Source organism: Budorcas taxicolor, chromosome 25 (genome assembly GCF_023091745.1).
Source record: "Budorcas taxicolor isolate Tak-1 chromosome 25, Takin1.1, whole genome shotgun sequence".
NCBI classification, from domain to species: Eukaryota; Metazoa; Chordata; class Mammalia; order Artiodactyla; family Bovidae; genus Budorcas; species Budorcas taxicolor.
In genome coordinates, this window is record NC_068934.1 from 47,070,517 (window position 1) to 47,139,048 (window position 68,532).

The window sequence follows — 68,532 nt, forward strand, 5'->3', positions numbered from 1 at the left end:
AGAAAATTCCGGGAGGTGGTGAAGGACAGAGGAGCCAGGCGTGCTGCAGTCCATGGGGTTGCAAAGAATCGGACGTGATTTAGCGAGTGGAAAACAACAGGAGCAGGAACATCTGTTCTGAAGGTCCTGGGTTGATGGCATCTTGAAGTGGGCTCTTCAGAGGAAACGAGCAGTGCCACAGAGCACAGCATGAGACCCCCAGGGATCTGGGTCTTTCCGGGCCCCACTGCCAGGCTGCCAGGCCCAGTGGAGAGAGCTGTGGGCAGGGCTACGGTCACAGCCCTCAGTGCACTTGACTGAGAGGGGCGAGTGGGGCTGGATTCAGCTCCCGCCTGAGCCCTGGGCCCCGTGCTGGTACTGCAGCCTTCCCTCTTCCTTGCCAGTGGGCTCGCTGACCACAGGGAGGGTGAGACGGCCTGTCTTGAAGGTCTCACTCTGTGGTGGGATTCCCTACCAGGGGGTCTGCAAAGGGGCCTCTCCCTGAGATGGTTAGAGCCATCCCAGGTGAATGTTTGCCCTCCTGGCTCTGAACTGCCCCAAATCCCTCCCAGCAGAAATTCGGGGTTCCCTCACCTCTGTGGTTACCCGTGGGGAAGGGCCTTGGGGAGCCGAGCCAGGAGTCAGAGGGATCCGGCCAGTTACGGACTCGCCGGTCCATCCAGGTCAGCCCAGCTGGAGGGGCCTCTTGGCAGAGAGACCCCAGGGTGATGACTCTCTAGGAGGAGTTCCCCCAACTTTCCAACCTCCGCCCCAGACAGCTGGGGCGGTTCCCAGTTGCTCAGTTCTCTGGTTGATACAGGCCTTTTCCAACCTCTGTGCTCTTGAGTTCCCCCTACTTGCTGGTCCCTGGAGGACTTCCATCATCTTCAGGGCCCCGTTCAAATGTCACCTCCTCCAGGAAGTCCTCCCCTGCAGCCCTGCCGGAGGACAGGCGCACGTCCTGAAGCCACTTGATGCGGGATGAATGGGTCCAGTGCGGCTCCCTTAGCCAGCTCTGAAGGGCAGAGACGTTTCCTTCCCAGCTCCGGCTGCCTGGAACGTTGCCAGCTCTCCGAGGAGCTCATATGTTCCTGAGTTGTGTGGGGACTTCCCCACCACCCACAGAACAGACCTTGACTATGACCTGCCAGGTCTGCTGGCCTGGCTTAGATCCCTGGCAGGACCTGCCCTCCTCAGCCTGGATGCCTCCTGGCCCCTCCCCGTCCAGGGACCAGTTCCCTGGTCCTGGTGGCCTCTGTCCCTTGGGCCCACGCCCCAAGAGGAGCCTGGGCAGCTGGCCTGGCAGCAGGTTCAAAGTCCGGGCTGCTTCCAGGGGGTTGCAGTGTCTGCTCCGTCCCTGCCCTGCAGTCTCCGGCTCACCTTACCTTTTAAAGCATGGGGTTGAGACATATTTGTACTGGGTCACCTCCAGTCCCAAGGGATTCCTATGGGCCATGTGGTCTCCAGTGCGGGGGAGGTGTCTGCCCCCTCCCCGTCTAATCCACCCCTTCCAACCACCACACTTGAAAAGAATAAATCTCATCATGTTTGTCTCCTGAGCTTCAGACCCTCCAGATGCACCCTGTTGCTCTCAGAAGAAGCTACCCCTTAGCTTAGATGCCAGACCCTGTGGGGACTGCTGCTGCCTCCTTGCTCTACCTTGGCCCCTCCCCTCCAGCATACTGTCCTCAGCCCGCTGTCGTCCCCGCTTAAATGCCATGCCCTCTCCTGCCCTGACCCATGGCCAACTCCTCCTCATCCTTCAGACCCCAGCTAAAACGTCACCTCCTCCCAGAGGCCCTCCCAGACTGTCTCACGTAAAGATGATCTCTCTGTGTAGGTTTTTTAGAATCGAGATTTTTGTTTGTTTGTTTTGCTTTGTTATGTTTTAATTAATTGATTTATTGAGTTGAGCCGGGCCTGAGTGTAGGTGTGTGTGATCTTCAGTCATCGTGGTGGCACGCAGGATCTTTTAGCTGTGACATGCAAACTCAGTTGCGGCCTGCGGGATCTAGTTCCCTGACCAGGCATGGAACCCCTAAGAGCATAGCGTCTTAGCCACTGGACCGCCATGGAAGTCCCCAGAATTCAGATTCAATGAATTTTCTTACCATAAAAATCCCATGTACAGAGGAGCCTGGCAGAGTACAATTCATGGGGTTGAAAAGAGTCAGACACAACTGACCACACACACACACACACACCCCCCATAAAACTCACCCCTTTAAGTATACAATTCAGTGGTTTTTAGTATGTCCACAAGGCTGTGCAACCACCATCGCCCTCTAATTTCAGAATGCTCTCATCACCCACAGGAGAAACCTCCTATCCATCAGCACTCACTCCCCATTCTCCCTTGCCCCAGGCCCTGGCAATCACCAACCTGCCTGTCTCATCTCTGTGGGTTTGCCTCTCTGGGACATCTCACATGAATGGAATCCTACAATACAAGGTCTTATGCATCTGATTCTTCCACTTAGCATAATTATTGTCAGGAGTCAGCACCTCGTTCTTTTTTATGGCTAAATAATATGCCCTTGCGGGGGCTTCCCAGGTGGGGCAGTGGTAAAGAATATGCTCGCCAATGCGGGAGACAAAGGAGACCTGGGTTTGATCCCTGGGTCAGGAAGATCCCCTGGAGGAAGAAATGGCAACCCACTCCAGTGCTCTTGCCTGGAAAATCCCGTGGACAGAGAAGCCTGGCGGGCTACAGTCCACCTGATCCAAAAGAGTCAGACACAACTGCACGGCTAAGAACGCAACATGCCCGGAGCCTACTCAAACCCATGTCCATAAAGTCGGTGATGCCATCCAACCATCTCATCCTCTGTCGTCCCCTTCTCCTCCCACCCTCAATCTTTCCCAGCATCAGGGTCTTTTCCAATGAGTCAGTTCTTCCCACCAAGTGGCCAAAGTATTGGAGTTTCAGCTTCAGCATCAGTCCTTCCAATGAATGTTCAGGATTGATTTCCTTTAGGATAGAATGGTTGGATCTCCTTGCAGTCCAAGGGACTCTCAAGAGCCTTCTCTAACACCACAGTTCAAAAGCATCATCGTTCCAACCCACCGCCCAAACTCTGTCTTGGGCTCCCAGCCCAGGGGGACCTGGGTATGCTTGCTTGCCCTGGAAAGGCCTCAGATTCCTCCCAGCCTGACACAGCCCCCCGTCTCCCAGGCTCTCATTCAGGCTCCCAACGGGCCTTCTCTCCAGCAGGCACCCCAACCGCGAAGGCTTCTGGGCTCTGCCCTCCTGCCCCTGCCCTGCTGACCCTCATCACCCACAACCCTTCCCTTGGCCGCCACCCCAAGCCTCTCGGTTCCCAACGCGACCAACGACCCAGGTCTCCCCAGATTCCTGCTGTTTGTGTCACGTGTGGGAGAACTCAAAATAGCCAGTGCAGTCTGCCCAGCCTGGGAAGCAGACGGTTTTCCCAGGGGCTGGTCCCCAGGGCACACATGATGTCTTGCTCACCAACGCCCCGGCTTTTGGCCCCATGCTCAGCTGACATACTCTCTTCCCAGGCTCAGGCAGGCTCGATGTCCACTGAGGCCCTCACTCACTGTGTGGCTGTAGACAAAGCATGCGACCTCTCTGAGCCTCAGTTTCCCGAAGTGCAAAGGTAGGATCGTTGCTTTGCTAATCTGTCATTTCAGGAATGAAATATGATAAGGGCCTTGAGAATTCTTTGTGATCTTAAAACACTGAGTTACGTTTCTCCCAGAGATGGTGGAGGAGGGAGGCAGGGGAGGAGCAGGAACGGGGTCTGAGGTCCCTTTGAATGTCCTTTGTCTCTGCAAATGGGAGTGGCCACTCTCATTGCCTCCATTTTATGGAAATAGAGACTGAGGCTTGGCAAGGGGTTGGGACTACTTGAGCTCAGGACGGTGGTTGTGGACAAGGATGTGAATTCAGAGCTGAATGATTTTCCCTGTGAGGACAGGTGATTTAAATGTTTTTCTACTTGCTTTTTTGTTTTGGGTGTTGCCTTACTTGCATATGGGATCTTAGTTTCCTGAACAGGGATTGAACCCGTGTCCCTTGCTTTGGAAGTTCTGAGTCTTAACCACTGAACCACCAGGGAAGCCCTTCCTGTGTGCTTTTAGGAATCATTTGAAACTGTTCTGGAGAGCAATTTTTGTCTTATTCAATCAACAGGAACGATCCCTGGCATGCAGAAGGCACTCAATAGATCCATGGATGAATGAGTGACGGAATGAATTAAACCATGAAGCTACATTGGCTTTATGGGCACATAAACCATGGACAGAGGAGCCTGGTGGGCTATAGTGCATGGCGTCGTAGAGTGGGACACGATCAAGTGGCCGAGCACATATACACACGCGTGCACAAACCACGGGTGTCTGCTTGCCGCTCCTGCAGCTGACAGGGGAGACCCAGCCCCATGGTGAGCATTGGCCTGGTGCATCCAGGAAGGAAATGGATGTGGCCAAGCAGTGTCAGGAGCAGGCCCAGGGTGTCTGGGCCCCTCTCGGGTCTCCTCCGTGTCCTGGTGGCCTTCCCAGGGCAGCTCCATTTCTTGTTGCTGTTCAGTCTCTGAGTTGTGTCTGATTCTTTGTGAACCCATGGACTGCAGCATACCAGGCTTCCCTGTCCTTCACTATCTCCCTGAGTTTGCTCAAACTCATGTCCACTGAGTCAGTGATGCCATCCAACCATCTCATCCTCTGTCGTCCCCTTCTCCTCCTGCCCTCAGTCTTTCCGAGCATCAGGGTCGTTTCCAGTGAGTCAGCTCTTCGCATCAGGCTGCCAAAGTATTGGAGCTTCAGCTTCATTAGGGCAGAGTTTCCATTATTTCTCTGTGAAACAATGTGGGAATGAGACATGGAACTCGTTGCCCAAAATAACATGGCTGCAAGCATGCATACAGATGCCGAGGGGGCATTTCTATCATTCAAACCAAGTTTGGTGTGACCTGTGGGAGAGAAAGTTTTCTGTTGACAGTGTGAGCCTCTAACAGTGGCCCTGATATGGCATGAAGGATGCCCGGGCTGACCCAAAGTCGCTGTCCCCACCAAGAGGACGCCTTCTTCCACTGCAGGTTCCAAGGGACGCAGACGACAAGAGCCACACTGGAAAGGCAGCTTTGGAGGGTGGGTGGAGTCCTCATTCATTCATGGCATGTGTGTGGGGGGTGGCTGGAGACAGGAGGACCCTGGCCCCTGTTGACTCTCACGTCTGTTTTCTTGCCTAGGGGCAGGGCAGGAAACGGAGTTTATGACAAGGAGGCGCTTTCTTGTCTGTGTTGCAAACCAGGGATTCTGTGACTGCCTGTGGCTTCCTCTGGGTTGGCCTTGTTTGCAGGGGAGAAGCTGCTGCTCTGTGGCTTTGGAGGGTCACCTGGGCCCATGCCCAGCCCCCCTTGGCCCTGCCCCAGCCTGGTCTGATGTGGCCTGTCCTCTTGGGTGGCCTGACTCTCCGGTCTGCATTCCATCCTGAGTGGGTTCTGCACTCCTGGACTCAGGTGGGCTGGATCTGGTGACTCGTTCTAACCAACAGAACACAGTAGGAGTGATGGGTGTTGCTTCTGAGATTAGGTTCTAGAAGATGGCGATTTCCATCATGTGAGTCCTCTCTCACTTTTCTCACTTTCTTGTCCTGATGAAGCTGGCTGCCCTGTCATTGGCAACCCTATGGAGAGGCCATCAGCCAGGAAACTGAGACTCTTGTCCACCAGGCCTTGAGGAACTGAACTCAGCCTATAGCCACTGAGTGAGCCAGGGCCCTGCAGATGTCTGCAGCCTTTGCTGCACCTTGATCACAGCCTGCAAGAGATGCAGGGAGGCATCCAGCCAAGCTGCCTTCAGATTCCAGTCTTGGAAAAGCTGGGAGACAACAGACGTGGTTTTAAAATGTGACATTTTGGAGTTTTTTGTTACGCAGCTGTAGATAGCCATTATACATATTTCATTGAATGTGTCTTAGGGAACACATAAGCAGCATGTGAAATTGGAACATTTATTGCTTGTCGTTGTTTAATTGTTGTTTAGTCATTAAATTGTGCCCGACTCTTCGTGACCCCATGAACTGAGGAGCCTTTTGGGATTTCCCAGGCAAGAATACTGGAGTGAGTTGCCATTTCCTTCTCCAGGGGAATCTTGATTCAAGGATCGAACTTGTGTCTTCTGCATTGCAGGCAGATTCTTTTCATCTGAGCCACCAGGAAAGCCCATAAGCAGCACATGAAATTGGGATATTTGTGCACAGGAGACCCACGGGGCCCTGCTCAGCATCAGGCTGAGGATGAGGGCCAGCAGGTCCGTGGCAGGAAGAGGAAGGAGAGAGGAGAATGGGAATAGAGGTGTCAGCTGACACCCCGGGTCTCCTGCAGGCTTGCTTCCCAGTCTGGGGCACCAGAAGGACCCACGGGCAGAGCTGGTAAGAAGCCTGGTGACCTCCTACAACCTCATTCACAGACAGCAGGAGACCCTGGCGAGGTTCGTCACCCCTGGCCTCAGTTTCCCCAGCCCACGGCCTTTCGGGGGGGTGTGAGAGAGCCCGCTGAGTCTGCCTCCCTCCCTGCAAGCTTGGGGAATGCCGTCACAGCACCTTTTTTTCCTTTTCTGTCGGCCTCCTCCATTGGACAGACAGACAGGGAGCTCAGAGGGCTGGCTGGCCCTGGTCACTGAGCGCCCCACTTTGTCCGGCACCTGACATGCGTCACCTTGCTTGAATCTTCTCAACAGTCACGTGTGTATGATAGTTGCTCAGTTGTGTCCATCCAACTCTTTGTGATCCCAACGACTGTGTCCTGCCAGGCTCCTCTGTCCCTGGGATTCTCCAGGCACTAATACTGGAGTGGGTTGCCATTTTCTTCTCCAGGGGATCTTCCTGACACAGGGATTGAATTCTGGTCTCCTGCATTGGAGGCGAATTCTTTACTGTCTGAGCCACCAGGGAAATCTAACAGCCACGTGAGGCTGCTGTAAGTCCCTCCCCACTTTATAGACGGGCAGCCAGGCAGAGGGGGTGTGTGGCATGCCCTCAGATAGTCCAGCAGCAGGAGCAGCAGTCACAGTGTCAGCGTCCCCAGCAGCTGTTTTGTCCACTGCTGCACCCTAGCACCCAGCCTGATGTCTGCGGCACAGTAGGTGCTCAGTACACGTGCTGGGCGGGACTGCCTGAGTGACGGCTCCTGGTCAACCTCACAGAGTGGCTAGACTTGCAGGAGGCAGCTCACCCAAGGGCTGGACTTCAGCCAAGGTTACATTTCCTTTGTCGGGTGGGGAGGTGGGGAGCTGTGAGTGCCCAGGGACTCCTGAGGGCCAATGAAAAGCTTCACAGCTGTCTTGGTTTTGTTTTGATCCTATTTCACAGAAGAGGAAACTGAGGCACCCAGAAGGGCCATGACTTGCTTGAAGTAGTCACATCGAGAGCAGGCTGGTGTCTCTCTGGTTTCACTCCCAGGCCAGCACTGCTGCCTTGGCCCTGCCCCTCCCAGGAAGTCCACACATGGCACTGCCAGCAGCCTACCCAGAGGACCCTCCTAGGCTTTACTCTCCCCACAGTCTCCTCGAAGCATAAGGCTGACCGACTAACTGAAAGCTAGTAATGGCCATGGCCCAGAGGCCATCTGTCTGCGCCCCAGGGACAGTTTGGTTGTACCAAGGACACACACTGGCATCTCAGAAGCCTTGTTCCTATTTTCCCTTTTGCTAGAGCTCCTTCTGTTAACCCTGCGTTCAGCATCCAGACCAGCCTTTCTTGAACCAAAAAGTCCATGTAAATGCTTACTCAGCACTGCATTCCATTGTGGCCTCGTGAGTTTGTATAAACACCAAAGGAATTCTTTAACTGCAATAAAGACGAGTGCTTGGGGGATGGGCCATTTTTGCAAAGTGTTAGTTGCTTAGTTGTGTTCGACTCTTTGTAACTCCATGGACTGTAGCTCACCCGACTTCTCTGTCCATGGGATTCTCCAGGCAAGAACACTGGAGTGGGTTACCATTCCCTTCTCTGGGGATCTTCCTGACCCAGGGAACAAACCTGGGTCTCTTGCACTGTAGGCAGATTCTTTACTGTCTGAGCCAAGAGGGAAGCTCAGACCTGTGTGCATCTATTATTTGCTTTTTCAGAATAAAAATATCTTACTTTTTCCCAGGTTTGAAGATACAAACTGATTAAAAAAAAAACAACAAAACCCAAACCAAACCCACAAACACATCCTGCGATTTTTCTCTACCATCCTGGGATAACCACAGTCTTGCCCTCCAGGACTGTATCATCTTTTAAATATTTGCCAAGTGATGGGCTCACTGATTTCATTGTTATTGCAATTTGTGTATCTTTATTTTAATGAGGTGGAGCTTTGCTTCAAGCATTCATTATTCATATTTCTTCTTTGGTGAGTTTCTTGTTCTTATCCTTTGCCCCTTTCCCATGACCATGATGCTGGGAAAGATCGAGGGCAGGAAAAGTGGGAGACAGAAGATGAGATGGTTGGATGGCATCACCAACTTTAATGCACAGGAATTTGAGCAAACTCTAAATAATGAAGGACAGGGAAGCCTGGTGTGCTGCAGTTCATGGGGTCACAAAGCATCAGACATGACTTAACGACTGAACATCACCACCTATGGGGAATTTAATCTTTTTCTTATTGATCTTTCAGAACTCTGTGGGAGGCAGAATTTTGGGTCCCATGACCTCTCCCTCTCCATTATGCTTGTGGTTGTGGTGGGTTAGATGGCAAAAGAGATTCTGCTGATGTAATTAAGGATGCTAATCAGGTACCATTCAGTTGTGTCTGGCTCTTTGCAACCCCATGGACTGCAGCACGCCAGGCTTCCCTGCCCATCACCAACTCCCAGAGCCTACTCAAACTTATGTCTGTTGAGTCAGTGATGCCATCCAACCATCTCATCCTCTGTCCTCCCCTTCTCCTCCCACCTTCGATCTTTCCCAGCATCAGGGTTTTTTCCAGTGAGTCAGTTCTTGGCATCAGGTGGTCAAAGTATTGCAGTTTCAGCTTCAGCATCAGTCCTTCCAATGAAGGCGGGTCGAGCCGGCCCAAGAATGAGCATTCCTAACCTGTGCCCACGTGGGGCGGACTGAGCGGGCTGGACCACCCGTTAAGAACGCGCTTTTCCCTGCCTCTGGGCCTTTATAGCCCCTCCCACCAGGAAGCCGAGCCCCGCCCACCAGGGGGCGTGTGGTCGGGTAAGTCCCGCCTCCACGAGCAAGCTCTCCATCCTTACTGGCTGGTGGGAAGGGGCGCCCCTTCATCACAGTGCTGTCCCCGCCTCCGGCCGAGCCCGGGGCAGGGGCACTGCGCCTGCGCAGTGGAGCTCGCGTTTAGCGCCTCTGCGCGGTCCGGGTGGCAGGCGGAGACCCTATGGCGGACACCCGGGAAGAATCGGAACCCCTTCTGAGCCGGGCCCGCGGCGGCAGCGGCCGCGACTGCCCAAGGGGCGTACCCGCTCGCAGCAGCGTCCAAGAGAGCCCTGGTGAGCCGCGGCCTGGGCAGGGGCCGGGCCGCGCGGGGGCGGCGCGTCGGGGTCCCCGCGGCCCGAGTCGCGCCCCTGCTGTCGCTGCGGGCGCGCCCCGCCTCCCCCGGCCGGGGTCCGATCGGGCCTTGCGGAGGGCTGGGCGGCTGCGCCCTGCGGACCTCGATCCCGGCCTGGGCATGGAGCTGGGGGCGCGGGGTCGCTGAGGGGAGTGGTGGTCTCGCCGTGCTCCACCGACCGGCTGGACAGAGAGGCCTCGCTCAGCCCGGGAGCAGCCTTCCCCGTCCCTCCGCCCCACCCCCCAGTCCCCTCCGCGGTCTCGGGGCCTCGTACTTCCCGTGGATCGCCTTGGTGACTCCTAGGAGGACGTACTTCCATTTTCTCCAGTTCTTATCGGGGAAAGTGAGGCACAGAGAGGGGCGTTCCCCTACCCAAGGTCACACAGCCAGGAAGTGGCCGAGGTGAAATCCAGCTGGGAGTGAATTGTGAGGCTTCCCAAACCGGGGCGGCTTCCTGCCTTTGCCCTCTGCAGCTCTGGCCTGCCCTTCCTGTTTATCCGCAGAAAGACTGCTCATTCCTGGGGAGGCCTGGGAGGGTGGAGGCCTTCTGTCCCTGTCAGATCCCAGGGGCATTGGGTGCTGGATTTGGGAGGGAAGGGCCTCAGCCTCATTTTATGGAGGGGGAAGCTGAGACCCTGAGAATGTCCACAACTGGTGCAAGCTCACAGCCCTGGGGCCTGTCATAGCTTCTGCTGCCCCGCACGGGGTGCTCCTTAAGGGGCCACCTGGGCTCCTGCTTGCAGGGGTCTGTGCTGTGTGCCCGACTGTTGGTGTGGGTGCCTGACCGGAGATAGGAAACATGCCCACCTGCCCATCTCAGAGCCTGTCCCAGGACAGTTCTCCATCCAGCCTGTGCCAGGCCTCCCAGGGCCCCGGAAAAGGGACATAGGATATGGTGGTGTTCAGGGGGAGCAGACTTTGTGTCTGGAGGTCCAGGTGCCTTTCTGGTGCTGCCACTGCCCGGCTGTGTGACCTTGGCAGGTCTAGCCTTTCTGTGGTTGTTCAGTCGCTCAGTCGTGTCTGGCTCTTTCCCACCCCATGGACTGCAGCACGCCAGGCTTCCCTGTCCTTCACCATCTTCCTGGAGTTGGCTCAAACTCACGTCCATTGAATCGATGATGCCAACCTTTCTGAGTCTTGGTAAAACAGAGGTGGTCACTAGGGGTGTCCTGAAGGGGGCCCCTGGTGAGGATTCAGGGAGAGTCTAGGTGCCCGGCCAGGTGGCAGAGCTGGTGTTCACTGGTGCCGATAGCTGTTCTGAGCAGAGAACTGTGATCATTGCAGGTCCAGCCCCGGGAGAATGCACAGCCAGGCAGATGAGACCCTCACTGCAGACACAAGAACTGGGGCAGGCAGTGTGGCTGGTGCGGGGGGGACTCTGGGGAGGGCTCTTTGTCCCGACCCTGTGGCCTTGGTGAGGGCTTCTGCGAACACAGACAAGACACCCTGTGTTCTGGATTCCCGTGGCCAGGCTCTTCAGCCAGGCTCTGGGGACCCTCACTGAGGTTACCCCCAGCTCCCATGCAGGGCTGCTGGATAGGACCCTGAGCTCAGGGTCTGTCTGGCCTATAGCCCGGCTGTCCTAGGAGCAAAGGAGGGGGAAGGCTGCTGCTGGGTGCCCCTCGCCCCCCAGTGGGCCCCTGTGGCCAGATCCTGATGCAGCCCCTCCTCACGGACCACGACTTCAGCGTGGGGATAGTCGTCTTCTCTTCCCCTTCCTGGTCAGGGAATGACCCTCCTACTGGTTATGGAAAAGTCAGAGGACAAGGGATTGCTATGCTGTGGAAGGGGCTGTGAGAAGAATACTGATAGTAAGTGCTGATGAAGGGCTTACTGTGCGTAGCACACTAGCTGCAGTAACCCATTCAGCCTGCGCGTCATTCCTGTTGTGTAGGGCCTGCAGGAACTGAGGCACAGCGAGGTGAGGGGACTCGCCCAGGGTCATACGGGCCCAGCCAGGGGGTGAGGGGAGCTGGAGCCAGCGGGGGAGGGGATTTATTCTGGGATGTTGGAAAGGGGAGGCCTGGGGCAGGGGGACCAGCACAGGGCTGACGTGGGGCACAGTTTCTGAACCCTCTTGTCCCCTGTGCTCTGACATCCTACCCTGGTGTGCCCAGTGGGGAGACAGGTGGTTGCCCGCCCCCCGCACCCCACTCCGGGGCAATGAGTTCCTAGACCGCCAAGCTGCAGGATGGTGCTCCTGGCAGGGCTGATGGGGCCTGGGCAAGGGCGTGGAGGCTTTGGAGAGCTTGGCCTCGGTGGAGCCAAGTTCGGGGTGAGTGGCGAGGAGGGCACAGGCTGGAGGAAGTGGCAGGGGAGGAGGCGGGTGGAGTGTGGACTCTCTCCTGTGGTGGGGGGGGACCCAGGGGAAGCTATGAGGTGCATGTGGAAGGCTGCTGCAGAGGGGGACAGGGCGGGAGGGCCCTGGGGGGTCTGGCGCTTCGAGGGCCGGGTGGCCGTAGTTGAGCGAGCCCCTTCAGCGGCCCCCCAGTCTGGGTCTTGGAGCAAGCTCTGGGGCCTCTGGCTGCCCGTCTTATGCAGGCAGCTTGTCTCCTTGGGTCCCCTCAGGCCGAGCTCCATCTCTCACCTGGGTTTTCATGATATGGGGGCCCTCAGACCGTTCTGCCTCCCTGGGTACCCCTTGGCTGTGGGTTGACAGGTGTCCCCAGCCACTGTGTGCCAGGCCCTGCGGCGGCCTGGGCTCAGTGGATGCAGCAGGGAGCAAAACCGAGCGCCCTCAGATCGCAGCGTGCCCGGGAGGCTTTCCGGGGAAGCAGCGGTTGCCACTCTCAGAGCCTGCCCCGGGGGAACTCCTGGGCCCCTGGGGTTGAGCGTGGAGGTTGTCTGTGGGGGGACCCTGAGGTGCTGACAGACATGGTGCTTGTTCTCGGTGACACAGCAAGGTGATGGCACAGTCCCGTCCCCTGTCTCTGTCCATGGTCCCCCATGTCCCCCATTGGTCCCTGGACCCTGCTGCACGGTCCCAGAGGACAGTGGCACAGCCTCCCTGGGGACAGCAGACAGGAGTCGGCAGTGGTCTGGAGCTCTGCCCAGGCATCCAGCGTCCCCTTTCCCGGGCACATCTCTGCCTCTCTGTCTCCTCCCGGTACCCGTGAAGGGTGGTTTTGGCAGCTGCTGACCTCCAGGGCCCAGAGGTGAGAGCAGAGTCTTCAACAGGAATGGTGACTGGTCAGTTCAGCTTGTCTCAAAGCCCCGCGAACTGCTGGGGGCTGCATGCCGGCTCTGCTGTCCTGGGTACCTGGGCTGCACCCTGCCCGCCCCCCGCGGCCTCTCCCGGGGGGTTCCCCATCTCCCTGAGCTGCAGCTCTTCACGCCTTTCTCACACCCCTGTGTCAGGGAGTGGTCCTGTGCAGAGTCGGAGCGGCGCCCGTGCTCACCAGGTGGCAGGCAGCACACCCGGCCAAGGGGACCGACCAGGTGCGAAGCCCAGAGCTCCCTGATGGGGGGCCTGGGGTGCTGGGCTGAGGTTGGAGCCGCCCGACTCGTCCTGTCCAAAGGCCTCTTGTAGTTGATCTTCCCTGGCCTCCGAGGGCCCCTGTCTGGTTGATGAAGGCTCCCTCGGCTCCTGCCCTTGGGGTGACTCAGCTGTGGCCCCCTGGCCCTGTGGGCCCGTGACATGAGCTGGGGTGGGGGGCAGTTAGGGGGACACGATGACCCCAGAAGGCCCTTCTTAGGTCTCCGTATCCGGTGGAGGTCACGCAGCACCTCGGGCTTCTAGACGTGGTGTGTCACTGTGAGACCCGTGCCCTTGTTTGGCAGAGGGCTGGCTGGGAGCACCAACCCATCTCACAGTTGAGGCAGCTGGGCCGCGGTGTCCTGACAAAGGCCGCCCGGAGGCCCGTGGCGGGACGGGGTGGGGAGGGCGACCAACACAGTCCGTGTGCCACGCCGGCCCTGGGGCTCCTGCACTCGCCTTGGGGGCCCAGCTGGGCGGCTGTTAACATCCCCCGTTGGACAGGGGGCGATGGGCACCGTGGGGGCCGCTCCTGTCCTGGGCCCAGAGCCTGTCGTTCAGACCCTGACCACCCCCCAGGGCGCAGGCATCTCATTCCAGAGCCTCCGGAAGGTCGCAGCCGGGTCCTCGCCTTGCTTTCCCCAGGAGTCCTGGGCTGGGCGATCGTCTCCCGATCCCACTCCTCACCTGCCATGTCCCCTCTGCCCGCAGGCGCCGCAGCCAGGCGGGATCTGTGCTTGGACCAGGCTGTGGTCCTCATCGAAGACGCCATCCAGGTGGGTGGGCCTGTGCTTGCCCTGGGGCTCGTGGGGCTGGGCGGGCGCTCCCCCACTGGCCCCTTCGCCCCTGCCATCCTGGGGTCAGGCTGCGGTTGCTGGGCCGTACGGTAGTCGCCCCCGTGCTGACCGGGATTTAAGGCTTGGTCCCCTCCAGCCCTCCTTAGGAGACGTGCGCCAGGTGCCCTTCTGGGTCCCTGGCCACTCATTTCGCCGGTTCACCATCTGCCCCGGCCTTTGTGTGCCGTACTCTGGGTTCTTTGAAAGATACCCAGAGGTGGCATGACCTTCCTTCACCTGCAGACGACACCCCGGGTTAATCAGGGAGACAGACTGTGGAAGCTGGCAGTACCCTCTGTGAGGGATGAGGCTGGGGGCATCCTGGAGGGTGACCAGCTGAGGTGGGGCGGGGTCGGTCTTGCACAGAAGTGAGAGCCTCACGGGCAGACCTAGCTGTGTGCGCAGCTGTGCATCCAGCAGGCCGGGGTCCGGCCCTCGGGTGTTCTCCCTCTGCCGGGAAACCTTGTAGCTTGGGAGGGTGCGACCCTGCTGGGTGGCCACGAGCCCCCAGTCTCTATGGAGCGGACTCTGTGATCCCCGGGTCGTGTCCCCGCTGGGACGTGTCGTGGGGTGAGGGGCTGCCCTGCACGGGCTGGTTGTGCGGTGCGGCCCCGAGGGGACCCTCACCACCCCGTGTGGCCTCCACTTCCAGTATCGCTCCATCAACCACCGCATGGACGCCCGGTCTCTGTGGCTCTACAGGCGGTACTACTCCGGCAGCAGCCAGTGGTGAGCGGGCACGCGCCCCACGGGGCTCCTGTGGCCGGGCCTGGGGGGGTTTCGGGGGGCAGGCAGGCTCCCCTCCCTGGGGTGGACGAGGAGCTGCTGTCTCCCCTCCTTACCGGAGCAGAGGCAGAAAGGGCCCCTCTCTGGTGAGGGCTCCTTTCCAGAATCTTCCGGCCAGCCGTGGCACCTGAGTTTGGACTCGGTGTGTGTGGTCTGACCACACACGGGTGGCCCCAGAGCAGGAAGTGGGCCCCGGCCTTCGGACCCGTGGCGTCTGCCCTGCTGCTTTCCAGGCATCCCGCCTGCTGGTCTGCTCTCTGGGCCCCCGAGCGTGGCTGGTGCGTGCCTTCTGACCAGTTTCGGTTCCTTTTCCAGGATTCTGAGCTTCACCATTTTCTTGATCCTGGCTTTGGCCTTCGTTGAGACCCCTTCCTCGCTCACGCGCACCTCGGACGTGCGCTACCGCCTGGCCCCCTGGGAGCCGCCCTGCGGCCTGACCGAGGGCGTCGAGGCGCTCTGCCTGCTGGCCTTCGCGGCCGACGTCTGCGTGAAGGTGAGGGGCCACCTCGCCCACCTTGCCCTCCCGCCCTGCCGCAGCTTCCCGGGTTCACCCTTCCCCCTCCCGGAGCCAGCTGCACCGTCCCCACCTGCCTCTTGGACGGCCCTCCCCCTCCCAGACCACTGATGGGGGTCGGCTGAGCCATGGGGGCTGCGCAGCCTCACGGGACCCGGGAAGGGCGCGGTTGAGGGCCCACAGTGCCACCCTGGGGAGAGACCCCTGCTGAACAGCGGGCCCTGGAGGGGGGCTTTTCACAGCCCTCACTGCCCCAGCCCAGAGGGGAGGGGCCGGTGTGGGGGGCGGGGCAGATGGCCCGGCCAGTGTGCCAGCCTGGCTTCCATGACCCGGATCTTTCCAGAAGCCGGGGTGGGGCGCGAGCTGGGCTGTGTCAGGGCGTCAGAGCCACAGGGACTCGGCAGTGAGACCCCGCTGCTGGCCACGCCTCCCGTCACTTCTGATAAACAGCAGTGACGCCACTGCGCCAGCCCTCATGGGCACGTCCAGGGCTGAGTCAGCTGCACCCTGCCTGCGGTCCCTTTAGGGGGCAGTTCAGCCTCTGTGGTCTGACCCCAAGGGGCATGGGTGAGCCTCAGTGCGTGTGTGACCAAGAGCCCTGGGCAGTGTCTTATTTCTCCTTTTTTAGCCTATAATGTGGTTAGGAGGTCTGGGGGTTTTAACCTGGAACTGAAACTGGTGAGTTTTCGTTGGCCTTTTTTGAGTGGCCGGTCCATTGGGGAAGTCTTGGAAGGTGGGAGAGAGGGTGGGTTTTATCTGCAAGTGGTGACCTCTGGCGGGGGTCAGTGATAGAAAGTTAGGCGGCGGCCACCGATGACAAACCGACATTCCCAAGGCTGGCCCCTGGGCCACTGCGCTGGTTCCTGGTGTTGCTGGAACTGTCCCCACGCACAAGCCTCAGTGCTGACCAGACAGGCAGGACGGCTGTGAGGACTGGGTGGAGCGGGTCAGTGCCGCGCCTGTGGTCACGAGGAGGCTGGGCGAGGCGTGTGGCCTCCCGCCCACCCGGCGCCCAGCTTCCTGCTCTGAGTCACGCGGGGACCACGCGGCTCCCCAAGGCTGCCCAGCGACCCCCGCGTCCACACGGTGCAGGCCTCGCACCGGCTGCCCCCGCTCAGCCGCCGTCTGTCTTGCAGAGCTACCTGATTGGGTGGGCCCAGTTCCGGAGGAACCCCTGGCTGCTGGCCTACCTCGTGGTGCTGGTTGTGTCTCTCCTGGACTGGATCGTGTCGCTGAGTCTCGTCTGCCAGGAGGTGGGTGGTCAGGCGGCCCCAAGGGGGAGTGGGGAGCTCTAGAGGGGGTGAGGGCGCAGATGAACGGTGTGGGTTATGGGGGAGAGCCCTGGGGCCCTGCAGAGGGGGTGGCCAGGCGGCTTTGAGGGTGGCAGGGAGATTTTGGAGGTGGGGGCGCAGATGAATGGTGTGGGTTATGGGGGAGAGCCCTGGGGCCCTGCAGAGGGGGTGGCCAGGCGGCTTCGAGGGTGGCAGGGAGATTTTGGGGGTGGGGGCGCAGATGAACGGTGTGGGTTACGGGGGAGAGCCCTGGGGCCCAGTGTCCCTCTGGCCCAGCTCTGCACCATCCAGCCCATGTCAGTCACCCACAGGCCTGAGCCTTGTCCCCCACCTTCAGGCCCAGGGAAGGCGTGAGGCCCTGGGGGTGAGTTCCAGGGTCCAGCCTGCCTCCCATCTGCAATCCTGCCCCCAGGTGCGCTGCTTGCCCAGAACACCCAGAGGCACCGCCCTGTGATTCAGTAGATCCGAGCTTGCAGATGTGGGTTTGGGGGCGTCTGTAGCCCTGAGGGCCGGTCGGGGACACAGAAGCCCCTCGAGGTGCTTTCGAAAGAATTTACCGTATGGGCTCAGACAGGGCTTGAGTAAGAAAGCGAGAGGGGAAAGCCCCTGCCCTGGGGCTGTGGAGCTCAGGGGAGAGGCTCCAGCCCTCTGGGGGGTGCTGGTGCTTCCAAGAGGTGCGGCGGTGACTTAGTTCTGGGGGTGCTGGAGGCTGGGGACGGGGGACACCCCGGGTGCTGCCAGCGGGAATGGCACATGGACAGAGGCCGAGGGGCACCCCTGCCCCTCCTGGTGCCCTCTCGCCCAGTGGGGCAGCTGATGCAGGTGTCAGGGGTGTTAGGGGTGGGTTCCCAGCTCACAGCAGGGCTGCGGGGGCGGGGGGTGGTGCCCCTGCAGCCGCCCCCACCCCCGTGCCTCCTGCACGTCCCTGCATGAGCACCCTCCTCCCTGAGGAGCTGCTGCCCCCTCCCCACCAAAGAGAAGGCTCGCCCCCTCCCCAGACGGGGCAGAGGCCAGCCCAGCCACCTCCGGCTCCATTTCTGAGTGGTGGTAACGGTGTCCATCAAGTATCCCCGAACATTCTGGGTGAGGGTCGTCCGTGAAATTAGGGAGGAGAGAGGCATGAGGGCCCTTACTGTGCACAGACACTGTCCGTGTAACCAGCAGGGAGGACCGTGTGGCTTGTGTGCTGAGGGGCTGGGGACCCAAACTCACACTTGCAATCTCCCTGCCCCTGCCCCACATCCCTGGGTCTCTGTACACAAGGACCTTCACTCCTGAGGGGCTCAAGTCCGTGGCAGTCCTGCCTCTTTATTCCTGGAATTTTGTGACAGTTGTTTGTCCTGGATGTCCCTCGGGGGAGCCCACACAGACCTCCCTGTTCCTCTGGGCGCCAGCTTCCCAAGCCCGCCGTGGTAACTGGAGCTCTGCGCCCTGCCTACCAGCCCCGAGTCCTCTTCGCTGACAGCTGTGGTGCAGAAACACCGTCCTCGGGGGTGGTCCTGGGAGAGGTAGGGGGGCAGGGGGCAGAGTCCATGCCCGCCCACCTGCCTGTCTGCTGAGGACAGCTGACTGCCTTGCTTGGGGTGGGGCTGGCGAGTCCCCCCTGGGGGCCACAATGAGGCTGGTGCTGGGCCGTGCCAGTGGCCAGGGTGGGGAGGTCTGTACTGTTGGCCCCGGGCGTGACCCCATCCCCATCCCCCCAAGCTGCAGGGGACAGGCGACCAGCTGAGCAGAGGCGGGGGTGAGGGTGCCCAGTGGGGCTGCCAGCCGGAGGTGAGGGGAGGGTGCCCTGGGCTTCCAGGCAGCCGTGGAGGGCTTGGGCAGGGAGGGGAGGCCATCAGCCTTGAGTGTGTGAGACAAGAAGGTGCCCACTAGGACATGTCTGGAGTTGACAGCTTGGGTTGTAGATTGAATGTGGAGGGGCCCTTAATACTGCGAGGACAGACCAGTTCCCTGGGCCGTGAGGCCAGCGAGAGGGGAGGAGGGGCTCGGGATCCAACACATGGTTGGGCACAGAGTGGGTGACCCAGGTGTCAGGCAGGGGGAGGTGCCTGCCGGCCAGGCTAGAACACAGGAGGTGATCTTGGGCTCAGAGGCTTGGCAGTCACCGCGGGCCGGTCCAGTGCCCTTGGGCAGGAGGGCGGGTTGGCTGGAACAGGGACAAGGAACAGATGAGCGAAGGGGAGTGTGGTTTTTTTGTTGTGAGTGGAAGGTATTGAAGCACGTGGTGTGTGTGTGCATGTGGGGAGCTCTGGGGGGGGCCTCTGAGGGGCCAGGGTCCTGAGCACAGGGAGGAGGGCCCTCGGGTGTGACAGGAGGGGGAGAGGAAGGGGTGTGTGTTGATGTGTGTGTCTGTGTGAGCATGGAGGTGCAGGTGTGCGTAAGCACGTGGAGGGGTGGGGGTGGTGTGTGCGCGTGTGTGAGTGTGGAGGTGCAGGTGTGTGTGTGTGTGTGAGCGTGGAGGTATAGGGTGTGTGTGTATGTGAGTGGAGGTATAGGGTATGTGTGCGCACGTGTGTGAGCATGGAGGTGTGCGTGAGCGTGGAGGTATAGGCTGTGTGTGTGTGAGCGTGGAGGTGTGGGTGTGTGTGTGAGTGTGGAGGTGTGTGAGTGTATGTGTGAGCGTGGAGGTGTGTGTGTGTGTGAGCGTGGAGGTGTGAGTGTGTGAGCGTGGAGGTGTGTGAGTGTATGTGTGAGCGTGGAGGTGTGTGTGTGTGTGTGAGCGTGGAGGTGTGAGTGTGTGAGCGTAGAGGTGTGTGAGTGTGTGTGTGAGCGTGGTGGTGTGGGGTTCCTGCTCACTTTCTGCCGGTCTGGTCTGTGTGGGAGGCTGTGACCCAGAGCATATGAGGGCCTGGGGGCCGTAGATTGAGGAGGCCTGGGACAGCCCCTGGAGGGCAGGACAGCGGCTTCCCAGACAGATCCAAGGGCGCCGGGGCTGGGGAGACAGGCTGGTCACCCCCGGCCTGGTGCTGGCTCGTCGGGGGGCCTGAGGGCCCTGGGTTCCGACCTGGGCTCGGAGGGACATGGAAGTCAAGGTCGGCCGAGTGGGCAGCCTGGGGACAGCCGGGGCCATGGCCATCCTTACAGAGCGTCGGGCCTCTGGGCCCATCCTGGGGGCCATGCTCAGGGTCCCGGGTGTGGGTCTCTTGCAGCCCCTGCGAGTGCGCCGGCTGCTGCGCCCCTTCTTCCTGATGCAGAATTCCTCCATGATGAAGAAGACACTCAAGTGCATCAGGCGCTCGCTGCCAGAGATGGCCAGGTGGGCGCTGGGTCAGTTGGGCATGGGGTCAGGTGGGTGCTGGGCCAGGTGGGCGTGGGGTCAGATGGGCATGGGGCCAGGTGGGTGCTGGGCCAGGTGGGCCGTGGGGTCAGGTGGGCATGGGGCCAGGTGGGTGCTGGGCCAGGTGGGCCGTGGGGTCAGGTGGGCATGGGGTCAGATGGGCGTGGGGTCAGGTGGGCGCTGGGGACAGATGGGAGCTGGGTCAGGTGGGCATGGGGGCCAGGTGGGCCCTGGGACAGGTGGGCATGGGGTCAGGTGGGCCCTGGGACAGGTGGGTACGGGCTCAGGTGGGCATGGGGCCAGGTGGGCACTGGGGTCAGGTGGGTGCTGGGTCAGGTGGGCATGGGGTCAGGTGGGCATGGGGCCAGGTGGGCGCCAGGACCAGGTGGGCACCGGGGTCAGATGGGAGCTGGGTCAGGTGGGCGCTGGGGTCAGGTGGGTGCTGGGTCAGGTGGGCATGGGGCCAGGTGGGCGCTGGTATCAGATGGGAGCTGGGTCAGGTGGGCACCGGGGTCAGGTGGGCGCTGGGGTCAGATGGGCGCTGGGGTCAGGTGGGCGCTGAGTCAAGTGGGCTGGCAGGGCAGGGCGGGGATTTCTGCTCCCTGCTGGGGGCCTGGGGCTCCGTTCCTCTGGCCAGGGGGCCTTATGGGCAGGAGGCATTTGGGGGTCTCTGTCTCGCACCTAAGGCAGCCCTCGTAACAGCCTTGCTTGACCCCTGCCCCCTGCTCCATGCTGCACGCGCCTCCTGCCTTGGCTGTGGCTGCTCACTTCCCTCCGTCCCTGGCCCCCCACCCTCTCCCTGCACCGCCACCCCCATGACTCACGTGGCTGACCCCTCACTGCTGGCCCAGGTTGATGGCAGTGGCCTTTCTCCTCTGCAAGTCCCGGGGGTCCTTGGAACTATCTGTGCTGGGACAAGTTTGCTAGGGGTGCACTTATGCCAGAGTGCACTGAGCAGCTGAGCAGGTGGCTGGGTCGGGGCAGGGAGCTCCCCGCTGGGCCGGGTCAGCGGAGCTGGGACCGCGTCCGCCCGGCGCTGAGTGCCGCTCCCCCCGCCCCCAGCGTCGGGCTGCTGCTGGCCGTGCACCTGTGTCTCTTCACCGTGTTTGGGATGCTGCTCTTCACCGGCGAGAAGGTACTGCGCTCTCTGCTCTGCTCCGCCAGGCAGCACCGTGCCAGGCGACCCACAGTTGGCTGTTCACTGACCCTCCTTCTCTGCACCCCTCTTAGATGGAGGCCTCTCAGACTGGCCATCAGGGAGCCCCTCTCAGCCCCTGCCTGTTTCTCCAGAGGGGACCCCTTCCTGCCGGGACCCCTCCCCTCTCAGCCCCTTACTGCTTCCCAGCCCCCGGCAGCTTCTTGCTGCGTGGAGGTGTCGTCTGTGTAACTCTGTGTGCGTGCTGTGTGTGTGTTGCTATCTTTGTGTGTACACGCGTGGGGGTATGTGTGTGTGTGTCTGTGTAACTGTGTGCCCTGTGTGTGTGTATGTTTTATCTCTGCGTGTGCATGCATGGGGGTGTCTGTGTGTCTATGTAACTCTGTGTGTGTATGTTTCTATCTCTGTGTACATGCATGGGGGTGTCTGTGTGTATGTCTATGTGACTCTGTGTGTGCTGTGTGTGTTTCTGTGTGTGTACACACAAGGGGGTGTCTGTGTGTGTGTCTGTGTACCTGTGTGTATACTGTGTATGTGTGTTTTTATCTGTGTGTGCATTCATGGGGGTGTCGTGTGTGTGTATGTGTAACTCTGTGTATGTGTGTGTGTTTCTATCTCTGCCGTGTGCATGCATGGGGGTATCTGTGTGTGTGTGTGTGTTACTGTGTGTGTGCTGTGTGTGTGTGTTTTTATGTCTGTGCATGCATGGGGGTGTCTGTGTTTGTGTGTGTGTGTGTATGTAACTGTGTGTTTCTCTGTGTGTAGATGCATGGGGGTGTCTGTGTGTGTGTAACTGTGTGCTGTGTGTTTCTATCTCTGTGTGCATGCATGGGGGTGTCTGTGTGTATGTAACTGTGTGTGTGCTGTGTGTTTCTCTGTGTGTACACGCATGGGGGTGTCTGTGTGTGTGTTCTGTGTGTGTGTGTAACTGTGTGCTGTGTGTTTCTCTGGGTGTGCATGCGTGGGGGTGTCTGTGTGTGTGTCTGTGTGTAACTGTGTGCTGTGTGTTTCTGTCTCTGTGTGCATGCGTGGGGGTGTCTGTGGGTATGTAACTGTGTGTGTGCTGTGTGTTTCTCTGTGTGTACACGCATGGGGGTGTCTGTGTGTGTCACTGTGTGTGCACACATGGGGTGTCTGTCTGTGTGTGTGTGTGTGAGTCTGGGTGGCAGGGGCAGCTCGGCTGGGAGGTGGGACCAGTAAGTGTCTCAGGACCCACGTGTCTGCCCAGTGTCACTGCTGTTTATGGAGCGCAGGACGGGTGGGGTGGGCGAGGGTGCCTCCCCGGGAGTGGGGGAGGGGTGGGCCTCTGACCTGGGAACACGGAGGGTCCTGAGGTGTCTGTGGAGGGCTGGCCCTTGGGTGGCAGCTAGGACAGTGGCCTTGCGAGGCTCCCTGAGTGATGAGGTGGCTTTCTGTGCCTGGGTGAGCGCCTCCCGCCCACAGTGTCCAGGGCACACACACGGTCCGTGGACTCCGGCTGGGAGCGGGTGGGCCGGCCCCCGCTGGGCCCTCTTGGCCCAGGCTGTGATGCTGCCTGCCAGGCTGGTGAGAGCTGTTCACTGTGGCTCCGAGCAGGCCTGCCCAGTGGCCGGTGTCCGTGTGGGGCATCCCTGGACACTGCTTCTCAGGCCCAGAGGTCCTGAGTGTGGTCTGCCCGGCCTGGAGCTCGGAGCCCACAGGGAGGAGATGGAGAGATGGGCTCTGAGGCTGCGCAGCCGTAGCGGGAGGTCCGCGCTTGTTGGGTCTGGGGCCTGAGCTTCGCGGCCCGAGGCCCGGTGACTCCTCAGTGCTGCTGTGTCTGCTTTTGCAGGACGCCGGGCAGGACCGGGAGCGGCTGACCTACTTCTTCAACCTGCCTGAGGCGCTGACTACCCTCCTGGTGCTGCTGACCACCGCCAACAATCCCGACGGTGCGGGGGCCGGGAATAGGGCGGCACTGGGGGGTGGGCGGGGGCACGGAGCTGGAGCTGGGCCTGGCACTGGGCGTGGGGGCCCCCGAAGCCTCTTTGTCGAGAGCTGGGGATTAAAGGTGGAGCCCCCGCCTCCTCTTCGCTGGTTTCCTCTCTCCCCTTTTTCGAGCGTCCTCCTCTCTCCTGCTCTCCACCCTCTTCTTCCCTGTTCTTTCTGGCCGTCTCTTCCGGTTCCTTTTCCTCTTCTGCTCATTTTCTGAGTCCTGAGAAGCTCGAGGTGGACACACTTCTTCGTGGTGATGGACCGACCTGGGCTCAGCGGGCCCCTGGGCTCAGCGGGCCCCTGGTGGCCTCCTCCTCTTTGAGGCTCAGCCCCACCATGTGTGAGGCCCCGGGGTCTCTGGTGGCTGTGACATTGACTGTGTCAGGGTTGTTGATAGGGCCTTGGTCTGCTTAGGCCGGGTGTGTGGCCAGGAGGTGAGGGTGTTGCGGTCCTTGGGCTCAGCTGTGGCCTGGCCAGCCTGGCTGGGGCCTTTCGTCTTGGGCTGGGGTGGTCACCCACCATAGAGACCCTCCCAAGAGGTCAGCCACTGGCTTCCATACCGGGTGAGAGCTGTGCCCGGGACCCTGAGCACTGCCCCCACATGTCCTGTGAGTCCTCCAGTCACTGAGGGAGGGCTGGGCTTTGTCTGCAGGGAGTGCTTACAGGCGTGTGTACAGGATGAGCATCCCCCGAAGGTAGCGAGTTCCCCGCCCCCACAGGTGTGCAGGCAGAGGTGTGAGGGGCAGAATTTGGGCAAGACGGCCTTCGAGGTCCACCAACCCAGGGCCCTCCTTTCTGTTGAAAAGATAGTGGTTTAAGACGATGACAGGGGTCAGCTGGACGTTGGGCTTATGAGTGTTTTATTTTCTCTGATTTCTTTCAGTGATGATCCCTGTGTATTCCAGGAACCGAGCCTACGCCATCTTCTTCATAGCCTTCACCCTGATTGGTGAGTCGGGGCGGGTCTGCAGGGGTCACCTGGGGCAAGGGTCTAGGTGTGCTCCCCGGCTCTGCGACCTCCCCTCCACGTGACTCTGTGCGACCGCCAGTGCCTCCGTGCCTGCTGGGCAGGCCAGGTGGCGCCCCCATCTATACACGAGGGCCTCGGGTCCCTGCCCTGCTCCCTCAGCCAGCCTGCTGCGGGCAGGCTGGCGGCCGCTCCTGCCCGCACGGTCCTCGCTGGCCGTGTGGTCCCGCTGACCATGGCCTTTCCTCTCCCAAGGGAGCTTGTTTCTGATGAACCTGATGACGGCCATCATCTACAACCAGTTCCGGGGCTACCTGATGGTGAGCGGAGCTGCCCCCCTGCCCGGCTGTGCCTGGAGCTGCTCCTGGAGGCCTGGCAGGGAGCTGGCCGGCAGGGTGGCCCGGGGCTGTGTGGGTGTGGACGTGGGTGGGAGGGCGGGGCCTGTGGTGGTCTCGGCATGACCCCCACCTCTCTGCCATGGGTGACCTCCCTCTCTGCTCCCCGGGGGTGCTGGCCCCACAGCCACCCCTGGCCCCTTCCCTGCCCTACCTCCTCTGGGGGGAAAGCAAGAAGACTAAAACCCCTGGGGCAGTGACCACCCCCCCACCCCCCTTGTAGGTGGGCCAGGGGCCCCAAGTCCACTGAGAAGGGATGCGCACCTTAGTGAACTTCACAGTGGTGGCTGCCGGCAGGGCCTGGCCCTTGTCCTCTGTGACTGCCCCCCGATGCCCACAGGGCGAGGGGCTGCTCCCTGGGCTGCGAGTGAGCCGGGGCTGTCTGGGGCAAGGGGCAGGGTGGCCAGGGACAGGGCTGGGCCAAGCCCCTCAGCCCCATTCCCTCTTCAGATGTCTCTCCAGACCTCACTGTTGCGGAGACGCCTGGGAACCCGGGCTGCCTACAAGGTCCTCTCGTCCGTGACAGCGGAGGGAGAAACCCACCCCGAGCGGTGAGAGCGGGGGCTCCCGCCCCTCTCCCGAGGCTGCTCTGGGAGGGGTGTTCATGGAGGGGCGCTTCCCGAGATCCCTGCTGGCAGTGGATAGAAAGGCTCCTTTGGAGTCAAGCGTCCCTGGGTGGGTTCCATGGTCCTGGTGTCCGAGTTAACTCATGTCCTCATGACCTGCTTGAGATCCCGGTCTGGTGGGGGCCACACATTCTAGCCTGTCCCCCTGGCGCCCTTCCCACACCCGAGCTGTGACTTGGGGTCCGGGACGAGAAAGGCCTGGGATGCACGTCCACTCTGCCCCCCACTCCGTGACAGCTTGGAGGCAGTGTCACAGAGCAGCTCCGGTCCCCACCACTCACTGGCCCCGGGGCCTGTGGGTCGCACGCTCTAGCATCCTCAGCCGCTCCTCTCTAAGGCAGGACCACGGGGTCTTGGGATTTTGGAGACAGGAGGACCATCAAGTGCTCCTTCCTGGAGAACTTGTCACTGCCCGGGTTGCTCGGGGCAGCGGTCAGGGCGCCTGAGGGTGCTGAGTTGGCTGGGCTCACTGAGGGCATTTTCCCCACAGACTTGGGGTGAAGCCTGAGGATTTCTTGCAAGTGCTCCAGAAAGTCCAGCTGGACAGTGACCACAAACAGGCCATCACAGAGGTACTGGTCCCCCTTCCCCCCGCCCCACCTGTGCCTCTGGGCTCCCTAGGCCATGTGGGTGTTATTTCAGACCAGCCCGGCTGGCCCGGTCCTGGTGGGCCTGGGGCGGCTCCCTTCCTGCCCGTGGCCTGGCTGCCCAGCACACCTGTGTGTTCCTGCTTTGCAGAAGCTGCATTCCCGTGGCAGCGGCCTGCTATCAACTGACGAGTTTCAGAAACTCTTCGACGAGTTTGAAAAGAGGGTGGTTAAAGAGGTAATTATGGCCAGGCCAGGGGCACCTGGGGTTAGTGGGGAAGTCCTCGGTGTCTCTTGGCATTAATCGCCTGGGTCACTTTTAGTGACCAGCCCCGGGACTCATCTTCCCAGGGTGTCTGGCCCCTAGGGTGTTTGTGGGAGCAGAGCTGGTGTGGCTCTTGGAAACTGGGGAGATTTTGTGATCTCATGAAATTCCCAGGCCACAGCGACCGTAGTCCTGACCCAGAGGAACTTCCCAGTTTTCTCCATTCTTCATGATAGACTTCTCTTCTCTCACATGTCCTAACCCGGGAGGTGCCTGAGTTTGTCCGAAACCTTTGTCTGTTGTCCTTGACACTGATTTTTAAGGTTAGCAGGTGGGCTTCAGTATCCAGCTTAACAGTGTCCACAAGACCCCGGACTGCCTGCATTTTATGTGGCAGGTGTCTAGGAGGCGGCAGGGGAGGAGGTGCAGGGAGACAGCTGAGCTGTTCTCAAGCAGACTGTGGGGCCATGGAGGGGGCTGCCGCTCCAGCCGCTCCAGCCACCTGGCCTTGACAGGGCCGAGCTGGGCTTGAATGCGGGTTGAAGAGGTGGAGTCAGTCGTCTCCTGTTGATCGAATCCCTCGCAGCTCAGTGTCACCATTGAGCCAGTCAGCTCAGCTGCTGTAGCGAGTATCACAGCCTGCAGGTACTTAAATACCAGGGCTTACTATCTCCAGGTCTGGAGGCTGGAGTCGGAGGCCCAGGCGTGGGCAGGGCTGGTGTGTGGACGTGTGTGGACAGAGGCTGGAGTCGGAGGCCCAGGCGTGGGCAGGGCCGGCGTGTGGACGGAGGCTGGAGTCGGAGGCCCAGGTGTGGGCCGGGCCTGTGTGTGGACGGAGGCTGGAGTTGGAGGCCCAGGCGTGGGCCGGGCCTGTGTGTGGACGGAGGCTGGAGTCGGAGGCCCAGGCGTGGGTCAGGCCTGTGTGGACGGAGGCTGGAGTCGAAGGCCCAGGCGTGGGCAGGACTGGTGTGTGGATGGAGGCTGGAGTCAGAGGCCCAGGCGTGGGCCGGGCCTGTGTGTGGACGGAGGCTGGAGTCGAAGGCCCAGGCGTGGGCGGGGCCGGCGTGTGGACGCCGTCTGCTCCCTCTGTATTCGTGTGGGTTTCCCTCTGTTGTGTGTCTGTGCCCTCATCTCCCCTTCTTTTAAGGTCAGCAGTCCTACGGGATTAGGGCCCACCCCAGTGACCTCATTTTAACTTAGTTGGCTCTTGAAAGACCCAGTTCCAAATGCAGTCGCATTTGAGGTCCTGGGATTAGGCTTTCAAAATATAAACTTTGGGGGATGCACCTTAGCCCACAAGTGTCTTCTCCAGGTCTGTGGTCAACCTCTGTGGCATCAGGCCCCAGTCAGAGGTGGTTTTCCCTGAGAATATGAGGCCTTTCCAGGTCCCCCAGAGGCAAGTCCTGTTTGGCCTGGAGCTATGGGTGCTGTACCCTTGGCCCCTGGGTGGTCAGCATCCTCACTGCAGGACCCATGGGGGACAGGAGATGGTTATGGGGACAGACAGGCGGGCACTTGGTATGTTAACATACATGATACTGTCTGTGTCCAGGTGACTCGAAGGAGATAGTAAGTACGTGCAGGTTTTATAGAAACCATGATGATGGTTTTCAAAGGATAGTAAATCCGGAAACACCTTTCTAGATGATGGTCCTGGGGCAGGAGGCTTGCTGGGCCCAGGAGGCAGCTCTTGGCAGCTGTTTGTTGTTTTGATTTGCTGTGATCCAGCCCTTTTCTGGGTGCAGCCTGACCTGGGTGAGAAAATGTTGGGAAGGTGGGCTCCTTTCTTAAGGTTCGCTGGGCCAGCCAGACCCTCCCTGGGCACTTGCCAGCTGGCCTGTAGGATGCTGCTGGGTCCAGGTCGTCCAAGACCAACTCTCCCCTTGTCTTCAGTCAGGATCTGATATCAAAAGGAGGTTCGTGATTGTGGTGGCTGATGACTGGTCGCACGTGCAGGCCACGCCCCTCATCTGGCCACACCCTCATCTGGTCACGCCCCCTCCATGGACCACACCCTCAACTGGTCACACCCCTCCTCTCACCACACCCTCCGCTCGCCATGCCCCTCCACGGACCACACCCCCTTTGGCCACACCCCTCTCTGACCACACCCTCTGCTGGCCACACCTTTCCTGCTGTGGTTAATGAGATGCTCTCTCTTCCCATACGCCCTAGATCTAAAGTGCAGAACTATGGTTTGAGGCGGGAGTTTGGGTCCTAGAAGTTTGGGGAGCTGTGATGTCCTTGTCGTTGTTTTATGACATCCTCCTTCCCCCTCAGCGGGCAGGCAGGTGCTTCAAGGATTGTTAGCACGTGAGTGCTTGTCCCAGGTGCCCTGACAGGCTGTGATTTTGGAATCACTTCTGAAGAGAGGCGTTCTCTAGGTGGCTGATAGCAGGACATCAGGAGCCTTCATGAGAGTCCTCCCACGTATGGTCACCTTCTGCCATCACCCAGGCCTTGGTCCAGCGCTTGTCAGTCTGTGCCAATTGGCTGCAGAGAAGGCACCATTCCAGCTTCTGAAAGCCTGTTTCTCTCTTACTTTTGTTGGCTGCGTCACACGGCATGTGGGATCTTAGTTCCCTGACCAGGGATTGAACCCGTGACCCCTGCAGTAGAAGCCCGGAGTCCTGACACCTGGACCACCAGGGACGTCCCTGTTTTTGTTGCTTTTGAGGTTAAAAACATAGTAGGCATTCATTATAGATAGTAGAAAGAAATAGAAAAACCCACCTAACTGTCCACCTTCCGAGAAGTCATTTCACGGAAATCGTTTCAGGGTCTGTTGTTTTCCTAATAATGATGTGATGAATGAATTCATTCTTCTTGTAATAGTTTAACATAACGGATAATGCTGGAGTCTCTTTTGGCCAATGTATCAGTCTGGGTTCAGGCAGGAGACAGGAGTCACGTAGAAATTTAACATCGAGAAGTATTAACTGTGATAAGAGAGTCACTGTAACATATGGGGAAGCTCTGTGGTCCCCGAGGGTGGAGGAAGATGCCTGGGGAAGAACAGACCTGGGAGGGGACCCCTTCCCCAAGGCCAGGGTCTGGATGCCTTTGGAGAAGTTGTGGTCCAGAGCCCAGGGGGACAGAGATGTTTGCTGGTTTACCTGGGCTGGAGCTGTTCTGCGGTCACTAGGCAAGCAGGATGCCACCGTCTAGGGTGCAGCAGGCTCTGGCCATGAGCAGAGCGTGTGGAGTGCAGAGGGAACTGGGCACTGGGGCCGGCTGGCGGCCTCTGGGCACCAGTACCCACATGGAGGACATTCTTACGGGGTCAGGCTGTGCTGCAGGTCACCAGGGAACTGTGCGTCTGAGTGTGGGGCTGGGTCAGAGCTCCACAGGTGTCCTTCCCCAACTTGACGCGTGGTTATTGTGACAGAGGAGCCACGTGTTCAGTTTGATCAAATTTAAATTTGAATCAAGTGGTCATGGCCAGTGAGTGGCTGCCCCGTGGGATGGCCCATCTCGTGCTGCAGTGACTGCTCTGCGCCTCTGTCCTGGTGCACAGGCAGGGGCCTCTCTGGGGGGGCAGGTTGGCGTGGGTCTCTGTGGGGGGGAGCAGGGTGGCATGGGAGTGCAGAGTTTCACAGGCATCTTCATGGTGTATTTGTTGCCCAGCTGCCCTCCTCTGATCAGGCTCTGCTCCAGCCTGGTGATGGTGTGTGAGTTATCTCCATTCTGTGCTCAGTTTTCATAGTAATTAGCAAATAATTTATACGTACATTTTCACGTGACACTTGGCATACGTTTGAGACGACTGCGTGCTTGTCCGTCTCGGGCCGCTTGCAGCATCAGTGCCCTTCTGGGTTATTTCCCTGTCTCTCGGTGTTAGATGACTGTGGCGATCATCTTTGTGCATAAAACTGACGCCGTTTGAGAGGCTTTCCTGAGGCTGGAGAGTCTGGGTGGCAGGCAAGGTGGGAAGACTGAGTCCCAGGAGAAGGGGGTTGGGTGTCTCGGTCCCCCGTGGCCGAGGCCGGCTCCATCGTGTTTCTGAGTGTGCATTTCCCCCCAGCACCCGCCGCGGCCCGAGTACCGGTCTCCGTTTTTGCGGACCACCCAGTTCCTCTTTGGCCACCACTACTTTGACTACCTGGGCAACCTGATGGCCCTCGGAAACCTCGTGACCATCTGCGTGAGTGCGGTTTGCCCTGGCGTCACTGCCCGCTGGCTCTCTCACCAGCCCCCGGGCTGAGCCGCCGACCGCTTTGGCTCCGCAGGTGTTCCTGGTGTTGGACGCACACGTGCTGCCCAAGGACCGCGACGACTTCGTGCTAGGGGTGAGCTCTGCAGCCGTGGGGCTGTCATCCAGGGTGATAGGGCGTGAGGGGGCAGAGCACACAGCCTCCCCACCTCGGGCCCCGGTCCCTGGGAGGCAAGGCCATCCTGGTGCTTCACAGCAGTCTGTGGAGTAGGGAGACGTAGGGCGTGGGGTTTGAGGGCCTGTCTGATGGCTGGGGGAGCCTGGATTGGGGGGTACAGGTGTGCCAGTTGTGGTTGAAGCTGTGCCTGGGGTACAGGTCCCCCGAGGAGAGGATGTGGAGCAAGAAGGGGGTGCTGAGATGCCCATGTCTGGGGGTAGGGGGCTCGGGAAGAGCCTCCCAGAAGGGTGTGAGGAGCACCAAGGAAGTGGGAGGGGAGGGTCACGTGGCTCCGGCGTGGGAGGGGGTGTCTGTGCGCCACGGGTTTCACCATGTGCAGCAGGGCGGGACCCACGGGGCCCTGTGGACAGAGGCGCATGGATCTCATCGGCCCCACTGTGGGTGGGGGACGTTGGGGGAGGTCGGGGAGCTGGGCGGGACCCACGGGACCTTGTGGGCAGAGGCGCATGGATCTCATCGGCCCCGCTGTGGGTGGGGGACGTTGGGGAGGTCGGGGAGCTGGGCGGGACCCACGGGGCCCTGTGGGCAGAGGCGCATGGATCTCATCGGCCCCACTGTGGGTGGGGACGTTGGGGAGGTCGGGGAGCCGGGCGGGACCCATGGGTGGCGCCGGCACTGAACGCTGGGCGCGCTTCTCCCTCTCAGATTCTCAACTGCATCTTCATTCTGTACTACCTGCTGGAGATGCTGCTCAAGGCATTCTCTCTGGGCCTGCAGGGCTACCTGTCCTACTCCAGCAACGTGTTTGACGGGCTCCTCACCATCGTCCTGCTGGTAAAGTCTGAGACGGCTGAGGCGCAGCCTCTCGGGTGGGCGGTGTGCACTCAGCCTGTGCACAGGGTCTCTCAGCTGCCCCTGGACCCCAGGGGGCCGTAGGGCCTGGGCCTCCCACCTCCGGTGACAAAGGGGCCGACTCCCCCAGGTTCGGCTGCCTGGCGGGGGGCTACAGGAGGCTCGTTTCCGCTGCCTCTGTGGGTCGATGGGGCTGGGGCAGAGTGAGGGCAGGCTGCCTCTCCTGACACCCCAGGGACGCCTGCAAGGAACCTGCAGACCCCGCCAGCCAGCCCAGCTCCCCCAAGGACAGTGGGGCCCCGGCGTGCGGAGGGACGGGCAAGGTCTCAAGCACTGGGGGTCTTGGGAAGTGTTTCCCTGGATCCTGGGGGAGTGAGGGGTTGCTCCTGGTGTGCACATCACAGCAGCAATATTAGTGCAATACGTATTCGCGTTTGATGGATCAGAGCCGTGGGCCCTCGGCAGCAGCAGGGAGGCAGCTGAGAGGAGGGCCTTCCGGTCCATCCTTGACCGCAGTTTCTCCTGAGCCCGGAACTCCGAGGCCCTGTCCCAGCCCTGCCCTCCGCACGTGCAGCCCCACTCCTGAGGCCAGGGCATCCTCAGCAGCAGGACCAGCTGAGGGGGCAGGACCGGCTGTGGTTTCTCCCCAGATCCCCTTGGGGCCCTCGTGTTAGAGCCACTGGTGGGCCTGCCGTAGCGAGCCTTCTTCTCTTTTGTGATTAAAGGTTTTGGAGATCTCCACTCTGGCTGTGTACGGCTTCCCACACCGGGGCTGGTATGTGTCATGGAGAACCTGGGGAGGCCTGGCTAGCGCCCCAGGGAAGGGTGTGCGTCCTGCCTCCAGCCACTGGTGCAGGCCCCTCTAGGGCCGAAGGCCTGACTTGCAGGCGAGTGGCCACAGCTCCTGCCCCGCCATGGCCTGTGGGGTCAGACACCTTCTCCACTCTTGGGGACTCTGCCTTAAAGGCCTTGTGGCCGCCTGCAGGACGATCATGTTCCCCGAGCTGGGGTGGGAGGCTCTGGAGGTGCCCCTGTGATTGGACCTGGGGTCCAGGTGTGCCGGGGCCAGAAGCAGGGAGGCCCCCGCCATCACTTCCCACTCTGGGCATCAGTTCATTTCCCTGTAGACGTCAGGGTGGCTCAGGGCTTGCTGAACTCACGCTGCCCCCAGTTCTGGCCACACGTTTGGCCAGGGGTCCCAGGGTGCCTTGCAGCGTGGCGTGTGGCAGCCTTGGGGGTCTTGCTGCCCAAAGCACAGCTGCCCTGGTGAACTTGTGTGCTGACCTCGCGCCTTCAGGGGGCCTCTTGGTCCGTTGGCTGGGCTGCCTTTGTCTTAGTGGCGCGCTTCTGAGTCGTCTGACGAGGATGGGCTGGATGAGTCCTGCCCCTTGGGGTCTCGGCAGGGGTCTGTGTCGAGGGTTTCGGAGGCGGGAGCAGTGAAGTCTCGAGGCCGCCCGGCGGCTGTGGGGCCAGCTCTCTGTGTTTCTTACGTGCACTGAAAACCCACAGGACGCTTCTGTTGGGAGGCGGTGAGGGGTGTGTCCTGGGTGAGAATGGGTAAAATTTAAATAGAAATGAGAGCACAGTAAGGCCCAAGAGGGACACCCAGGGGACGGGGTCAGAGGATAGGAGAAGGGTCTGGGGCCATGTCTCTGCCAGCTCTGCTGGGGCCGGAGCTGGGCGTCTGGAGCCCCAGGGCTCTCCCGTCACATTGCCCTGCACCACGTGGGGGCTGAGCCCGGGGAGGTGTTGCCATGAGTGCCCTGGGCTGCAGGCCCAGGCTCTGCCCTCTGGTCTCGGCGGAGCTCTTCCGGTCGGTGGCGCCTGTGGGGCGACTTCCTGGCACCCTTGGTGGCTCTCTCTGCGTCTCTGTCTCTGGACTGCGCGTCTCTTGGCGTCTCCTTGCCGGCTAACCCATCTCCGCGTGTCTCTGCAGGAAGCCGGTGATGTTGGGCCTGCTGTCGCTGTGGGACATGACGCGGCTGGTGAACGTGCTCATCGTCTTCCGCTTCCTACGCATCATCCCCAGCATGAAGGTACGCCGGCGCCTGCCGGGCCTCGCTCTGGGGGTGGGCGTGCCTGCTGGGCAGGGACCGGGGCTGAGCACCGTCACCCCAAGTACCTGGGGTCCCTCTGCATGCGCCCCAGCCTTGCGTCCTGGCTGGGTGATGCTGGAGGCGGTTGGGAGCATAAGGGCGTCCAGCCCAGACAGCAGGGGGATGTCGGTGGGGCCCGGGGGAGGTCACATGCTCCTCGGGGTCCCTGGCCTTTGTGTGGGGCCAGTGTGCCCCTAGGCATCCTGAGTTTATGAATGGCCTTGGCATGGGCTGCCGGTGGCTAGTGGTGCCCCCTCCAAGGACCTCAGTGCGGGAGTGGAGTGGCTTGTGACTGTCTCTGAGCCCCGGTTTCTTATAATGTTCCCGCCAGGAGTAGCCCCAACTTTGGGGTGGGGGGACGGTCCGGGCGGGGGTGTCTCTCCCATCTGCTTTCCCGAGCACTTCTCGGGAGAAAAGAACCTGAGGACGCCTGCCCCCTTTCTGAGTGTCCAGGTCCTTCCCCTGTGGGCGTCCTGCCAAGCTGTGCACCTGGCCTGGCCGGGGGTGACCCATCGTCACCCAGCGGTATTTCCCATCTGAAGGGGTTCCTGGGTGCAGAGGACTGTGGCCCTGAGCCCTCCATCCATACATACACCTGTGTGACCCTACATGTGCAATGCACACAGGCACGTGATCACACACACCCAGAGCACACACAAAATCATACACATGTACACGTAATCACACCCTCATATAATCACACACATCGTCTCACACACACATGCATGCAAACACCAACAGGTGCATTTGCATGTAACCACAATTACACATGCGTGTAACCACACACATACACATAATCATGCAGTCAGGCGCAAAATAAGCACAAGTGTATGTATACACACGTGTGCGTGCTCACACAGATACAGGGTCGTCTAAACACACATACATACATGCATGTACACGTGCATATAATCACGTGTGTGCACACGTACAGCAGAGTTCCTGCCTGCTAGCGTCCGGTGCTGTTTCTCCCGACTTATCAAGTGGGGAAACTGGCTGCTTGGAAAGCTGGCCTCTGAGGCTTAGATTCACGTGAATCAGGGTCCCTGGCTGGGTCTCTGAGGCCCCACACCTCAAACCCCGTCACCCAGGGCTGACTGGCCGTCTCCAGGTCGGCCTTTCTCGAGCCTCCAGATCAGCTTTCGTGGGCCGGTGGGCAGTGTGGGCCAAGGCCCTGCACATCGTGGCTTCACCAGCAGGCTTGGAGGTGTCTGCACGTATAGGGGTTTGTGTGTGGGGGTGGGCAGGTGTGTATAGTTGTGAGAGTGTGAGGGTTGGCGTGGGTGTATGTACAGATGAGGCAGGTGTGTGTGTGTACAAGTGAGGTGTGTGTGTGTGCAGGTGAGGTGGGTGTGCATGTGTGTACAGGTGGTGTGTGTGGGTGCATGTACAGGCGATGTGTGGATGTGTGCAGGTGTTTGTGGGTGTGCAAGTGTGTGTACAGATGTTCGTGTGTGTGCAGGTGTGTGTGTACATGTGTTTTTGTACAGGTGTGTGTACAGGTGAAGCGTGTGGGTGCATGTACAGGTGTGTGTACAGGTGGTGTGTGGGTGTGCACGTGTGCAGGTGTGTGTACAAGTGAGGCAGGTCACCCGCTCTCTTACCGTCTCAGCTGATGTCCCTGGTGGCCAGCACCATCCTGGACCTGATCAAGAACATGCGGGCCTTCGGTGGGATCCTGGTGGTGAGTCTGGCCGCCTGTGCTGGCCTCTTGGGGGAACAAGGCCAGGCCGCTGGGCGGGCAGCTAGAGCTCCATGGAAAGTGGCGGCCTTCAGAAGGAAGGTCCCTGCATTCAGGTGGCAGCGGGTGACCGAGGCCTGGGGAACCCAGGGCAGGGCAGGACACTGGAGAGAGGAGCTGGGGTGGTCTGGTGGAAGGCATGGCCCGACCATACCGCCTTCCCAAGCCAGAGAGCCTCTTGGTCACTTCCAAATCCCTCATGTGTCCTAGGCCCTAGGCCACACTGAGAAGATGAAAAACAGAGGTACCAGGGACCCCCCCGGGACCCACAGAGGCCCCAGAGTGGTCAGCCATCCTTGCTTGAGGATCAGCCGCTTTTGCTGAGAGAATCTCGATGTACCCTACCCTGGGCCAGGCGCCCCCCGGAGCCAGGCCGTGAGCAGGGGGCCCGGGTAATGCTCTAGTCACGAGGCCTGGCAGTAAGGAGAGAGGGTGATGAAACCCTGCTGTTGTGGACACCAGGAGGCTCCGTGGTGCCCGGGGCTGTCATGGGGTGCTCAGGGGAGCTGCTTCAGGCACTGCCCACAGGCCCTAGTCTGCCTTGTGGAGGAAATAGGTCCAGAGAGGGGCTGGGTTAGCCTGGGGGTGCGCCTCGTCCTCCGCCCCCCAGACACATTAGCGACGGGTCTCTGACTGTGGCACACAGCTGCCCAGGGGTGTGTCTCAGACGCCTGCTGTTGAGCATGGGGAGGGCGGTAGGCTTCTCCCAGAGGGACGTGGCCGCTCCTGGCCCTCTTCCCGGGATGCCTTCTGTGGCCCCCGCTGCCCAGTTCTCCGTGGGGCCCGCCTTCTGCTGCACCTGCCCTGGAGGAGGGCTCACAGCCCCAGCTCTCCCCCCAGGCTCCCGTGTATCCCCAGGGCTTCCCTCTGGGACAGGTTGGTGGCCAGGAGGGGTGCCTGGGAGCAGAGTCCCCGTGTCCCCGGGGAGAAACCCCTGCTGGCACGTGGACCCCAGCAGGCGCTGCCTGGCTGTGTGGGGCCCCCGCAGGTGTGCGACGCCGACGGCCCGCCTGCCTCCCCAGGTGATTTACTACGTCTTCGCCATCATCGGCATCAGCCTGTTCCGGGGTGTCGTCGTGGCTCCTAGAAACAGCAGGTGAGCTGGGTCCTGGGGATGTAGGGGGAGTGTCTCTGGGGACGCTGGAGCCAGGGTGAGGCCTCGGAGGTGGTGTGGGGTCAGCTCCCCAGGAGGGACCTCCTGGGTCCCCTTTCTTACTTGGTCTCCCTGCTCTTCTCCCCTACCCCGGCTCTAGCAGCCCTCTAGAATCTGAACTGAGGATGACCCCTGACCCCGGGCCCCTTTCTGGACCTGCAGCCCAGGCTGCTTGCTGCAAAAGGGATGTCCAGGGCTTGGCCTAAACTGTGCAGCCCTCCCCCACCCGAGTCTGCCCGTTTGTCCACAGCACTGGCCTCACTGCCCTCGGCACCTCCTCAGTTGGGGGGCACGTCCTCTTTGTCCCCCTTTCTCAAGGGCCCGCTAGGTCTATGCAGAGCAGGGGCTGAGCCGGGGCTGGACACGTGGGCGTGTGTCCCACTGCGGCCCCCACACTGACTGGATTGTGCCCTCCCACCCCTCCCCGCAGCCTAGCCTCTGTTAACGGTTCCGTGCCCTGCGGGAGCTTTGAGCAGTTGGAGTACTGGCCCAACAACTTCGATGACTTTGCGGTGAGTCCTGTGCCCCCTGCCCCTCGGTACCTCACCCGCTGCCCCTGCTCCCCGCGGCCTCCTGGAAGCCCCGTCTGCTCCCTGCAGGCCGCCCTGGTCACTCTGTGGGACGTGATGATTGTGAACAACTGGCAGGTGTTCCTGGACGCCTTCCGGCGCTACGCGGGCCCGTGAGTTACTCGGCCTGGCCGCCCTGACCGCGGCTCTGCGCGGGGTGTGCGTCTGTGTCTAACCTCCTGGGGTCGCAGGGCGTGTGGGGCAGCAGGTGGCTCCTGGGAGGGCCTGTGACCTGGGGTGAAGGGGCCCAGCCCGGAGCTCCGAGAGCTCAGATGGCCCCCACACTGGGCCAGGTCTGAGCTCCAGCCCTGCTCTTCCTGGCCGACTGCCCCTAAAGGCCAGGCTGGGCCAGCCTGGGGGTTCGGGCAGAAACAGCGACGTGGAGCAGGGAGCGGCAGGTCCAGAGGAGGGTTGCGCTGGACTCAAGGGCGCCCCTGGCCTCCCCCTCATTCTCCACAGGTGGTCAGAGGTGTATTTTGTGCTCTGGTGGCTGGTGTCGTCGGTCATTTGGGTCAACCTGTTTCTGGCTCTGATTTTGGAGGTAGTGGACACCCCTGGCCCAGGCTCTTCTCAGTTGGAGTTTCTAACTTGATGAGGTGGGGTTCACCTAGAACTTGGTCGAAGAGCTTGTGCTGGGTTCCCATGGCTCTGGGGTGCGGCTCTGCCCTCCCTCGGGGCAGCTCATCCTGAAGGCTCCTGACCTTTGACCTGTGGGGTGGCCCTCAGGGAACCGCTCCTGTAGCCACCGCGGGTCTTGTCGGGCCTCGGGTCCCTGTATCCAGGGGGAGCTTCTCAGCCAGGCGGGCACGGGCAGGGTTCATGCAGGGCCCGGGCCTACCTGCCACCCATCCCTTCGTCCCTTCTGCTAGAACTTCCTTCACAAGTGGGACCGCCGCAGCCACCTGCAGTCCTTCACGGAGGACACCTCTGAGATGACCGAGGAGCTCCCGTTCAGGTGCGTGGGGGCGGGCATGGGACGGGAGGCGGGGCGAGAGGGAGGGTGGGGCCTGGGGCAGGAGGCGGGGCGAGAGGGAGGGTGGGGCGTGGGGCGGGAGGTGGGCCAAGAGGGAGGGCGGGGCGTGGGGCAAGAGTCTGGGCTGAGAGGGGGTGGGGCAGGACCAGGAGGTGGGGCGAAAGGACGGGGTGTAGGACAGAAGCGGGGTTGACGAGAGGGGCGGGGCTGAGAGGGGCGGGGCAGGGTGGGGCGGGGCCTGGGCCGGAAGGCGGGGCCAAGAGGGAGGGTGGGGCGGGAGGCGGGCATGGGGCGAGAGGCGGGGCCGAGAGGGAGGGAGGCAGTGGGCAGGTGCTCCCCTTGGGACCTCCTCCTGTCGTGGAGCTGCGTTCCTCTCACCATGAGCGTACGTAGGGAAGCCTCCTCAGGTGCCGTTAGTCTCCAGGTGACCCTGTTGGTGGGTGAAGTGAAACCTCGGCCCCTCTTTCCCATGGTAACCTGGAGCTTGTTCCTTTGGTGGCTCAGAGAGGCGACGGCCGCACCGCCCTCCCTGAACGTCTGTGTGTGTCGCAACCGCACAGAGTGGGCTTCTCCCGGCCTTTGAGGGTCACCCCGTAAACATCCCAGAGGTGGACCCGAGCCCCCTGCGGGTGGTTCCGCGCAGCTCCTGGTCCTAAGAAGCCCTGACGAGGCCTCTCCGTCGTCCCTGCACACCTGCTCCCCTGCAGGCGCCCAGGGCGCCCCGTCCATCGTCTCCCCCGTTCCGCAGGGACGTCCTGGAGGAGCCCACGGAGGAGGAGCTGGTGGAGAAGCTGAGCCGCCACCCGCACCTGCAGCTGTGCAGGTGACGTCCGGACGCCTTCCCGGCTGCGGCGGCCGGCGGCCAGGCGGCCTCGGGAGGCTCTCAGGCCCGGGAGGAGGCGGCCGCGGCCCAGAGGAGGGGCCTTCCCCTTGGGCAGACCCGCTGCGCGGACCGAGGCTGGACAGGCGCAGGCCCTGATTCGCAGCCGAGCAGGACCGCTCCGCAGCCCCTCGGGTGCTGTTCGCGCCACTCTCCTTTATAAGCTGCTTCCGAGGGACTTCCTTTTCTAAATACAGCGGGTGACTCCACAGGGACCACTGACGTGTGAACGGAGACGCAGCGGCCTTTGCCTCACGCCCTGCCGTTTCCGTGGTGCCTTTGCTGCTGGTGGCCTTCAGGGACCGGGGGCCCGCGCAAGGCCCACACTGGCCGACTGGCAGCTTTCCGGGGCATGAAGCTTGGGATCCTGGTTTTACACAGGAAGCTGGGCTGTTGTTTTATTGTTTTACGGCTCGTGTGAGTGTGATCGAGTGTGTTTCCTTCTGGGTGAGAATGCCAGTCATCCTTATCAGTAGGCCTCAGGAAACGTGAGGTTGTTGCCTACTGGAACGGGACTGCTTCTGTGGAGCGGGGCTGGCAGGGCTCAGCCAGTCGGAAACCAGTGCTGTGGCCAGACCAGCCCTCGCGGTTCTTACTGTGTTTGCAAGAAGCCTTTCAGCAACAGCTGTCAGGAAACTGAAAAAAAATAAAGATTTATTATCTACAAGACCTGGAAATTACCTACTGCACCTGGGCCCATACAGTGAGGTCACAGGTAGAGAGAGACCATGGGCCTGGGGTTCTGCTTTTATTGGGATTGAGGGTTTCAGGGGACTCACTCTTGGTGGATTTAAAACATAAGAGCAGGAATTTAAAGTGAAGGAAGAAAAAAACGTGGCCCAAATGGTTAGTTATCAAAATCAAAGATTTCTAAAACAAATCTCAGAGCAGAAAGGTGGGCAGTGTGTTTGAGATACTCTGTTTGAAGTGGATGCCTCTGTAATCAAAGCTTAAGAAAACTATTGCTAGGGCTTTTGCTACCCCAGGTATGGTCGTATAGGTTGTGCACTGCACAAGAGTAGCCAGCTGCAAAGATGTGTCCTGGCTTTGGCTGTCTACCCCATAAGAGGGACCCTCTTTCTAATTTGCATAAAGACACATATAAGTCAGGGATGGCCCTACTTTGTGTGTGACGGGGGCTGGGGTGGGGAGGAGGGGAAAGCGAGCAGTGTGTGGCAGGCCACGTTGCCATTTGGTCCATCGAAGATCCAGATTGATAAACAGGATTCTCATTTCAAGGGCCACCTCGAGTGGTTTGTTGGTGGTAGCCCCCAGAAGGTCTGTTGAGAAGGATTGGAATCTTCGTGGGAAGGAGTGCTAGGATCTATTAGTGATGTCTGCCATGAGCCCCAGAGGGGAAACCAGGGCGTGGATGCTGACTCCACTGCAGGAAGTGATCCCAGTCTTCCCCAGCTTGTTTGGGAAATGGGATGAGAGGAAAGTTCAGCTAAAAAAAAGGAACTTCTAAAATGTCTGCAAACCCCAGTGCTTGAGGTGTTCTAACTCCTGGTAGTGTTTTGTGTATTAACTGCCTTGTAGTTCCTGACCCCAGAGTTTATCTGAAATTTTGGGTATTCATCTGATGCTCCTCAGGTTTAGGGGACCTCTGGGGGTAGTGAGATCTCTCCCAGGCTTGCTCCTTGTGCAGTCTGCCTTCTTGAAAGGCTGGTTTTGGGGTGGGGAGGCCTCTGCGGAACAGTGGTTTAGAAGTCATACCCAGCTTGGGTGGCTGCCTGTTTGCCCGCTGTATTTCCACCCCAGCTCAAGGTCTGAGCGCCATCTAGTGGTGGATGCAGGTTCAAATGACTCAGCTTGACTCTGTGATCCCTGGCTTAACCAGGTGGCACACCTGCCAATGCTGGGTTTGATTCCTGGGCTGGGAAGATCCCCTGGAGGAGGGAATGGCAACCCACTCCAGTATTCTTGCCTGGAAAATCCCACGGACAGAGGTGCCTGCCAGGCTAGAGTCAGGCTAGAGTCAGACACGACTAAACTCACTTAACATGCACACACACGTGATCCCCAGGGGTTAGCTCATTGTTTCCCCCAGACCCCTGGAGACCTGATTCCTCTTTGGCCCTCTCATGGCACAAGGCCGGGGGCCCAGCCTCACCGGGTTGCAAGCCTGTCCACCCAGGCCTAGTTCTAGTGGGCAGCGTGCTCGCTGCCCTGTCCTCAGGCTGGTCCCAGCCCTGAGGGTCCACCACCTCCCCATTCCATGGCCTGTGTGCAAAGAAGCCCCCTGTAGTTAGCCTGTCACTCAGCAGATCACTCCAGACAACCCACGCTGGGCGCGGGGACAGCGCTGTCCAGAGAGACTGGCTCTGCCCAGGGAGGGAGTGACTGAAGCTGGTGCCGGTCCCACGGTGCTGGTGCCTCGTGACTGCTGGCTGGGGCACCTGTGCGTATTGTTTCCCTACGTCAAGTGATGTCAGCCTCAGAACCTTTGTCTAAAAGAGCTAGGGCTGAAGTGAAGGCTGATCTGGGGCTGGAGTCTTGTCCAGCTGGCATGTGCAGCCCCCATCTGGTGGAGGAGGTGTGTGTCTCACTTCTCGCCCTACCCAGCTTGGGACCACCAGCTGCCTGGAGCCTCGGCTGTGAGCTGGTTTCCTGATCTGCAGGGGAGGGCTGGGGTTGGCAGGAGCAGGTTCACACCTGGGCATCTAGCTCAAGAACTTCCTGTGACCCCAGCTTCCCACTAGAGGTGCTGAGGTCATGTCTACGATCTCCCAGGACAGATGACGTCAACACTTTTAAAATATTTATTTGGCTGTGCCGGTCTTAGGTTGAGGCATGTGGCATCTTGGTTCCCTGACCGGGGATCAAACCCGGGCCCCCTGCAGTGGGCGAGCAGAGCCTTATTCACTGGCTCACCGGGAAGTCCCAACCTCAAAAGCTTTGAAGAGCAGCCAGTGATAATAGCATGGCTCCCAAACTGGGTTTTTGTGAGGTTTCCTTACGCACTGCAGGTTCTGCGGTCCTTGCAGGAATACCACAGGAGTGCATTCTGGCAGGTGGTGTGCAGTTTTTGTTTTCCACAGCTGATGCAGCCTTCCTACTTGGTTGGGGTGGTGGATGCTAGGCTGCCTGGTATAAACTAACTCGTTCTCCGTTTGTGATGAATGAGTAGGGGCGGAGCTTTGACCCCGTGTGAATATCCTGTTTCTCACTCAGCTTTCTTCTCCCGCCCTGCTTCCATCTGTGTGGATCGTGGTTTCTTTTATTCAGTGGGTTATAGTCTGTTACTGGATTTTATTTCAAGCTCAAATCATCATTTTGGCAGGGGGAAAGGCCTTCACCCTAGCTTTTGTGTCCGTTAGCTATGTACCTACTGTCCTTTGAACATTTTTTTGCTTTCTGACATGAAAAGGTATTTCAGGCCTATCTTGTACCTTCCGTCTCCCAGCCCTGGTACGAGGCATTTCTCCAAGGACCCCTGTTCCTTTAAGTGAGAAAAAGCTTTAGGAACCAAGGTGTGGTTCTGAGATGTTCTCACTGCTGTTGAGGTTTTGCTGCACCCAGACTTCCTCAGGTGACAGAGCTAGGGAATCGATGTGCTCATCTGTCTGTCTGCCTGTCTTTATCTGTCTGTCTGTCTCTCTATCTAATCTATCTCTATCTATCCATCCCTATTGTACTGACCGCTAAACTACACCAATCCCTCTGATTTCAAGCAGCATCTCCGATTTCTCCCCTTCCACAGCTATTAAGCATTTTTCTCGGAACGATTCCCATTTCCCTTAATCTATGCACTCACTCGATCAGTTTCCCCGTAAATAACTAGTCTCCATCACCACTGCCACCCTGCCCCCACAGAGATGTCCTCCTTACCCCACCTAGTGCTTTGTGGACACCCGGATCAGAAACCTCCAGGAAAGAGCTTTCCAGATGGTTAAAGAAGTAAATAAATAGAACTACAAGCAATGTAACTTTATTCACAAATAAGGTGATCGTCTAGCTAGAAAATCTAAAATTATCAAACGTGGTAAGAATTCAACAAGATGATTTGTCATAAGATTAATATACTGAAGTCCACTGTTTTTCTAAACACTAGCAACAATCTGTCCTAAGTTTATTTTAGAAGACACCATAAAAAGTACTACTTGAATCAGAGTAAAATCTTCAAGGTCCTTAAATTGAACAAGAGATGTTCAAGGCCTGTATAGGAAAACTATACCATTTCTTTAAAATCTGTGATTGTAGGCTTGAACAGAGAATGTGCTGGTTTTCTTTTGCTGTGAATCTAATTGATGGAAGAACTGATCGAAAAATGACATGAAACTTACATGCAGAAACACCTAAGTTACTTCTGTTTGTTACTCTTGGGGCTTCTCTGGTGGCGCTAGTGGTAAGGAACTCTCCTGCCAATGCAGGAAACGTAAGAGGCCTGGGTTTGATCCCTGGGTTGAGAAGATCCCCTGGAGGAGGAAATGGCATCCGACTCCAGTATTCTTGCCTGGAGAATCTTGTGGACAGAGGAGCCTGGTGGGCTACAGTCCATGGGGTCACAAAGAGCTGGACGTCCCTGAAGCAACTTAGCATGCGCGCACTTCGGTATACAGAGATGTGGTAGCCAGGATGGCATGACGCTGGTGCGGGACAGATGGACAGATGGACAGATGGACTGATGGAATGGAGTGCAGAGCCCACAGACAGCCTTGCACATTCATAGAAATTCAGTGCACAGCAGAAAATCACGGGGACAGGATAGATTACCCAGGAAATGCTGGAAATTCCAGTCTATGTGGAAAAAGAGTGAAATTATGTCCTGGTCTCACACTTAACACAAAATACATCCCACCTGGATTAAGGCATTAGATATAAAGGGTAAACTTTTCAACATTTAGAAGACAATACAGAAAAGGAAATATTGATCAAATGAATGCAGTCGTATCAAGAACATCTTTCTTTAAAAGATACCACAAAGTAGGCAGGGTGCAACCAGAAGAAGGTATGTGAAACAGATAAAACTGATAAAGGACTTGTCTCTAGAGCTCATAAAGAGCCCCTACAAGACAGCAAGGAAAATACAGACAAGTTAATTTTTAAAAAGGGGCGTGAACTGGCTTTTCACAGGAAAACAAACTCCAAAGCGTGGCAGGAATGTGATGTCACGAATGATTAGTGAGGCACAGAGCGAGACCACCGCCATCATTTCACGGTCACTACAAGGTCAAAATCGAACAGGTCTAGCCAGTTGAATGATTAGAACTTTTATATATACTCAGAGGAAATTTAAATGGATGCCGCCTCTTTGGAAAACCATTTCACTTTATTCGTTTTAGTGGAATATGACAGACGTTATTCCCCTGCTTCCCGGGTGGCTCAGACAGTAAAGAATCTGCCTGTGATGCTGGAGACCTGGGTTTGATCCCTGAGTCAGGAAGATCCCCTGGAAAGGGCCATGACAACCCACTCCAGTGTTCTTGCCAGAATCCCGTGGACAGAGGAGGTTGGTGGGCTGCACTCCGTGGGGTCGCAAAGAGTTGGACATGATTGAACGACTAACACAGCAACAGCAACAACATTCTCTTGCTAAGAACACACTCAAGAGAAATAGCCTGTCCACATGACGCAGGTGGTAAAGTGTCCAAAAGGGCAAAGGGAGTCCAGCAGAGAGCTGTACACCACACAGACGCCCCCAGCAGAATTGTACGCACCACGGAATATTATACAGCGCCGAACCCAGTGAACTCCAGCCACAAACAACCTCAAGACCAAGTCTTAGAAGCACAGTGTTGAGAAGACTCCACGTGGCATCATATTATTTCCAAAATTCAAAACCGCAGTTAAACACTATAGTGTGGGCATGTACACGTGGGCATTAGGATGACTTAAAAGTGAAATATGAGGCCCCGGGAGGTTGGCTCCGGGGAGACAGGGGCAAGGTGAGAAGGCCCATCTGGATGCAATGGGCATGCAACTGAACTTACGTGCAGCCCGCCAGGCTCCTCTGTCCATGGAATTCTCCGGGCAAGGACACCGGAGTGGATGGCCATTCCCTTCTCCAGGGGACCTCCCCAGACCACAGATCAAATCCACATCTCTTGAATGTCCTGCTTTGGCAGGCGGATTCTTACCGCCGAGACACCTGAGAAGCCCTTTATAATGGACACACATTTGCAAACATTCTTTAAAAAATTTTAATCTATTTGGCCATGTTGAGTCTTAGTTGCTGCATGCAGGATCTTGTTATTGTAGCTCGTGGTCTTAGCTGTTCTGCGGCATGTGGGATCTGATTCATAGTTCCTTGACCAGGGATCCAACCACATCTGCATGGCAAGGTGAATTCTTAACCCCTGGCCCACCCGGGAAGCCCCAAGCATTCTTTTATATATGAGCCACATGTCATATTAGAATATAATGAAGAAAGATGGAAAGAGGAGGGGAGTGAAAGATGCAGGGTGTGGGTGGCTCCCCCCAGGAATTGGCTGCCCAGGGGAGCAGAGAAGGGGGTGACATCGGAGGGCAGTGCGGTCAGCTTTCTTTTTTTCTATAAAGAAAGCTGAGCGCTGAAGAATTGATGCTTTTGAACTGTGGTGTTGGAGAAGACTCTTGAGAGTCCCTTGGACTGCGAGATCCAACCAGTCCATCCTAAAGGAGATCAGTCCTGGGTCTTCATTGAAAGGACTGATGCTAAAGCTGAAACTCCAATACTTTGGCTACCTCACGGGAAGAGCTGACTCATTGGAAAAGACCCTGATGCTGGGAGGGATTGGGGGCAGGAGGAGAAGGGGACGACAGAGGATGAGATGGCTGGATGGCATCACCGATTCTATGGACATGAGTTTGAGCAAGTCCCGGGAGTTGGTGATGGACAGGGAGGCCTGGTGTGCTGCGATTCATGGGGTCACAGAGTCAGTTATGACTGAGTGACTGACCTGCACTGAAGTGGGGTCAGGAGAAGGTCAGTTACTTATGTGGGGAAATCGTGTGGCCAGCCGGGCAGCACCCAGTGCCACAGGAGTGAGGACGGGCGCGGCAGTCACTTGGCTGTGGGTGCGGGACAGGTGTGACCCCTGGATGACGGCAGAGGGAGGTGGCGAGGGCGTGGGGGCCAGCTGGGCGATCTGCGTGCCTCCGGAGTCCTGGGCAGCATCTGTGAGTGTCCTCCAGCCCCGCAGGCCCAGGGTCCTCATGGGAGCAACAGCGGCCACCGAGGTCCTCTCGCAGGCCCTGCCCACAGGCCGCCCCCCAGCCCCGGCAGCTGGATGGGGTCTGAGCGCAGGCCCGACCTGTCGCTGGAACCTCAGAGCCGAGCCCTGGCAGGCGAGTTTGGGCCTTTCATGTGGTCTGCTCCGAATCTTGTCTTTCACCAAAATGGCCAGGGTTTGGTTTCCTGCCTTTCTGATAATTGGTGGTTCTTATCAAAACGTTAGACCGATTCCTCGCTTAAAACAAAAAAATGGGAAGGCAGGCGCCTTCGCTGCTCTTAAAAACCAAAGAAGAGGGCGTGGGGCGCACGACACCCCCCACATCAAAGTGGCTGGTAGAGGCCACACCACCCAGCTCCTCCCCCCCGCCCCCCAGCATGTGGCTGAGTTATTCTCCTGGGAAACAGAACCGGAGCCACCCCGGGGCAGTCAGCCCACACCTGCGGGTCCCAGCCGCTGCCCCGGATCCCACAGCAGTTGCCTAATCCGTGCCTGGGCCCCGCAACACCTGTCGCCAGGTGAGCCAGACTTGCCAGACCCGCCCTCCAACTTTGCCTTTCCATCGCGGTTAGCGGGCACGAAGACGTGTGGGGAGACAGGAGCCTTGGATACCTGCAGCCACGCTGAGCGGCACCCGCTTCTGAAGCCTGGTGCTTGCTGAGGGCTGGGCGTCGGGCAGGGGTCTCGGCCACTGGTTCTGACCTCCTGGGGCCTCAGAATCCCCTGGAGGAGGCCTGGTTAGCACCAGTCCTGGGCCCCGCCCACATGCCATCTGGGGGCCTGGGAACCTGCACTTCTAACAGTTACCGGGTGATGCCGCTGCTGGTTCGGTGACCACACATAGGGAACTTTCCTCCTCATCTCCAGTTTGCTTTCTTTTAGCAACAAGCACGCAGAGCTGTTGTTGATCAATTTTTGCTTTTTAAATTAAAAAGTTATTTGTTTATTTGGCTGTGTCTGGCCTTAGTTGAGGCACGCGGGATCTTTGTTGTGTCACGCGGGATCTTTTATTGGAGAGCATGGATTCACTAGTTGAAGCGTGCGGGCTTAGTTGCTCTGAGACATGTGGGACCTTCGTTCCCTGACCAGGGATCGGACCCACATCCCCTGCATTGCAAGGCAGATTCTTAACTACTGGTTGGTGTTTAGTTGCTAAGTCGTGTCTGACTCTTGGCCACCCCATGGACGGCAGCATGCCAGGCTTCCCGGTCCTTCGCTATTTCCTGGAGTCTGCTCAGACTCATGTCCATCGAGTCGGTGATGCCATCCAACCATCTCATCCTCTGTGGCCCCCTTCCCCTCCTGTTCTCAATCCTTCCCAGCATCAGGGAGGTCTCTGTGAATTTTTAAAAAGCAACCTTTTGGGAGGGGGCCGTTACGGAGAGAACCTCTTCCTGGTGGTCAGAATTGCCCAATCCATCCTCTCTGGGCAGAGGGTTCAGGGAGATTCCAGCTCAACCGGACACATGTCCTGGTTGGGAGGGTCCAGGCTGCCCATCCTTGGCTCAGGCCCATGTGCAGACCACACGACTGGCCGTGGGCAGCTGACTGGACTCTTAGGATCCTGCCCAGTCTCGGGGGTGGGGTGGGGGTGGGTGGGCAGCACCCCCACCAAGGGCCCCTGGGCGCGAAGTGGGGAGAGCTGGGCTCCAGCCTCACACCCCAGCTCTGCAGTTCTGGGATCCCCTTGCTGCCCCCCCCCACCCCCAGGGCTCCCCCTGCCCACAGTGGGATGCTTCCACTGTCTCCTCCGCACTCAGGGCCTGTGGTGTTGGTGTGCAGCTGATGCTCAGGCCGGCTCTGAGCCTCCTGGCAGCCCGTGGGAAAAGGGAAAAGGTTTCTGCCAGAGGAGGCAGCAGTCTTCTTGCTGCTGAGCCAGGTCCCTCACCAGCCCGGGGGTGGGGGAGTGGTGTGCTGGGCGGGGCTGGGCTGGGTGGGGCAGCTGCCGGGTACCCACCGACTCCCAGCCTCAGACCAGACCCGTCTCCTGGGAAGTGAGCCCCTACCCGCAGCAGCACCCTCAGCCTTGGTCTGGTCATCCGTGAGTTTCAGGGCTTGGGGTGGGGGCCTGAGGGGTGACGATGTGCAGTCGCCTCCCATCAGTTCTGGGAAGCAGCGCACACAGTAGGTGTCAGCCTTGCATGTCACTCAGGGGACCCTCCCGAGAATCAGTAGCAGCGATCATGATCATTAGGAACAAGGAGAGCCGCCGTTTTGGGGGCTGCTCACTGCAGGCACTTTTCTGAGCGCTTGAGGCAGCAGTGTGCTGTCTTGTTTAATCCTCAGGCGGCCTTGGCTGTGGCACCCCTGGCAGGGGTGGCCCGAGGGCCCAGAGAGGCTGAGTCACTTGCTCCTGGTCACACGGGGTGAAGGTGTCGCCTCTTTTACTGGGCTTGTCTCTGTCTCCATCCCCCCCATCTGTCAGCGTGCCTGCTAAGTCGCTTCAGTCGTGTTCTGACTCTGTTCGACCTTGTAGACTGCAGCACCCCCAGCTCCTCTGTCCGTGGGGTTTTCCCAGCAATAATACTGGAATGGGTTACCAGGCCCTCCTCCAGGGGATCTTCCCGACCCAGGGATGGAACGCGTGTCTCTTGTGTCTATCAGCATTGCCAGGTGGAGTCTTTACTGTCCGAGCCACCTGGGAAGCCTACACATCACGGGGGGGATGCAGAGAGCCAATGCTGCAGCGTCAGATGCAATCTGCAGGACCGGGAGGGTTGGCACGGCCGCGGCAGGCTCCGCGTGTCACCACAGGAGGCGGGAGGTGGCACGCAGGTGACAGGCGAGCTCTGGGGCACAGGCTGGGTTGCTTGTGACTTTCTCCCTTCTTGGCCGCCATTCAGAGGAGCCCGGGGCAGCCAGAATCTCAGCCTGGGTGTGCGCCCCCGCTGGCCGCCTGCCGTGACCTTGACGCTGGTTTGGGCTTCCTGGCGCCCTGCTTCCTTCGCTGGGAAAGGAGGTGGGCGGGTGGCTGGAGGAAGCCCTTGTGCCAACTCCGGTGCAGGACTTACTCTGCAGGCACGTGGCTCCATCTCTGAGCTCCTTGGAGGCAGGGCTCACTGTCCCTTGCAGGTGGGGAAACTGAGGCGCAACCCATACCCACCCACCAGTGGCAAGGCAGAGGGTGGGCCCAGGGCTGGCCCGGAGCCCCCCTCAGTCCTCTGTCCTCACGGCTGCAGCCACGGGTTCCCGGGTTGTTGGCTCCGGGTTTCCAGCCCTTGACTCAAGCGTAGAGGCTGTGGGTCTTGGTGGATCCCTGACTTCTCTCGTGTCCTCAGCTGTCGATGGGCTGCTTGGTGAACACTCTGTCACCCTGAGCTCAGGGGCGGCTGAGGCAGGGAGGGGTTCAGGTGTGCTCCGCCCGGAAGGGCTGAACCTTTCCTCTGGAGTCCCCCTGCCCCAGTGCTGGGCACCTGGTCTTACCTGGGGCGTCACCTGTACTTGGATGCTTCGGAGCCTCCCCTGCACTGCTGGGGACAGAGCCCAGGCTCCTGGGCTTGGTCACCGAGGCCAGGGGCTCCCCTCTCTGGAGGTTTTATCTGCCACCTCCCTATCCCCGTGAGCTTTCACGAGCTCCTTTTTTTGCTTAGGAGAAAGACAGGGTCCAGTCCTGGACACAGGCGGGGTTGAGGGGCCCACCCAGGCCCACGGACAATTGAGCCTCTCCAAGATGTCACAGGCCCCCTGTTTAGAATGGATGGAAGGTAAGTCTCTGGCTCTGAAGGTCAGGCTCCGAAGTCCTCCTGGGGGTCCCGCCATTCAGCGGGGGCGGGCACAGAGGACCTTGTGAGCGAGGGCAGGATGGCACGGGCTGGTGTGCCCTCCTCTCTCCTGCCCCATGGCCTCACGGAAAGGGCGCTGCCTCCTGTGACAGGCGCCCTGCTTGTCCTCTGACACGACGCTCGCTGCCGGAGACCCTCGTCCTCCCCTGGTCCCTTTGGACAGATCTTCAGGCAGTTTCACCCCAGGGTCCCCGCGCATTCCCCCTTCACCCACACCTGGCCCCGGAAAGCCTCAGGTGTTCCTGCCCTCCCACTCCCCGACTGGAGGCTGGGGGTGCCTCCAGGCTGCCTTGGCCTCAGTGCATGGTCCTCGGTCCTGGGGTACGGCCCTCCAGTGACCCCGAGCCCCGGGACAGGAAGTGGTGTTGGCAGATGGGGGAGGGCTGTGAATCCAACTCTTCCCCCTCTGGGCACTTTCTAGTTTCAGGAGGATAAGGGAGCGTAAGAACCGGGGAGCTGGTTTATCCGACTCCTTTGTCAATCGTTTCTGAGTCCAAAGGGCTGTGACCGTGGGATGCCCCAGCTCTGGGGTGCAGGTGGAAACGTCGTTTGTGGCGTCCCCTGTGGGTGTGTCTGCAGAGGTGCAAGCCTGGAAATTCTTGGGCCGGTGAGGCTGTCCTTGGGCTGTTCACAGAAAGGGCTGAACGCCTACCCTTCCCCGCTAATTCTGCCCCCGTTTTGGAAATGTAGGTGCAAACTGCTTCACAATGAACCAGAAAGCTCTATCAAACTAGAGGGTTCCGGTCTGTAGCTCTTATGGTGCCAGGGCCCTTGGGCACCTGCTGAACCCATAACCTAAACAACACGGGGACGTCCCTGGTGGCCCAGTGGGTAAGACTCTACTCTCCAATACAAGGACACTAACCAGATCCCTGGCTGGTGAATTACGATCCCACGTGCTGCATGCACAGTCTTCAACAAAGTGCACCTCCCAGTGAGACTTCTTTTTTTTTTTAAAAAAGATTCATTTATTTTATTTGACTGAGCCAGGTCTTGGTCGCGTCGTGTGGGGTCTTCCAGCTTTGTTTCGGCATGCAGGCTCTTAATTGTGGCTTGTGAACTCTTAGTTGCGGTGTGTGGCACCTAGTTCCCTGACCTGGGATCAGACCTGGGCCCCCTGCACTGGGAGCTCGGAGTCTTAGCCACTGGACCCCCCGCGAGACTCGTGTGTGTGGGTCTGTGAGGCAGAATGGGAGGCTTCTGGGGTCTCTCAGGTGGTCCCCAAGCTTGAGCGCTCCTTAGGATGCCTGGAGGGCTTATGGAGCATGGCTCCCGGGGCCCCACCTGAGTTTCTGATTCATTAGGCCCGGGGAGACCAGCCTGGGAACTTGCGTTTCTCACCAGTTTCTGGGAGCTTCTCTTGCTGCTGGCTCTGAGAACCGCTGGGGGTGCTCCCTTCCCCGGCACCACTGTAGGGGAGTCAGTGGTGATCCCGTAAAATTTGAGTCCTACTCCTGAGCCCTGGGGCCTGTGATGGTGAGCTTATGTGGAGATGGGGTCTTGGCAGGAGGGAGTATGCTAAGCGTCTTTAGGTGAGGTCACCCTGGATTCAAGGTGCACCCTGAACAGAGCGGGGTGTCTGACAACAAGAGGAGAGAATGGGAGACACAGAGAGGAGGCTGAGGGGTGCTGCCGCTGAGCCCAGGGATGCCTGGAGCCCCCAGAAGCTGGAACAGGAGGGAAGGACCCTCCCCTAGAGCCTTCGGCGGGGAGCGCAGCCCTGCCCGCACCTTGATTCTGGACTCTGGTCTCCAGACGGGAAGGGAATCAGTCTGTTGTTTCGAGCCAACAGTCCGTCCATGGCACCTTGTCATGGCCGCCTGTGGACACTCATGCAGCCCCACTCACGCACAGTGGCTGCAGATTTTGGTTTTCGCGAAGCTCGTGGAGACGTCCGATCACAAGCTCCAGGCAGCCCAGACCCGTCCACAGGGACCAGGGCTCAAGGGACAAAAGCACCAGGTGGGGTTCTGCCCTGTTTCCCCGCTGCCCGTAGTGAGGCGACCCAAAGCCGCTGCTGGGACACCTCTAGGCCCAAGCAGCCTGGGTCTGAGACTCTTCTAAGTTAGCCATCCCAACCTTTTTGGCACCAGAGACCAGTTTTGTGGAAGAGTTTTTCCGCAGACTTAGGGCATGGGGGTGGTTTGGGGAGGATTCAGGCGCATTGCATTTTGGTCCATTTTATTTCTATTATGAGTACCTCAGCTCCAAATGGCAGCCCACTCCATTATTCTTGCCTGGGGAATTCCATGGACAGAGGAGCCTGGTGGGCTACAATCCATGGGGGTCACAAAGACTTGGGCACAACTGAGCAACAAACGCATATACACACACAGCCCTCAGATCGTCAGGTATTAGATCCCAGGGGTTGGGTCCCCTGGTCTAAGTGGTGGCCTGCGGGGAGCCTGGGTGCAGATGCCAGCGGGGAGAAGATGCACAGGGTGGGTGACCTGCAGGGCTTCCAGGTACTGAGAGCAACCTGAACAGCCTGCCCTGGGCCCAAAGGCACGGGTCCATGGGTCAGGCAGGCTGTTGCACGGTGCAGGTGAGCGTTCCAGCCCTCCGTGGGTGACCAGCCATCCTGGTGTGGTCCCTGAAGCCACGGGGGCCTGGGGGGCCTCCCAGGGGGCCCACTGATTGAGGGGGAGGTTTGCTGATCCACAGTAAAGCCCAGGAGACAGTCTGGATTGGAGGTCACACAGGCTGGGGCTTGACTCCAGCCCTGCAGGAGGCTGCTCTGTGCCCAGGCCCCTTCCCTCCTCTGGTCTCAGCTTCCTGGTGTGTGAGGTGGGCCTGGAGTGGGCACCTTGTCCGTCCACCAGAAGGCTGAGCTAGCTCAGGTGCCAAGAGATGCAGGTTCCTCCCGGTGCCCCTACTGGCAGGGAGCTGGGGGCCCCATGGGTGATTTGCCTACAGGTGAGGCCCTGGGTGTTTGGGGCAGGGCCACGTAGAGGGCCAGGTAGGACACACCTGGAGAGGTGGCCAGGCACACACGCAGTACCAGAGCTGGCCAGCAGAGGGAAGCAGAGTCCCAGCAACAGGGGTCCCTGGAGGCCAGGCCTGGACCACCCCTGCCCACCTCAGCCCAACTCCAGCCCCAGGCCCTGCTCAGCCCAAAGCAGGTTCCCCGCTCTCAACCTCCCCTCTCCCTCTCTACAAAGGGTCTCCTCTCAGAGCCTTCCTGGCCCCAAGGCCTGTGCTGGGAACTTGCTACGGCGGATGCTGCCTACATTAGGGCTCACTTGTCACTATCTTAAGTCGTCTGAGGACCAGCAAGGTGGCAGGGATGTGTCAGGGCCAGCGCTGGGTGCACAGGAAGCAGGTGGTGAATTGCAGGCCAGGGGAACTCGGCCTGAAAGTGGGGAGACGTGTGACTGTGCTCGGAGGGCTGGGACATGGCCCAGGCCGCTCTGGGGGCAGGGACCCCTCTGGGTAGGTCTGGAGTGACCTGGTGCCGGCCCCACCTGCCAGCCCCCGTGGAGGCACCTGGAACCCCGTTTCTCTGGGGCGGGCACCTCCGTCGCCTGCAGCGAGAGTCTGGGTGCTGGGGGCGGGGACAGTGTGGGTCCCTCCATCATGGCTGGGAAGACCTCACGCTTCCAAGGATGCTCAATTCACATGGCCCTATTTCCCCAGGAACCTGGGCCTCAGGTGGGCTCTGCCGTGACCCCTGGCCTTGGGTGTGGCCCCTCCCCACGGAGCCTTGATTGTGTCTCGGGGCCTTTGCACACGCTGTCGCTCCCCACCCCCCCCCCAACTCTGACTCTCTCTGTGGCATTTCTCTCCCTCTGGAGTATCTTTGGGGGGCGTCTGTTTGTTGCTTGCCTTCCTTACTGGAATGTAAACTTCGTGAGGGCAAGGACGTTATTGTATCCATGGCCGAGTCCCCAGAACACTGCTCGGCGCAGAGCGGGTACTCCATAAGTAAGCCTCTGTCGACGGAACGGACAGAGAATGGATGGATGGATGCCTGACCTTGTGCCCCGCACCCGGGTCCGCCCAGTCCAGCTCCTGAGCTGCGGTGGGGGGTGGGCGGTGAGGTGAGATGAGAGGATGAAGCTCCCTCTTTGCACTGGCTGTTCTTCCTGGTGCTCCTCTGTTGCGTGGGTGGGGCGGCCACCCAGCCCAGGCAGGGTCAGGCAGGGTCGGGGGGCGCCGGGAGGGGAAGGGTCCCCGGCTGTGTGCCAGGGCTGCATGCCCGGTGCTCGGGCAGGGTCAGGCAGGGTCGGGGGGCGCCGGGAGGGGAAGGGTCCCCGGCTGTGTACCAGGGCTGCGTGCCTGGTGCTCGGGCAGGGTCAAGCAGGGTCGAGGGGCGCCGGGAGGGGAAGGGCCCCCGGCTGTGTGCCAGGGCTGCATGCCCGGTGCTCGGGCAGGGTCAGGCAGGGTCGGGGGGCGCCGGGAGGGGAAGGGTCCCCGGCTGTGTACCAGGGCTGCGTGCCTGGTGCTCGGGCAGGGTCAGGCTGGGTCGTGGGGCGCCGGGAGGGGAAGGGCCCCCGGCTGTGTGCCAGGGCTGCGCGCCCGGTGCTCGGGCCTGGGGCCTGCTCATCTTCTTACTGGAGAGGCTAGCTGTTCCCTGGGTCCGGTCACACCCGCTTGGCAGAGGGATTCCAGTCTGATTACTCTGGGCCCGGAGGTGCCAGGCCACAGGCGAGTCAGAGACCTCGGTCGGGGAGGGCTGAGCGTCTCTGGCTCAACTCTTGTACCTGCTGCGGAGCGGGGGAGGGGGCTCTGCGGGGCGGGCGCCCGGCTCAGTGGTGCCCAGAGGGCACCCAGGATGCAGCCAGGACAACTGGCCACAAGGAAGCAAGGGGACCATCCCGCCTCTTCTCCGTGCAGGGCCAGCCCCCCAAGTCCGGGCGAGGTTAGGGGGCCAGTGACACAGTCCAAGCTCATGTCTGTGGAGAAACTGTGAAATAAACCCCTGGGGGCTGGGCCCGCAGCAGGGCAGACTGGCGCTTGCTGGGGGCATCTTTTTGCCCCCATGTGCTTATGTGTTCTCATTTCTGTCTTACAGAGGAAGAAACAGGGGCTGAGAACATTCCAGAACTACCCCTCCCCACCCCCCAGCCTTAACACCCCCACCTCTTTTGCGTGCCTGGCCGGCTGCTTCCAGAAAGCAAAGTATTGGCCACTTACTTTGGGGATTGTCCAGGGTTAAAGGTCACCCCAGTGAGACTGATTTTGGCTCAGGGCGAGGCGGACCTTGTCGCTGTCAGAAGAGTGTGAGGGTGTCGTCGGGCAACGGGCTTGGGGAAAACAGGCCTATTCCCTTACACGCCCGAGGGGCTGGCAGCGGGTAGGGGACTGGCCGATGCTGGGGCCTCTACGAAGGTTTCAGAGGACAGGATGTTCCGGCTCCGGGAGCAGGCTCACGCGTCAGAGGCCTTTGGCAGCGTTTTGAGATGCGAGGAATGTGTTTGGGGGTGCTTGGGCCTGGATGGATTTGCTTTCCACTGGGCACACAGCTTTGCTGCATAACCGAAGGGCAGAGACTTCGGGACCACGGGCCACTGGAGCTCTGCCCCGGTCTGTGGGGGACCTCAGCCGGGGACGGCGGGGCTCCAGGCTGGACCCCAAGGAGGACGGGAGGCTGGCGCAGGCTGGCGAAGGGCCCCTGCGGGCCTCTGGTGGGAGGAGCAGGGGTTCCTGGCTGCATCCTGGGTGAATTCTGGGCACTGCTGAGCCAGGCCTCCGCCCTGCAGAGCCCCCTCTCTCGCTCCAGGGGCAGGAATAAGAGTTGAGCCAGAGACGGTCCCCAAGGGTCTCTGGATCGCCTGTGTAGCCTGGCACCTCCAGGCTCAGAATAGCCAGACTCAAGTCCCTCCACCAACCAGGTGAGACTGGGCCCAGCGGACAGCAAACCTCCCAGTTAAGAGGAGACCCTAGACCTGAGCACCAGACACGCAGCCCTGGCCGATGACCAGGGCCCTTCCTCTGCTGACCCTGCTGGACCCTGATCCTGCCTGGGCTGGGTGGTCACACCCCCCACCCAACAGGGGGGACCCGGGACCCATGCTCCTCAGTGCCGAGTTCTGACACCTGCTCCTCTTTTTCCAGAACAAACCCCACCCACGTCCCCCGTCAAGGGTCATGTGCAGGGTGGGAGCTGGCCTGCCTGGCCCCTCTGCGTGGAACACGGGACGCTTGGGTGCTTCACTAACTTCCTGCGGGTGGGGGGGGCTGTGATAGAGAGCCGCAAGAGGGTGGCTTTAAATGACAGAGGTTTATCCCTCCACAGCCTGGAGCCCGAAGTCCTAGCTCAAGGCCACGTTCCCTCTGGATGTTCGGGGGAGGATCCTTCCTGCCTCTTCCAGCTTCTCCCCCAACTCCCCCCGCAATCCTTGGCTCGTAGCCACATCCCGCGAAACTCTGCCTCATCTTCACGTGGCCGTCCGTCTGTGTCCTCTTTTCTTGTAAGGATGCTAGTCGTCGGCTTCAGGACTCACCAGACTCAGGGACCCCATCTTATCCCTGTTTTCAGATACGGTTGTATTCTGAGAGTCGGGGGATGTGAATGAACACCGCAGAGCTTCTGGTAGCCGCGTGCTGGTCACAAGACGCCACAGCGTGGGGGGGCTGCCGGAATCAGGGCAGGAGCTCGGTGCCCGGTGTGGGTCCAGCGCCGGCCCTGCCATTAGGTCGGTGCATCTCTGAGCTGCTTGGCCTCAGTATTTTGGTCTGTATAGTGGGTCTGCTGTTTTCCTCCCCCATCGACGTCGGGCTTGACCCTCTGAAGGAAACAGAGAAGACGGAGAAGAAATCACATCAGACCAGGAACGGCATCCTCGGGAATGGTTGAGGGGCCCAGTCCTGCCGTGGGTGGCCGCGCAAACCCCGTCTTACCTGCCAGATGGGGTTACAGCCGTACCCTCTTGGCCAGCCTGCAGGGACAGCAGAGCAGAGACCAGCAGGAGGAGCCCCGTCACCGGTGCCTGGCGCTTGTTCCCCCGGATCCCCGAATGTCTTGGTCCAACGTGGGTTTTGTCGGCATTATGAGTGGTGAGTGCCAACAGCTTGAACCTGGGCGACTATGGTGACGCTCAGCACCTCAGGAGATGGGCTGTCCTGGACGGCTGGCTCGGGAGATGAGGGGAGGGGGAAGGGCAGGGTTTCTGGCATAAACGACATCGCAGAGTCTTTCCTTGGACGTTGGGCTGCGAGAATGCTGGGCCGTGTGGTGCCCACACCCTTGGAATAACCAGTGGAAGTAACCCCTGCACGATGAGGCGCAGGCATCTGTCTGCACCCAGCCCCCTCGTTCAGAAACGGGGCTCCGTGGAGCGGAGCTCACGTTGTGTCGGGTTCCCAGGACCCCTTTGCATTCACACAATTGTCTTTCCTTCTGGTGTCGACGCCATGTCGGCTGGCAGAGCCTCCCTTCTTGCTGGCGTCCCAGCCCCTCACCCTGGGGCTCTGTCAAACAGCGGCTGGTGTTGGAACATCAGGCACCGTACTGATTCCTGCAGCCCCCCAGGCTGAGTCCTCTTGTGACCAGCACGTGGCCACCAGAAGCTCTGCGGGGTTCATTCATGTCCCCCCGACTCTTAGACTATGACCATATCTGAAAACAGGGATAAGATGAGCTAATGATCCCAATGGAGCAGTTCTAGGGGAGCTCTTGTTTTCAGGGACCCCCTCTGTGGATCTTGTGTGACAGGGGGTTTCATGGGACTCCTGTGTGGTCATCTGGGTCAGACATCCCTGGCCTCACCCGCCCCCTGGTGCCCTGCCGTGGACTCACCTGGCCTAGAGAAACGGGGATGAGCAAGAGGGGGGCTTTTGATCTCAAGAAGGCTGTCGCTTTTGCCAAGAGCCCCCGACGGCTCCGCCTGGCTCAGGCCCAAGCCAGCCTCTAGGAGGGCAGCCCCTTCCAGAGACATTTGGGAAGCACCTTTGACAAATGGCTTTGTGCGAGGGGCCGGGAGGGCGGACCTCGCCCCAGGGCTCCTCCTTGGCTCCCCGCCTTGGGTCCCTGGACGCAGGACCATCTGGCGAGTTCGGACGTGCGCCAGGCTCCACATTCCTGCGTGGCGACCCCGAGACCCACCCCCCCACCCCGCCTGCAGCCCCTGCCCAGCCCTACCAGCCAGGGAGCCCTCAGGGGGCTTCAGGGCCCTTGGGGTAGGAGGGGGCCGGGCTTCCCCGAGAGGTGGCAATTTGGAAACGTGCTCGAGTAAAATAGACCGAAAGAAAGGCCTGGCCACCTGCTCTGGAGGCCGCGGGGCTCCACTTGGTGACGCGTGAGCTCTGGGCATCAGAGCTGTGGACGAGGGCTTAATTTACTTGCGTCCCGTTCGGCCCAGGGGACAGTCATCGCCAAGGCCATCGCGAACGTTTCCTTGTGGCTGGCTTTAAGGAAGCGTTTGCGCAGGGAGCGCTTTCCCACAGCCCAGGACAATGTGGTGGCCTTGCCAAAGATCACTTCTGCCATCCTCGGCTTTCCTGTGGCTGGAGGTGGGCCTGGAGCCCGGCCAGGCCTGCGCTGCCAAGCTGCCTCCATTGATCATGATCAGGATGCGTTTGATTAATATCTGACGTGGAGAGAGAGGGGCCCGCGCCTGGCTGGCACTCGGAGGCCCCCACTCTGAGGGCAGAGCCCGGGAGCTGCTGGCTGGCGGGCAGCAGGAGTGACCGCTCCCTTGTGACCCAGCTGCCTGACCCTGCTCCCGGGCCTTTGAAGCGTTTCCAGGCCTGGCTTGGAACGCCCAGTGCAGAGCTGCGCGTTTCCAGTCCATCCGGATCCTTGAAGCCAAACCGAACTGGCTGATCCCCCAGGGCCCGCTGGCCCGGCCACCGGGGGAAGCTTCTGTGGGAAGCCGCCTCCGGGCGATTCTCGGAGCCTGCTCCGGCCTCCTGCCCCACCCCCGCCCGGGGACTCAGGCCTCCTTCTCACCGCTGTCCAACCTGGGGCTGCTCGGAGGCCAGCTCCCCAGCCAGCCCTTGCCCACGGTGACAGAGACAGTGTCTGGCCACGGGGAGCCCGGCCTCAGAAAGGCAGAGGGGACAGGGGCCCGTGGTGATGGGGCTTTCAAGGATCACAGCCTTCAGGCAGCAGCAGGACCAGGACCCTATGGACGGGTTCAGGGGCAGGGGGGTGGGCTGGGGCTGGGCAGGGCCCCTGGGACGCCTGGGGGCTCACGCCCAGAGCACGAGCTCTCTGTTCCATGAGCCGGTGGGTGACGTCTCTAGCGAGTGGGTGTCTAGGCAAAGCGAGCCCCACATGTCCTTGAAATTGGAGGACTTGAAGCAGGAATGGGCTTTGGGGGCCTCTGTCTCGGACCCCTGGAGTTGGGGAAGCCGAGACCCAGTGAGGGAGGGAGAAGACATCCCAGGCCACGCTGCTTGGGAAGACCCTGCCCCCCTATGCCCAGAGCTCCTTCAGGGAGGGTCCTCGGGCCCCCCCACAGCATGTGCCCCAGGGCCTGAGACACTGTGTTTGTGCTGGGACTTCAAGGAAGGCTCTGCCATTGACGCTGCAAACGTGCGCTGGGCCTGGGGTGTGCTCAGCCCCACGTCAGCACCACAGAGACATTATTTTGCCAACAAAGGTCTGTCTAGTCAAAGCCATCGTTTTTCCAGGAGTAATGTACAGATATGAGAGTTGGACCATAAAGAAGGCTGAACATCGAAGAATTGATACTTTTGAACTGTGGCGTTGGATAAGACTCTTTAGAGTCCCTCGGATAGCAAGGAGATCCAACCAGTCAATCCTAAAGGAAATCAGTCCTGAATATTCATTGGAAGGACTGATGCTGAAGCTGAAGCTCCAATACTCTGGCTATCTGATGCGAAGAGCTGACTCATTTGAAAAGACCCTGATGCTGGGAAAGATTGAGGGCAGCAGGAGAAGAGGGCGACAGAGGATGAGATGGTTCGCTAGCATCACTGACTCAGTGGACATGAGTTTGAGCAAATCCTGGGAGATAGTGGAGGACCGGGAAGCCTGGTGTGCCGCAGCCCATGGGGTCACAAAGAGTCGGACGCGACTCAGCGACTAAACGGTGATACCTCAGCGCCATGCCCACCCGGGACCTGCGGTGAACACGTCCGGCGTGGCCCCTGCCTGGATGCTCCCCTGGGGAGCTTTGTCTCCTCTACTTCAGGTCGCATCCGTGGGGCGGGCTTCCTGCGGCCCCCACTCCTCAGCGCTGCGGGACAGTCACATCTGGTCATGCTCCCTCTGCCCCGACCCATGCACCTGTGAATGTGACACTATTTGGGTCTATAAGGGGTCTCTGCAGAGGTAGCCAAGTCAGGGGATCACAGGCATCCTTATGAGACAGACGAGAAGAGAGCATAGATTGAGGAGGTCCTGAGAAGACGCGGCCGAAGCTGGACAGACGAGGCCACAGCCCAGGGGGCCCGGAGCCCCCAGAAGCTAGGAGAGGCAGGAAGGATGCCCCTCCAGAGCCTTTGGAGGGAGCCAGGCCTGTCTACACCCTGATCTCAGGCTCCGGCCTCCAGGCTGGGAGAGCATTGGCTTTCTGCTGTTTTGAGCCCCGGATGGTGTTCCTTGTCGCTGCCGCACCAGGACGTGCCTGACACGTTCCCTTTAGCCCACTTTTCAGGCTGCAGCTTCATCTCACTTCTGAGAGAGGGGCGCCCTGCTGCCCTCCCAGCTCTGCACCTACCTAGGAGCTCTGTCCCCATCCCCAAGCGGCTCTCGATCACCCATGGATCCATGGGAACTCACATACTGATCACTATTTGTTCTTGTTGTTCAGCCGCTAAGTCGTGTCCAACTCTTTTCGACCCCATGGGACTGCAGGACATCAGGCTTCCCTGTCCATCACCAACTCCTGGAGTTTGCTCAAATTTATATCCATTGAGTCAGTGATGCCATCCAACCATCTCGTTCTCTGTCATCCCCTTCTCCTCCTGCCTTCAATCTTTTCCAGCATCAGGGTCTATTCCAATGAGTCAGCTCTTTGCATCACATGGCCAAAATATTGGAACTTCAACATCAGTCCTTCCAATGAATATTAAAGGTTGATTTCCTTTAGGATTGACTGGCTTGACCTCCTTGCTCTCCAAGGGACTCCCAACAGTCTTTTCCAACACCGTAATTTGAAAGCATAAATTCTTTGGCACTCAGCCTTCTTTGTGGTCCAACTCTCATATCCATACATGACTACTGGAAAAGCCACAGCTTTGACTAGATGGACCTTTATTGGTAAAGTAATGGCTCTGCTTTTTTTCTGTCTAGGTTGGTCATAGCTTTTCTTCCCAGGAGCAAGTGTCTTTTAATTTCATGGCTGTAGTCACCACCTGTAGTGATTTTGGAGCCCAAGAAAATAAAATCTGCCACTGTTTCCATTTTTTTCCCATCTATTTGCCATGAAATGATGGGACTGGATACCATGATCTTAGTTTTCTGAATGTTGAGTTTTAAGCCAGCTTTTTCATTTTCTGCTTTCACGCATATCAAGAGGCTCTTTAGTTTCTCTTCGCTTTCTACCATAAGGGTGGTGTCATCTGCATATCTGAGGTTATTGCTATTTCTCTTGGCAATCTTGATTCCAGCTTGTGCTTCATCCAGTCCAGCATTTTGCATGGTGTACTCTGCATATAAGTTAAATAAGCAGGGTGACAATATACAGCCTTGATGTACCGTTTTCCCAATTTTGACCCAGCCTGTCGCTCTGAAACTGTTGCTTCTTGTCCTGCGTACAGGTTCCTCAGGAAGCAGGTAAGGTGGTCTGTTATTCCTATCTCTTTAAGAAGTTTCTACAATTTGTTGTGATCCACACTGTCAAAAGCAAATGTAGTTCATGAAGCAGAAGTAGATGTTTTTCTGGAATTCCCTTGCTATCTCTATGATCCAATGGATATTGGCAGTTTGGTTTCTGGTTCCTCTGCCTTTTCTAAATCCAGCTTGTACATCTGGAATTTCTCAGTTCACATATTGCTGATGCCTACCTTGAAGGGTTTTGAGCATTACCTTGCTAGCATGTGAGATGAGCTTTTTTGGGATTGGAATGAAAACTGACCTTTTCCAGTCCTGTGGCCACTGTTGAGTTTTCCAAATTTGCTGGCATATTGAGTGGAACACTTTCACAGCATCATCTTTTAGGATTTGAAATAGCTCAGCTGGAATTCCATCAGCTCCACTAGCTTTGTTCGTAGTGATGCTTCCTAAGGTCCACTTGACTTCACACGCCAGGATATCTGGCTCTAGGTGAGGGACCACACCATCATGGTTACCTGGGTTAGTAAGACCTTTTTCGTATAGTTCTTCTGTGTACTGTTGCCACCTCTTCTTCTTAATATCTGCTGCTTCTGTTAGGTCCATACTTTCTCTGTCCTTTATTGCGGCCATCTTTGCATTAAATAATCCTTTGTTATCTTCAGTTTTCTTGAAGAGGTCTCTAGTCTGTCCCATTCTGTTGCTTTCTTCTATTTCTTCGCATTGGTCACTTAAGAAGACTTTCTTATCTCTCCTTGCAAGTCTGCATTCAGATGGGTATATCTTTCCTTTCCTCCTTTGCCTTTCACTTATCTTCTTTTCTCAGCCATTTGCAAGGCCTCCTCAGACAACCATCTTGCCTTCTGTCTTTTCTTTTGCTTGGGGGTGATTTTGGTCATAGCCTCCTGTACAACGTCACGAACCTCTGCCCATAGTTCTTCAGGCACTCCATCAGATCTAATCCCTTGAATCTATTTATCATCTCCACTCTATAATAATAAGGGATTTGATTTAGGTCATACCTGAATGGCCTACTGGTTTTTCCTGCTTTCTGCAATTTAAGCCTGAGTTTTGCAATGAGGAGCTAAGGATTTGAGCCACAGTCAACCCCTTGTCTTGTTTTTGCTGGCTGTATAGAGCTTCTCCGTCTTCGGCTACAAAGAATATAATCAATCTGATCTTGGTATTGACCATCTGGTAATGTCCATGGGTAGAGTCGTCTCTCGTGTTGTTGGAAGAGGGTGTTTGCTATGACCAGTGCGTTCTCTTGGCAAAACTCCGTTAGCCTTTGTTCTGCTCCATTTTGTACTCCAAGGCCAAACTTGCCCATTACTCCAGGTATCTGTTGACTTCCTACTTTTGCATTCCAATCCTCTATGATGAAAAAGACATGTAATTTGGGGTGTTATTTCTAGAAGGTCTTCCAGGTCTTCAGGGAACCACTCACCTTCAGTTTCTTCAGCATTAGCGTTTGGGGCAGAGACCTAGATTACTATGATGTTGAATGGTTTGATTATTATTAAATCAGTGAGTGAATGAATAACTACCTCACCCATCCAGCCATCTGTCCATCCATGCATCTATCCATCCACCCATCCCTTATCCATCCATCCATCCATCCACCCATCCATTCATCCATTCATCCCTTTATCCACCCACTGATCCATCTACCCACCCACCCACCCACCCATCCATCCATCCACTTGGACACCATTTACTGACGCTTCCAGTGGGTGCCAGGGCTGCAGATACAGCTGAGCAGAGGACAGACAGGCGTGCCCACCTCTCCCAGTGTTCTGGCGGGGGCAGGCGGGTGGAGAGGAGCAGAGGAAGCGTTCAGTGTGTCTAGTGGTGGTGGGGATTCGGGCCAGGGGCGCTGCTGTTTTCAGTGTCAGCAAAGTCCTCTCTGATGAAGGGCCATCTCAGCAAAGGCTTGAAGGAAGCATGGGCGGGAACCAGGCGGAGACCTGTGGGATGGTCCGGAGCAAGCAGCCTGTGCGAAGACCCTGAGCTGGGCTGACTGGGTGCGTCCAGGCTCGCCCAGGGGGCTGAGTGGGGGACAGAGGCACTCAGGGGAAGGAGGGACTGCAGGCTGGCACAGGGGCTTTGTGGGCAAGGGAGGCAGGGAACCCACGTGGGGTTTGAGTGAAGGGGGGATATGGGCCGATGCACGCTTTTAATGCTCACACTGACAGTTGGCAATCCATGAGCTGGGCAGTTGGAGGTGAGCGTCCATGGGGCTGCTCACGACCCTGGGCTCCAGGATTTTTCTGAGGTGTCAGAGCAACCCCTTTAATCAGGCACCGTGAACAACTGAAAGCAAAGCCGGGAGCCCCGTCTGTTTCCTTGTTCTCTTCAAGGCGGGATCAGGCTCAGCACCAACCAGGGGCTGAGATGTAACGATGGGATCATGGGGGTTGAGGGCTCTGCCATGTTTAAGGGCGTCTCTGACCCAGCCTCCCTGAAGAGCAGCTCTCCCTTCGGAGTCTCAGACAATCAATGAATTGACACGTGTGTTCCCTGTGTGTTGAACATCTCCTGTGTGCCAGGCACCGCACTGGTTCATGTTACTAGACTTAATCCTCACCACCTCCCCATGGGATACCCTTCTTATAGATGAGGAAACGGAGGCTCAGGGAGGACCATCCACCTGTCCATCCATCATCCATCCATCCATTCATCTATCCATCCGACTGTTCATTCAATTATTCACCCGTCTATCTAGCCATCCTCCCCTCTGTATTCTACAGCAAACAGTCTTCTAGACACTGAGGATACGGGACAGACCTGGTCCCTGCTCTCACCACTGAAGGGTAGCTAAAGACATGGAACACTTTATCACACAAATCGTAATTGCGCTAGAATTCGGAGGCTCACCAGGTCGGAAGATGGAGCTCCCGCCTAGTGGATAACCGTGGCCTCGCCCCCTCTGGTGGTCAGGGTGGGCTTCTCTGAGGAAGGGGCCTGTACGTGGGATGAGTCAGAAAGTGGAGCGGGCAACAGATTGTGCCAAGCCTCTGGAGACGGAAGGCCTTGGGGCGGCGGGAGGGGGTGGGGAGCAGGGGTACTGGCCCGGCTGTGGATGGGGGAGCCATCTCCTGCATCTTCTGGCCATGCTCACTTCCTCTGGGGTCCGTCAGCCATGCTGGGGGCGCCAGCACCTCCAGGTCTATTTCACAATCTTTGCTGTCTTAGTAGGCTACTCTGAAGGGGGACCTTAAGGTCAAGATGGACACTTGGAAGCTTCAGATGCTGAAGCAGTTTCGTTTGGGCCAAGTCAGCTGAAGGAGCACGTGGGCCTAAGTTTAGGCTGAGGCAGGTTCACACGCTCACAGCTCCCCTGTCTGTTAATGGTACAAGCTGTTCAGACCTTTGGAACATTCCTCAGCTTTTATTGAAGGTAGAAGAGTCATTTCTGGAATTAGCATTTAAATTGGCCCAAGTCAGCAGCTCTGCGGGAAGCCCTTTCCCCAGGTGTCCACTGCTGCAGAACTGGAGGCTGGAGGATGCCCCGCCGTCCTGTCCAGGGACTTCATCCTGCCGTTTCCCTTCGAAGGGCGACGTGCGTTCTGTTTAAATGACTCCAGGTCGTCTCCCCAGACGACAGCCTGGGAAAGGATACGTGTTCCCGAGCGGTAGGTCTCGGCTGGAGAGGGGAGGTGTGAGCCTGGGAATCTTCTCCAGATAAGTGGTTGCCCCCAGGCCCTGGACTCACACCTCCACCGCCGGCTTCTAGCGCAAGGTTGTCGAAAGGGGAGACCGAGCAACGTGTACTCCCAAGCTGTCATGTCTAGTCTGGTCCAGGCCAGACATTTTACACATTTTATGGCCCTATTAGTCCTCAGTCTTTTGGAGAGGGGTGACCGGTTGATCATTAACTCTTTGCTACGTGTGGCATCCACATTCTGGCCCAAGATAGCTCAGGCCAGCATGCTGATTCTGCCTACCCATTGGGCCATGGCCGGGCAAGCCTGCCTTCTTGCAGCGGGTGGAGCAAATTCTCCTGATGCCAGGGGCTGGGGCCCTGGCCGTGCCCTCCCCGGCTCCCTCGGGCACTGGCATAAAAGTGTAATTTTACTTTCTGGTAGTCCTCCCACCCCCTCATCTGCCCAAGGGTGCGAGTGTCCAGCCCTGGGGAGGCACACAGGCTCTGGTCTGGTGGTCTCCATTTCTGCTCATCATATCCCGCACCAGGATGGGGCTGGCGTCTTCTTTGCAAGAGCTCAGCCTCAGGGCCTGGTCTGGGACACTGCTCTGTCTTCCTTGAATTCCATCTTAGATGTTCTTTCCCTACAAGAAATTCCTGCCAAAGGGCAAGCTTTGCTTGTGTTGAAAGTCTCCCAAATCGGTTTCTTGAATATCAAGAGCTGGGCAGCTTGCCGGCGGGCGGGTGGGAGTTAGGGGGTCATGCTCGTAATCAGATGCTCATTTCTTACAGCCACTGAACTTTCTAACAACCATCTGGAAACATCCTTTTCTTGCAGAGTCCAGAGGCACGGCAAGATGTTAAAACACGCACCACAGTGAGCGAGGTCCCGGACCACGCCAGCTTGTTGGCCAGCCCTGCCTCCCACAACGAGCGCCCCCGCTCAGCCCCACTCTGCGTCCCCTCCTGGCCTTGGGACCCACCCCCGCTTCCTCTTTTGGGCACTGTGGGCTCCAGGGACACTTCTAAATGGTCGATGGCCTCCCTTACCCTGTGCTTAGAACATGTTTCCACCGAATAAGTCTAAGAGAGGCCTCAACTCCTGGCTTGACCCTAAATGGCAACTCCTTTTTCTGGCCTGCCCCCCGGGCAGCTGTGAAGACACCCCTGGACATGGCACCTCCCTCCCTGCTCTGTTCCCCCCTGGCCGAGCCAGACGCCCCGTCCTGGGGCAGTTGCTCTGATGTCGTGGCCCTTCACTGACCTCTTGGCCCTTCACTGGTGGACCTCCCTGCAGGACTGTGCTCACTAAGCTTTAGGCTCCTTCTGAGGATCTTCCTGTTGTATGGGGGTCCCCGACGCCCTCCTGTTTCTGTGAGTTTCAGGCCAAGAGTCGGCTCTGAGCACTGCTGTGGAGAAGAGGCAAGGGCATGCGTGACAGGGAGCATGCAGGGCCCCATCGAGGGACTCAGGCTCACAGAGTAGACGGTGCAGGTGGCATGCGCACCAACTCCCATGGGAAGACCGGTTCAAAAGCAGTGGTGCCAGAGGCGAGGGCACACAGGCAGAGGTAGACGGGGGTGGCAGAGGGCAAAGGCAAGGGGGCAGCTGGATGTAGGCTGTGTGACTGTGAGCAAGTTAGCTAATCTGTCTGTGCCCAGCTTTCTCCTTGTGGAAGTGGGAGATGATAGCATCTCTGGAGGGACTGGCAAGTCCCTGTCCCACTCAGTTAATGGGGAGTCAATGAGGAGGTCTGGGTGGTGAGGTGAAGGCCCAGATCCAGAGTAAAAAGACAAACCTGACCCCCGGCAGAGGAGTCATGTTGTTGTTCAGGTGCTAAGTCGTGACTGACTCTTTGTGATCCTACTGACTGCAGCGCGGCAGGCTCCTCTGTCCTCCATTATCTCTTGGAGCTTGCTCAAACTCATGTCCATCAAGTCGGTGATGCCACCCAACCATCTCATCGTCTGTCACCCCCTTTGTCTTCTGCCATCAGGGTCTTTTCCAATGAGTCAGCTCTTCGCATCTGGTGGCCAAAGTATTGGAGCTTCAGCTTCAGCATCAGTCCTTCCAAAGAATATTTGGGGTTGATTTCCTTTAGGATTGACTGGTTGGATCTCCTTGCTGTCCAAGGGACTCTCGAGTCTCCTCCAGCACCACAGTTTGCAAGCATCAGTTCTTTGTAGCTCGGCCTTCTTTATGGTCCAGCTCTTATATCCATACATGACTACTGGAGGACCATGGCTTTGACTATATGGACCTCCTTCACAGGAGTGTTACGGGACAATGCTGTTTTATTCCTGCTTGACCCTCACATAGCACTGGGAGGGTGATTGTGTCAGCCGTCGGGTTCCCGTTGGGCTCTCCTCACTGCTTGCTGGGTGATCTGGGGTCATATCCTGGCCCCTCTGGGCCTCGATCCCCGCTTTTCCTGTACAGGAGCGGCTGCCTCTGAACTACTGGGGGCTGCCTGGGAGCTGCCCTTGGTATACAGCAGGATTTCTAGGGCGTCTTCTAGGACCTGGGGCTGGGCGGTCCCTGGGGCCACGCCCCTCAGTCACTTTGCGACCACAGCGTGTGGCTGTCATTCACAGCCTCCAGTTTCTCTGGAACCGATGGCCCCGATTTACAGAACACTCCCCACCTGGAAACGTGGTCTCCACCGAGAACCACTGGTGCCGAGACAGACCCAAAGCATTTCCTTTTGTTGGCACCAAACTTAGGTTAAGAGATAGAAGACCCTAAACAGAAATGCTTTCATCAGAAGGGCCCTCAAATAGGAGTGCCCCACAACGGATCCATGGGGCTGCCTTCCTTGTTTCCAGCCTCAAAACATTGCTTTGAGTTAGAAACACATGTTAATTACACACATCGAAATTCATACCTTGACAATTTCTTTTTTTCACATCTGCACTCACACGTGGAGTACTTTAGTGATTGAGAACATGTGCTAAAGAACAATTTTGCCAATATTCACATACTCTGCTCTCTCTGGGGGTGATTCGCTTGGCGGATCCCCAGCCATGAGACCCTGCAAGAGTGTGGCCAAAAAAAAGCAAAACCAAACAAAACCAAGTGCACTGTGCACGGCCTGGCCTTGAGAAGCTCACCTCCCAGTGCCGCTGGAGAGAACTGGGGCCAGCCTGGTTCCAGACAGTCAGGACCATGGGGCAGCTGGACAGGCGGCCACAACGTGGAGAAAACAGGAGTGCGTGTCACCTGTCTTTATCAAGCGTTTTTACCAGGAGGCTGAGCCAAGGGCATTATCTGATTTAATTCAGAGGCTGCCAAACACCCCAGTCTGCCCCGCAGTCCCAGTTGATACCGGTCGCCTGGCGTCATCAATGAATGGTCCCCCTGAAAAGTGAGAAGTCCAAAGGGTCCCAGTTTGGATGATAAAGACCACGTGACTTCGTGTGTCCAGGGTGTGTCCCACTTTGTGAAGGAACGCTCCGAGGGTCGGCTGGTGGAAGAATCTGCCCAAGGTCATCAGCGGACTTCTGGGATTTCAAGCCTCAGAAATGTTCATTCAAGCCTTTCCTTTATGTCTGCATCTCCATTGCTGCCCTGCAAATATCAGTTCATCAGTATCATCTTTTTAGATTCCATATATATGCGTTAATAGGCAGTGTTTGTTTTTCTCTTTCTGACTTCACCCTGTATAACAAGTTCTAGGTTCATCCACCTCATTAGAAGCATATTCAATACCATATGTGAAATACATAGGCAACAGAAGTTTGCTGTATGAATCAGGGAACTCAACCTGGGGCTCTGTGACAACCTAGAGGGGTGGGATGGGGTGGGAGAGCGGAGGGAGGTTGAAGAGGGAGGGGGCGTATGTACACCTATGGCCGACTCACGTTGACGTATGGCAGAAGTCAAACCAATCTTGTAAAGCAATTATCCTTCAATTAAAAATAAATGAATAAATAAAAAGTCTCAGAGGTGGGCTCTGAAGCTGGGTGGGGCCGACCCTCCAGCCTTCCCTGTAACCTTGGCCAGCAAGTCCTTCCCACAATGAGGGGGGCCTCTGA

General features: G+C 58.7%; 1 protein-coding gene across 3 annotated transcripts; it reads left to right on the forward strand.

Moving 5' to 3' along the window:
• The first annotated feature begins 9,325 nt into the window (after positions 1-9,325).
• On the forward strand, positions 9,326-38,863 carry TPCN2 (two pore segment channel 2). 3 transcript variants are annotated; one of them, XR_008201506.1, is made up of 25 exons: positions 9,326-9,444; positions 13,690-13,754; positions 14,467-14,543; positions 14,916-15,093; positions 16,251-16,367; positions 19,559-19,665; positions 20,749-20,821; positions 22,653-22,752; positions 23,679-23,744; positions 24,018-24,082; positions 24,608-24,708; positions 25,274-25,355; positions 25,522-25,608; positions 29,660-29,779; positions 29,865-29,924; positions 30,672-30,800; positions 31,544-31,593; positions 32,755-32,854; positions 34,527-34,598; positions 35,678-35,751; positions 36,239-36,320; positions 36,408-36,490; positions 36,837-36,973; positions 37,247-37,332; positions 38,099-38,116. XR_008201506.1 is itself a non-coding variant. In XM_052661875.1 (25 exons), the coding sequence occupies exons 1-25, from the start codon at positions 9,333-9,335 to the stop codon at positions 38,175-38,177; spliced, it is 2,247 nt and encodes a 748-aa protein (XP_052517835.1). In that variant the 5' UTR covers positions 9,326-9,332; the 3' UTR covers positions 38,178-38,863. The 3 variants fall into 3 exon arrangements, 2 of the variants coding, with proteins under 2 accessions (XP_052517835.1, XP_052517837.1); XM_052661875.1 differs by having other exon boundaries at positions 36,837-36,918; positions 38,099-38,863; XM_052661877.1 differs by lacking the exon at positions 25,522-25,608 and having other exon boundaries at positions 36,837-36,918; positions 38,099-38,863.
• The last annotated feature ends 29,669 nt before the right edge of the window (positions 38,864-68,532 follow it).

Bases quoted from the DNA above. Each gene is read 5' to 3' on its own strand.
- TPCN2 (XM_052661875.1), top strand. From the start codon at position 9,333: ATGGCGGACACCCGGGAAGAATCGGAACCCCTTCTGAGCCGGGCCCGC. The intron at 29,780-29,864 runs GTGAGTGCGGTT...TTGGCTCCGCAG, and splicing joins GAAACCTCGTGACCATCTGC to GTGTTCCTGGTGTTGGACGC. The intron at 35,752-36,238 runs GTGAGCTGGGTC...CCCTCCCCGCAG, and splicing joins GTGGCTCCTAGAAACAGCAG to CCTAGCCTCTGTTAACGGTT.